The sequence below is a fragment of the Lathyrus oleraceus genome, chromosome 4 (genome assembly GCF_024323335.1).
Source record: "Lathyrus oleraceus cultivar Zhongwan6 chromosome 4, CAAS_Psat_ZW6_1.0, whole genome shotgun sequence".
Classification (NCBI taxonomy): Eukaryota; Viridiplantae; Streptophyta; class Magnoliopsida; order Fabales; family Fabaceae; genus Lathyrus; species Lathyrus oleraceus.
In genome coordinates this window covers 161,641,466-161,713,554 of record NC_066582.1, presented here as the reverse complement: position 1 = coordinate 161,713,554, position 72,089 = coordinate 161,641,466, and positions in this window count along the sequence as shown.

Here is a 72,089-nt window from a genome sequence, read left to right as displayed (position 1 = left end):
CACAGGATCGGAGACGCTCGGAAAGGTCTAGAAGTGGGGGAAGCTCTGCCCTAGTGTTGTCATGCAATATGTACTTAAGTGTTTAGGATTTACAAATGGGAATATCTACCTAATGTTAGCATGCAAAGAATATGGGAATTCTACCTATGTTATCATACAAAAGGATATGGGAATCCTACCTAATGTTATCGTGCAAAAGGATATGGGAATCCTACCTATGTTATCATGCAAAGGGTTCTATCTAATGGGTGCTACCTAATCGGAACAAGAATCGACGAATGGAGCAAGGAGAAGTGTTAGGGATAAGGGTAGATGGCGATGCACGAAGCAATCGACTTACAAGGTTGATGGCGATGCATAAAGCAATCGACTTACAAAAGGGTGGATGAATACGTGCTGGTTCTGTTAGGTTTTGAAAAATGATTACTCGACGTTGGATCGAGGTTTTGGTCTTGTTTTGAAATGATGATCGGGTGTTCATTTTATTTCTTGTATTAACAGATGGATAAAGAATGAAAGAATATTATACATTTCATGGGAGAGGGATACATTTGTTATGAATGGGGATTGTTCATGGCAGACAAACAATAATAATACATGCCTCATACACCATACAAGTAGGCCACAGTTAATCGGACAAGTAAGATATAAACAAGTATATAATCGAATCAAATAATCAAAGAATGAAATAATGAAGCATTAAACAATGTATGAGTGTAAGTGCGAAGGAACCGGCTCATTGTAAGAAAGCCCAAGAGTAAGCTATGTGAGGTTGATGGCGATGCTTAAGAAGCAATCGACTTACAAGGGTGTAAAAAATGGGCTCGACATTGAATCGAGAAAATATGATTTTTTTTAATTTTAAAATGGTTTTGAATGGTTTTTATCAATGAGATTGTGATGATTTATTAGGATTGTAACATAACCCACACATAAAGGCAAATAATTTGTACAAATGAAATGAACAAACACAAATATAATAATTCACATAGATCCTAAAAAATGAATAATCGCATAAGTCATATTAAAAATAAAACAATAAAAATGAATAAATGATGGAAACATGTTAGTTAAATGGTAAGGCTAGAAAAATATGGAAAGATCAAAAAATACTAGAAAACCAAAGCAACAAACCCGGGTATTGAACCCACCCCACTCAAGACCATGAAATCACCTCTCCACCAGACCACTCAAGATCATATGCTATTGAAATACTACCCTAAATATATGAACCGGCTGAAACAGAAAAATAAATAACATATAAAAAATTTTATGTTTTTTTTTTATCTCTGTTAAAAAACAAATTAAAAAATTAATTAAAAAAAAAAAAGGAAACAGAAAAAAAAGGAAACGAAAAAAAACAAAAAACAAGAAGCTCGTCTTCTTCTCATCTCTCTCACCTTGCGAACTCAACCTTCTCCAACAATGGCAATCTCACGCACTCGAAACTCATCCTTCTTATGACATCAACAAAACCCTCTTACGCTCTCCAACTCAGCTCCCTCAATCCCCACAAATATTTTCAGACAACAAGCATATGAGAAAGATTGAGAGAAAGAAAAAACCTTACAAAATGGCGCAGTGGTGGCGGTGTAGGACGTGCAAACGCTGGCCTCCAGGTAATCACTCTTGGGATTTTTAGGGTTTCTTCTCAGATTTTCGCCTCCAGCCCTTCTGTGAACAGTGGCCGCCTCTAACCTTTAGAAATTAGGGTTTTCTTCTCTCCTCTCATGAACAGTGGCCTCCTATTATATATCTCTCATCTCCTCTGCTCTCTGCTCTGTTTCCTGCTGTGTTGCTGAGCTTCCTCAGAGTAGTGGGAAGTGTCTGTACGGAGGGTGCTTGGAGGTTTTGTCTTTACTCAAGCTAGTGGTCCCTCTTCTCAATTCTCTTCATTTTGAAAACTCTACTGTTGGTAAGAAAACTTTCACTACAGTAACTCACTTAGCTGAAAAGTTTGTTGTAGAATTAACTGATTTTTGGTATTTGTGCTGTGGTGGCATGACTGGTGATAATTTTTTGAATTGCAGAACGGAGCCGCTGCTTCTGCTACGGGCATACAGGATGCTGATGAAGGAGCACCTGCCAATACATTTGCTGAGGCTGCAGATGTAAATGATGTAGATGAAATTTCATACCCTGAAAGTATCCGAAGAACTTCCTCAGTGTCTAATGGAACTGCTGGTAGAGATACCATTGTGGATAGGTTGGCTTCGTTAATAGAAGTGCTGCGAACAACAATTTCCTGTGAATGTGTTTATGTTCGAGTGATAGTGATCGGGGCACTGATCCGGATGCAAGGCCCAATCGACTCATTTGAGGAACTAGAATCCATTATCACAACTCTCTGATCCAGCTTGGTCGGCATGCCTATTAAATGACGTATTGCTTACTCTACATGCTCGTTTTAAGGCTTCTCCCGATATGGCTGTTACTCTCCTTGAAATTGATTGAATATTTGCTACTAAAATTTCAGGAAAGGTTGATACTGATGTGCTGTAATTACTTTGGAAAACTTGTCTCGTTGGAGTTGGTCCTGAGGGGAAACATTAAGCTTTAGAAATAGTCATAATTGTTCCTGATCTACCACTTCCCTAACCAGGATCTATGCTTGGTCTGATTTCGGTGGACAGAGTGTCTGCATATGATCCGAAGTCTGCTTCCGCGTTACAAAGACTGGTCCAAGCTGTTGTTTGGTTCTAAGGGAGCACATGCCTTAACACTAGGCAAGTCATCATCTGCTGATTCTGAATGCACAATCCCATTATATGAAGTATTTACTGCAGTCGACGACAGCTTCCTCACAATTGTTAGTTTTGGATTTAGAACTGCCAGCCCACCAAGTGGGAGCTTAGGTGCTCCAGTAACAAATTGACAGAAGGCACGCTGCTGCTCCGGTGTGAACCCTCCCATGATTTCAAGCAAATTCACTATTGCAGGGCTCTTGGCTGTATACCCATGGTCAAATTTTATATGATCAGCTAGTGTCTCTGTCTTCCATAATTCTCGACGGCCACAAAGTAAATAATCCAATTCGTGAGGCGTAAATATTTGCAAAGATGAGACGTCAAAAACCTGATTGAACCCTGCTCTAAAGGCTTCCAGTTGTCGTGTTATTCCAGTCTTGGCAGTGGCATCAACAACCATGGATATATAATCCTCTAGATTATTGAGGTCGACAATTTCATCTCCAGGTTTCAAAGTGTAATCTGGATAACCAGGAAGGGTAAAATCCAAACAAAGATCTGCAACTGGAGCTTCACGGTAATGCAAATTTTCTACTGTACCAGTATAACCACCACCAAAATAACAGATGCAAGCAATATATCTACATGGTTCCAAAGGAATTGCACATGTATAAGCACTCCGATACTTGAGAGGGACAGAGCTGCAAACAGGTTCCGTATTGGTTCCACCTGGTCCAAAGTATGTTGAGCAAAGTCTGTTGTGGAAATCATAACACCTGCCATAAATGAACCTAGCTCAAGACTAAGGCCAAGCTTATCACTGCACCATGCAGATAACAAGCAGAAAACAACGGCAGCTAGCTGATAAAGTTCATTTGTCTGAGATAAGAGCCACATCATCAGTTTGAGAGAGCGAGGAACAAACGACCAAGTCAGTATTGATGTAGCAGTGAGATACAAGGACAATATTAGCAACAGTTTTCCCATTGAAATAATCCCTTGTAAAAGACCACTGTTTCCACCCAAACGAAGATGATATTTCTGCAGCAACAGATGAAAGGCAAGATCTGACTGGAAGCATCGTTTCAGCACTGCTCTCAAGCTCTACCATCGGAAAACGAGATCGTACCCCAAAAAAAGAGCTTTGGAAAATGAAAGTGGAAGAATTGAGGGACTGATATCAACTAAAACATCAACCCATAACATTGGAATGCACATCCAATCTCGGCACTCTTGAGAGGCTATACCACTCTGCACATTGAATTCACTCCAAGAACTATTACAATCCTGCTCTTCGCCATCTAGAATAGATGACAGCAAAATATCATCACTTTCATCATCCAATTTAAGGAACTCGTATGCCATGCTACTATCAATGCTACGAGTTACGCGACAATTCAGCACTGAATATATTAAAGCAGTAACATCTGATACTATGATTGTCTGTATAAGGTCAAATGCAGGTTGCCTCAGAGAACTGTGAAGTGAGGAGTCCTTCAAAGATGAGACAAACGGGGGTCCCCACATATGTGCACACTCAAAAGGAGGGCAAGGCGGGCTCATCTTGTAACCTCGGTGCACAATAAGAAGTGCCATCTGACATGCCAATCTTCTTGTTAGAATGCTGAAGTTACTGCTCGCTGGCACTTGATGAAAGAGAAAATAGAGAAAATGCCTACGTTGCTTTCCATGCTCCCCATCATGCAAAGCTTCAAGAGACTGTAGAAAGGGTTGGAATAGACCAAAAATATCTATATGGATTTTCTCATGTCCAACTGCAATTTTGGTGCTTTAGATGCAATTGATACATTGCAGGTTCATTTGTAATGCATTGTGAATTGGTTAGCCTGTCAGTTGCTCTGGTTGCAGCCTGTTTGCATGATGACTATTGGTATGGTTTGTTGGCATAAAGTTTCTTGGTGGTTTTTGACATGTCAAGACTGAGTTTGGTTATGCTGGATTATTTCTGCAGGGAGGTGTCATGCTTGCAGCAGCAGGATTGGTATACAATGCGTTTGTGACTGCAGGCTTATGGTCTGCTGAACAAGCTGCAGGGTGTTGGTTTATGGGCATAAACATGATGTGTGGATTTTGCGTTGGCAACAGCAGCAAGCAAGGCAGGACAATGTTCATGCGCCTGCAGCCATGGTGAGATTTTCCATCTTGCTGAGTTTTGGATTCAGTCAGGCTTCGATGTGCGCTTCAAGGTATCTCAGGTCATGTTTATGTGATTGCAGGACATGTTTGGCCAGATGGAGTTAGGGTTGGAAATGCAGCAACACATATGACATGGTGGACATGAAATTGAACATGAGTCAAATTACTTAAAAATGAAAAAACCAAACAAAAGTATATCAAATCAAAACCTTTGGATGAAGCATCAAGGCCAAATGGGTTAGATTAGGTTTTTGATGGTCAAGAAATGGGGAGGTCGACTTTGGTCAAAGTTGACCAAAAAGTCAACTGTTGACCAAAGTCAACAATAGGCCAAAACTTCATTTTTTTTTGTATTTTCTTTGTAAATGGAATTCAATGGACAATTATGGGTGAATTTAGGGTTTAATGAAATTGGGTTGACTTTGGTCAAAGTTGACCAAAAAGTCAACTGTTGACCAAAGTCAACAGTTGGTCAAAAATGCCAAATTTTGTATTTTTCTTGTATGGAATCATATGTACTGGTTTAAACATGGATGAAATAGATTGAAATGGTTTAAAAAAATGATTGAAATTGGTTTTCACAATTGGCTTGAATGTTTGACTTTTGCAAAGAAAATAACTTGACTGATGATGTATATGAACAAGACCATGAAATGATACCATAAGGTTAGGGTTTTGACATAGTATCCATGAACCAATAACATGACTAGTAAGTGGCTTGCCCCACAAGAAACCTGGTTGTTCAGATGACCCAGACCATAGAAATATCCACAATCACAACACCAAAACTTTGGATAAAAAAACAAACTTCATATGAAACCCAAGTAAGGTTAGGCCAAGCATGCCAAACAAACATAAAAAATTCAGGAGCAAAATCGGGGTATGACATGTGGCACCAACCACTCTTGATGAGATCTATGCTGAACCGCTGCAGCGTAGAGAATTAGACGCCCAGTGAGACCTACAGATCCAAACCATGGGAGCTCAGCAAACTGAAATGATGCAAATTCTTCGCCAAATGCAGCATGATCAGCACGAATATGCTTTCAGGACCGAACAAAACATGTCTGGCTTGATCGATGAAATGGAAACACTGACAATGCGTGTGGAAGATCTCCAAAACTATACGCCACCTCACCAGCCAGGAAACGGTGGACGTCCACGTGGTAGAAGGAGTCAGTAGCAGAATAACCAGGTTCTACCTTTCTTTCCTATCTTATGTCGTTGCATTGGGGACAATGCAAGATTTAAGTATGGGGGAGGAAGCTTTACCGCTTTTTATTTACCGTTTTCTAGTTAGATTTAAATTATTGTTATTTTATAATTTTTTGGTTATTTTAATTTTTGTTAAAGTGTGAGTCGAGCTAAATATCAATGTGTTGTCGAGTCTTTATGTGTGATTTCTGTTATTTACTAATTCTCCTATTTACTTAAGCCATACAAATTTTTTGCAAAAATCTAGACTTAGAGATACAGTGCATCTTTTGAAAATTTTAACCTATAAATCAAACAGAGGTTGAATTGTAGAGATTTGAAAAAACTTTATAAGATCGGTATCGTTTTAACACCTTAAATCTCCCAAGTATAAGATCGATTTGAGTATTTGTCATGCCATATCCTTAAATTCTATCCTTTAATATTTCCTTAAGTAGTTTATCTAGCAGTCAACACCATCCTAAGCACACACTACGCAAGAAGTCGATGCAAATAAGTGTATGATTTCAAGCTTAATAGAAGAAAAGATTACGAAATGTATGAAAAATGTTGTTCCTTCTAAGTTAGGTAACCCTCACCCGGTCATTTAGCCCAATGGTATAACCATCTTCAATTGTCATTTGAGCCAAAGTGCGAAAAAGAAAGAAATAAATAATGATGAGATCATAGTCACTAACAGACTATCTTGCTATGAATGTGAAAGGATAACGGGCTTAATGTGATTGTGCCAGAATGAAAAAGGATAAAAAGAAGGTTTAGTAAGGTAGACTTAGGCATGACAACATGATTCAAATTGGTTTGTATAGGAGGGAGACTTATGGTTGCAACATTGCGACTGTGTGTTCTAACGATACCTTAGTGTGGAAGTGAGTACCTGTTAATATAATTTTGAACTAAAGTAAAGTTTATAAACTAGAATGAGTATCCGAATGCAACTGTGTTTTCTACGAGTCTTGATAATATATGCCGCAAATATTTTACAAAACTTTTTCATGTATGCGGCATTTGCTTGAGGACAAGCAAAGGTTTAAGTATGGGGGAGTTTGATAACGCGAAAACGTATCGTAATTTTGGCTCCATATGCATTGCTTTTTACTCGATTAACACTTATTATCACACAGTATTTTATGTTTATTTCAGGTATTTATTGATTAAAAGGTTTACCGCAAGAAAATGGAAAATAGCAAAAAGGAAAGAAAAAGGCAAGAAAAGAGAAGAAAATGAGGTTTCCAAAGGGATAATGGGCCACCAGTAAACGTCGAGTTTTCTCCCAGTCATCAGTAAGTGTCTGGTCGAGCTTTCTTTGGTGTCAGGTCAACATCATCGTTCGATGTCCAGTAAACGTCGAGTTTTCTCCCAGTCATCAGTAAGTGTCTGGTCGAGCTTTCTTTGGTGTCAGGTAAACATCATTGTTCGATGTCCAGTAAACGTCGAGTTTTTTCCCAGTCATCAGTCAGTGTCTGGTTGAAGGGGTTATTCTGAGGAGTTTAGCATCAGGACGTCAGATCAGCAATGTTCCCCAGTAGTGCGATATTGGAGGAAATGTTTCCGTTGGACAGAGATGGAGATAAAATCAGAAGACGTTACGCGGTCAGCGCAATTCCGGGGTTCAAATGGAGAAAGGGAAATGTTGAGGCATTTTCTGGAGAGCGGGGTTCAAATGGAGAAAAGGAAATGTGGAGACATTTTCTGGAGAGCGGGGTTCAAATGGAGATTGGAGTTGAAGGTTTTATCCGGGATGAGGTCCTCAGGATTATCTTCTGTTCATGTGTCACCTTAGACTTTGGCGGATGCCAACAGAGGTCGTTATGGGTGTCTTCGGATGAAGGGATGCACATGTTACCTTCCTTTGTGAAGATGTACCCTCTGATATGTCGCCCTCAGAGTGGTTTGGTGTTATTTCCGTCGTTGCCAACGGAATTATCACGAGAGATTGGAGATCGGGGTTCAAATGGAGAAAGGGAAATGTGGAGACATTTTTTGGAGACGGGGTTCAAATGGAGAAAGGGAGATGTTGCGGCATTTTCTGGAGAGCGGGGTTCACAATGGCGATCGCAAGTTATCGTCAGGCGACTGGGGTTCAAATGGAGAAAAGGAGACACGAGGTGTTAACTGGAGAATGGGGTTCATTATTTTGGCAAACAGGAGAACGGGGTTCAAATGCAGTGATCCGAGGATCATTTGCGCAAGAGAAAATTTCGGGGTTCAAGAAAAGCAGAAAAAGATGATAATAATCCCCAGCGGATGTGGTGTTCAGGCCGTGGTTATCCCTGCGTTACCATTTATTTTGGTATCCAGGTCGACGTTGCTGTTTCGGTGATTAGGCCGACTTTCTCCGTTCCGGACGGATTCTTTCAGAAGATTGTGTTTCTTTGCCGATTCTGGTTGGCATTGTTAATTATTGCCCATCAGAGTGCAAATTGTTCGTCTGTTCTTGGTATTCAATCACTCTTCATCCTAATCATCTGAAAGCCGAGGTTGTTCATATCGACAGGTTCACAGTGGATTGAATAGGGGCAGCTGTAACACCTCAAAATTTGCCCTCCTCTCTTGGGACTAGCTTAACATATTGCATATCATTTGTAGGTATTTAGGCATTTCATATTGCATATCATGTGGTTACATTGTGCAAGTCATCCTCACAAGTCTTGATCGGAAGATGAAGAGGTTATGTGCAAGCTAAGGTTTCATTGGACTGATCATTAATCATCTGAGGATGGAGGTCCAAATTAGGGTTTTGTGGTTCTCAAGGAGATTGATCTTGGTCTTGTTTGAAGTGATACATCATCATCATCATGGTCTTGTATTATCCAGAAGATTCAAGAAGATTGATCAGATACCTTGGGATTAGGGTTTTGACCACTGGTCAACCCTAATTAGTTGCATTGGGCCAATCAGGGCATAGCAAGGAGATGGGGTCTATGATGGATATGGGGATCATTTCATGATTGTAGTGAGCTTATTGAGGCTAGGGTTTCATCATTGAGCCATTTCATCAGAGGACTGGGGCTCAGTTTGATCAGTGCATTGCCAAATTCATCTATCAGTTGAAAAGTCAACTGTGGTCAACTGTGCTTGATTTTAGGGATTTGGAGGTGGGAGAGAGTTGGATATACTTCATTCATGTTGAAACAAGTTTTATTTGACATGTCAAAGCTCAAGAATGAAGAAAATAAAGTCAGGACAAAAATTGCCAAAAATAGAAAGTGACTTGTAATGGAAGTTTCCAAAAATGGAAAGTTTTTGACCACAAAATTACGTGTCCAAGGAAGCTTCAAATGAACATTTGTTCAACATGAAAGTTGTAGATCTTGTTCTCACCTTTCCAAAAAGTCCAAGAACTTGAAATTCCCATGTATGGTTGACAAGTTATGGTCCATTCATTTTCCAAAAATGCCTATAATCAGAGTGGCATAACTTTCACATGGAATGGCCAAAATGGTTGATCTTTTTATGAGCAAACTCCATTTCACATGTACTTTCAGGGTGCATAATCAAAATTCATCAAAAATGGTCAATGCAAAAGGTCAATTTTCAAGTGTACTAATTAAATCCAAGGGCAAAATGGTCCAATTTGCAAAATAATTGGAATTTTGGAATGGGGGTTTTTGCAACACATCACAAATTCCAAATAGAAGTGGTTTGAGCTGTCATGAGCTGTCATGGTTCAATATTTGGCAAGGGCATTTTGGAGCTTTCATTGAAATTTGACATTATGCTAATTATTTCATTTTGGCTAATTGGTGATTAAGAGAATGATTAAGCTGAAGTATAAAGTTCTAATTGTAACAGAATTGCAAATGATAATCACAATTCTCAAGAACCTAACCAACTTTCCCTCCAAATTCACCAAAATTCATCAATCTTCATCAAACTTTTTTTGACAAAATCTTCACCAATTCTCAATCATTTTGCAAAATTCTTGTTGATTCGTGTTCCTTGAGCCTTCTTCTCCAACTGTTTCATCAAGATTCATGCCAACAACATCAAAATCATGACTGTTCATAAGGAGCTCAATAATGGTGATTTAAGAATTCTTGCTTCTGGATCGTGTTTGAGCTGAGATAGCTTCTCCAATCATCTTCCTAAAGCTTCATCTGCATCTGTTTGGATAATCGTACGCAAAAGCTTCAAGAATCATCACTGCCATCTCACAAGGTGATTTTTTTCGAATCTCATCATTGCGTGAATTTTTATGTGCGTTGTGTAGATCTTCCAATGTAGATCAACATGATAGGCTTGGTTTTTGATTTAGTTAACTGTAGATTGAGTTATCATGCTTTGAATGTTTGAATGTGAAACTTTAAATGCTCGATCCCTTCGCCATGGTTAGAATTAGGAGATTTCGTTTGTATATCCTTGATGTACGTTGAAAGAGGAAGAGAACGGTATAAGATTTGTCCATTTTCGTTGACATTTGTTCATAACCACTGCTGGAGATGAAGAACGCACAAGCGCGCGAAGAAGAAGCTTTGAATTCTGGAAATGTAGCGTGTTTGATCCACGAAATCGCCTGGCCATTTGAATTAGATGTTTCCCGCCTGTTGTAGCCAATCAGAATGCGCCGTTGCCACTAATCAAAGTGATGTCATTTTGGCTATTGTTTTAAAATTTACAAAAACGCCACTGCTTCATTTATTTAATTATTATTTCATTTCATGTTTCTTTTCTTATTTCATTTTGGTACAAGAACTTCAATAAATCATAGAAAGCTCATTTTTTATCCAAATTGAGTGAGACTTTTTGCACCATTCTCATGATGATGTGTATAATTTTATGGTGATTTTTGTGGATTTTTTGCACGTGTAGAAAAATAATTGGCCTAGGGTTTGTGGAATGTGTCACTTTTATGTATGTTTTGCCAAAACCTTCATGAAATACTCATACTTCCAAAGAAATGAATGAAATGTTTTGTGCTTGTTCTGGACAAGTTGATGGTGATTTTCATGTAGAGTTTGTGATTTTTGGATACTTGGTAATGCAGATATGATTTTTTGAATAGAGGTGTGACAATTTGTGTCACACCTAGCTAGGTCAACTTTCTGATTTTATTTGCCTGACCTAGAGATGTTGAATTGCTCCAATTTTTTGCATGAATGAACATTGATATGTCAAGATTACATGTGACTTTTGCTGGAATTTTTGGTTGCATTTTCTAATTGATTGATAATTTTCTTCTCTGTGTGCTCATTTGGTAACCTTGTGTGACACATGTTGGCATTTTGTTTGTGAAATTCTCATATTGTATTAGATGAAGATGAAATTTGACATGAGCATTATAGACACATTATAGGACATCATGGTTTTGATCCCATTCATTTCTAATATGTTGTCACTGTTTTATGATTTTTGGAAGTTGATGCTTGTGTGGATGTCTTGAATTGGCTTGTATAAATGTGTCTGGACTTCTTGATTTTCATTGACCTATTTTCTTTTGTCCAATTGAGCTGAAAATTGACATGCTATACATTGAATGTGTCCTGTTTAGGTGTGAATTTTTGTGGAATTAATTGAATTGTTTTGGTATGCTTTTGGTTGAGATAGTTCTGTTTGGTCATTTGAAGTTGCAAATTACATGATTGATGTTAAATTGTGCATGAAATGATAATGGTGTATGGTATGAGCATGGGACCAATGGCATTTGCTTTTAATTTGTTTGAATGTGATTTTGGTTGGTTTGCACTTGCTGTTTTGATTTTTTTATCCCTTTTGGACCCTAGGCTTGGCCTAGTGGTCTTGTTTCTCATATTTGGTGTGGATTTTCAGGTTGAAAGGCAAAAAGCTTAAGGAGATAAATACAAGTTGCAAATTGGATTTGTTTGATGTTGTCCACTAACATGACTTTGTTTTGTAGGGATTGATGCATGAGCTTGAGCTTATAGCTTGCACTTGTGTGCACTGACTTGTGTTGCTTGTACATATTAACTGATTAACATTTGCTGTTTACTGTCGATTTGTCTGAGTACTGATGATACTTGATTGATTTCAGGTACATTTAGTTGCTTACAGTTCCTTGAGAACTTGCTTGCTGCTGCTTGGTTTTTAAACCAATTGAGGTAGGACTTCTATTCTCCATGTAGTCTGGAAGACCTGGCCTGTTACTTGGCCAGGCAACTGTCTGAAGTCCTCCTTAAGAGGCGATGTCTGTGATTGTTTACTTTTGTGCCAAGCAGGTAAAGACCTTGATTAAGGCAATTGGCGGAACCCAAGGGATATGCAATCTATCCCCCGCTATTCTTGTTGAGTCGTCCCTCTGCTCACACCACTGTGTTGATGCATTGGGACACAAACCCAAGATCTTGTACTTTGTACAGTTGTGTCAGAGTCTTGAGTGTAGAAGGGTTCCTCCTTTCTGGACCCACACTCCTTTGTCTGAAGCTCTCCCTGGACAGGGATAAGAGCTGTGAAGTATAATCTTCACTCACCTTTCATCTGGCTTCACCTTAGCCTCTCAATGGCAAGGTTAAGAGCCACACTACCCTGTACAGTTGGCTTGCTCTTGCAGCCTCACCCTTGTTTGAGCCTCACTTGACTGGATATAGTGTGTGCTACTTATGAATGTTTGATTTGTTTTGTTGATGCTGGCATGCTTTGCTTTTTCCTGGTTAGGATTAGCTTGCTGTTGTGCAAGTAGATAGAAACCATAACATAGGGCAATGATGCATGATAACACCTAGGCTCGAGTCCAGCTCCCTAGTAGTGTGTCTCCCTTTGTATCTGGTTAGAATTTCTTTCCCGTTCAGGGGAACTACATCGCCCTGATCCTTGTTCCAGACGAGGTATGTAGGCAGGAGGTCGTGCGAGACCTCTCCGGGCACTTTTTTTCCTTTTTGTGTGCGTTTGCTTGTTAAGCTTGTGTGTCGGGATATGGATGTAAGCCCAGCGATTGGCTGTCCGTATCCTGATTGTGCTTGTTTGGTTGTTGTGTGCTTGGAAGCCGGTGTAAGTCCATCAAGTGGCATCTGGGTTCCAGTGTGTGTCTGTTTTGGTTCGGATGCTGATGTAAGCCCAGTGATTGGCATTCAGGCTCCATGTTTGCCTGTTTGTGTGTTTGTGTTGTTTGGCGTGCGTGAGCCGAACTACAGCAGCTCTGATTCTCGTTCCAGACGAGATATGTAGGCATAGGACGCGATGTCCTAGCGAGCCCTCTTCCTCTTAACCCCACCTGCGTTCCTTGTGTGTGTGTGTGATGTTTTAGCAACCTTTTCTTTTCTTTTAGAACGTGGATCCCGTCGAGTACGACGGACGTGAGGGGTGCTAATACCTTCCCCTTGCGTAACCGACTCCCTTACCCTTTCTCTTTGGTCGTGAGACCATGCTTTTTCCAGGTTTCTCTGAGCGTTTCCTTTCCCTATTTTGGGATAAATAACGCGCAGTGGCGACTCTGTTTGTTTTTGTTTTAGCCCGCCGGTTGTTTTTTCGCGGATGCAACAGCTGGCGACTCTGCTGGGGAAACACGAGATGTTGACCTGTGCTGGTCCATTTTCCCTAAGCGAGTCTCTCCTAGCGTGCTAGGATAGTTTAGGTTGCGTGTTTTGCTTTATTTATTGCATTTATTATTCTAACAGTGTATATATTTGCATAAATATTTGCATGCATCATACTATCATGTTGTTGCCGTCCTTTGTGCAGGTGGTTCCTCTGTTTGGGGTGGGTGTTCTGAGTGGGGCTAAAACCCAGGCCCGAGTATACACCTAGGATTAGTGTGGTCTCACGTTCCTCATTTGCTAAATCAGCATATTGTTGCAACGTGACATGCCACAAGCCAGACGAGGTTCGTTTGATAGTGCTTTCCTTTGTGGGGTACTCCACTCTGGTTGAGTCACTTCATCTGAACTATTGACTCTGGTGACCGATCATTTCCCGGATCTTTGGTTTAGACGATCTTAAGGGAGCTACAATGGCACACCCGAAAGGGCAAACCCATTGAGTATCTTTGCCCGATTGTCGAGACTATTATCCGCCTTAAGGTGACCTGATTAGAATTTACCTGTGAGGGGAGGGTGGTTCTTTCAGATGCATGTTCAGATGATGGTGACTTTTTTTTGTTCCGTGGATCAGAGTCCTATTTATAAGTCGGATTTATGGCCATTTATTGCCGAGACGCCGGAGTGCTGTCCGAGGTATTTATCAGTGGGGATCCGTTTATTTCAGGATTCCCCGGGCCGATTCAGAGGATTGAGGTTATCTGATCAGAGACTGTTTGGTGATGATGATGATGTATCTCCCGTTTATTTCGGGACCCTTGAGTCGGATTTGTGGTTAACCAGACTTCAGATGGTTGTGATCGGTTCAGAGATCAAGGCTGTGATTCAGAGCAACAGATGATCAGAGGACTTGGAGGGTGGCACAATGCATTGCAATTCATACATCTGCATCATTCTCATTTTGCATTCATCTGCATCGAACCTATGTCTAGCCATATGGGGAGTATTATGGATTGATAATCTGGTTGAGAGACATCCGGATGTCAGAATGTTATTGGTGAAATATTATCCGTCTCGATGAAACCAGAATCAAAAGACGGAATCTTCCTCATATGGATAGATGTTGCATTCATGTATACTAACCCATTTGCTGTTTTGTAGGTGTCAACCGGTGCGCATAGCTTGTTTGCTCAGATATCCTGCTAGGGGCAACAAATCCAAACTGATGGATTCTCCCAACACCGACATCCTCGAACTGAAAGAGATGGTGAAGGATTTGTTCAGTGTTGTGCAAAGGCTTGCCTTGGGGCAGAAAGCCATGGCCGAGAGATTGGAAAGGATTGAGGGCCGGATGATCAAGGAGAAAGTTCAGGGAAAGGCTCCGTCATCCGAAGTAACAAATCCCTCTGGTTCTGTAGCAAAGAAGCCCTCTGGAAATGGTAATCTTGAGAAGGAAGTTGAATCAGGTGGTGTGCAGGCCAAAAGAGAACGCGGTAAGGATCGTTATCACCCATATGCTGATACGGTAACAATCCCTACTAGTAATCAATCTGCACAACAGCGGCAACCACCACCTCAACAGAGGACACAAAGAGCAGTGGGCCAAGTGAGAAGGAGGACGACAGATCGTCATTTCAATAAGCCGCCCGTGACTTACGCCTCTCTGTTTAAAAAGTTGAAGGATCTTGGGTGGTGCAGCCAAGGATATTGGTTCCAGGGAAACCGGATCAGAGGGCTGCCAGTTATGATGAGAATGTCAGGTGTGAGTTCCATGCTGGGGCACCCGGACATCATGTTGAGGATTGCAAAGCTTTTAAGCATGTGGTCCAGGACTTGGTGGATTCTAAGGCAATCAATTTTGCACCGACGACAGATGATAGTGCTAACCCCGTGACAAGGCATGGTCCTGTAAAAGTGGAGATGATGTCGAAGGACAAGAGAGGGATAGAGGTGACTGAGAAGGATCAGTTAAGAATGCCAATGTATGTGGTCCCAAAACGCCCGACGAAGAATGGAGCTTTCCCTCGTGTTGATGATTGTTGTACGGCCATCGCTACAAAGGGGTGGGTAGTAATTGGGGAATCGGTCTAGAGAAAGATGAAAGTAGAAATGGACGATGTAAGGTGTAAAGCACCCAGTCTGGCAGTTGAAACCATCAAGGTGAAAAATGTCGTTGGCGTTGAGAAAGAGAAAAAGCCGTCCATTTCTTCTTACAAACAGGCGGTAGAAGTGGTGAGAAATGGAGGGATCCCAGGCTGGGGACAGATCATAGGCATTGTGGTAAAGGCGGATATGTTTGGGATTGGTTATCATCCAGGTCCAGACTCGTCTGAGCAGAACAGAGGACGTCGTCCGTCATTCACCTTTGTCAGTGTTGGAATGCTAGATTCAGATCACGCCTATACAGTGGGTGAAGAGATTGACAGTGACCGCGAGCTGGAATCGTGGATAAAATCGTGCGTACCAGGGAACTGGAAGGCTTAAAAAGATCCGCACTGTCACTCATTCGGAAGAGTAATGTTTCTTGTTTCTCAATTTTATTTGCATGAAAGCCATACGTGTTGCCCGACACGTAATGGTTCATTGTAAGGGCCACCTCATGTTCATAATTTGCAACATTTCTGCATCATTAATAAATGGATGTTTTTCAGTCAAAAAAGCGGTGTTCCCTGTTTTTCATTTATTTTTGCAGTTTAAAAACAAATAAAAATGGCAATGTTTATTTTCATTTTTCTCTTTTGTGATTTGTCTCGTTCCGAATTCAAAGATAATTCTCCGGATCTCGTTGATAACAATTTGGTTACACCTCATATGACTTCGACAAACCGAGCTATCATGCTAAAGAAGAAGGCGAAGAAGATTGTGATCTGCTGGAATTAGCCAGGTTGTTTAAACAAGAGGAGAAGGTGATTCAGCCGCATGAAGGGCAAGTTGAGCTTGTTAACCCGTATACTGCCGGGGTCAGAAAGGAAATGAAAGTTGGAGCCGCTTCGGAGGCAAGTCGAAAGCAGAATGGTAGCCCTGTTGGCAGAGCATGTGGATACCTTCACCTGGTCGTGTCAGGATATGCCAGGGTCGGATACCGGTGTCGTTGTGCACAAGCTGCCATGGAGAGAAGATTGTCCTCTAAAGAAGCAGAACGCCAGTGCCTGTATCAGAAAGCCATGGTGACTTTGTTTCATGATATGATTCATCGTGGAATCCAATGTTATGTTGATGACATGATGGTAAAGTCCCAAACCAGAAAGAGGGGTATCTGGCAGATCTGGCCAAGCTATTTGACAGGTTGAGACAATTCAAATTGAGGTTGAATTCAAGTGAGTGCACTATCAGAGTGCGGGCCGGTAAGTTGTTGGGGTTCGTTGTAAGAGAGGAATCGAGGTTGATCCTGCTAAAAAAAAAAAAAAAAAAAAAAAAAAAAAAAAAGAACGCCTGAACCGAGGAAAAAAAAGAGAGGTTCGTGGTCTATTAGGTAGATTGAACTACATGTCATGGTTCACATCTCCTCTAACAGCCACGTGGGAACCCATTCAAAAAAAAAAGATCAAACGGTCAGGTGAAATAATGATTGCCAAGGGGCATCGAGAAGATAAAAGAAAAGTTGCAGGAACCTCTGATTCCGATGTCTCCTGTGGAAGGAGCAATTGTTAATCTGGTACTTGACAGCCCTCGAGGGGTCTACGAGGTGTATTGGGTCGGCATGACGAGTCTTGTCGAAAAGAGCATGCAATTTACCTTAGCAAAAAGTTTACCGACTGTGAAACAATACATTCACTGTTCGAGAAAACTTGATGTACTTTGGCATAGGCTGCTCGCCGACTGAGACAGTATATGCTGGTTCATATCACTTTGTGGATTTCGAGATGGATCTGATCAGGTAGATTTCTGAAAGAGCCAGCAATGACCGGACGGGTTGCGAAAGGGCCAATGATTTTGATTGAATACGATATTCGATATACCTCTCAGAAAGCAATCGAGGGGAGTGTATTGTCTGATTACATCGCCCAGCAACCCGTGGAGGGTTATTAACCGATGAAGTTTGAGTTCCCTGATGAGGACATCTCGAGGTGCTCTAATCGAAAGATTGAGAGTAACCGATCCCGGAGGAGGGGCCTGACCCTGAATCCGAACGGATTCTGATGTCTGATGGGGAGGTTAAGGTGAATGAGCTTTTGTTGCCCGGATAACGTTTGAATGCACCGACGGTGCGATTGTGCAGAAAATGGTGGTAACCTACAGAGACTGGCATGAGATGTTGCCATTTGCATTGCATGGGTATTGAACGTCGGTGCGCACATCTACTGGGGCAAAAGCTTTTCTAGCTGTGTATGGAATGGAAGTGGTGCTACCAGTTGAGGTTCAGATTCCCTCTTTGAGAAGTCCTGATGGACGTAAAATTGCAAGAGGCGGAATGGGTAAGGACCCAGTACGAAGAGTTAAGCCTGATTGAAGAAAAGAGGCTAGCAGCCATTTGTCATGGGCAGTTATACCAACAGCGGATGAAGCGTGCCTTTGACAAGAAGGTGCGACCTCGGGTATATCACGTAGGTGATATGGTGCTGAAAAGGATCCTTCCTCCTCAAAACGATCGTAGGGGCAAATGGACACCGAATTATGAAGGTCCATTCGTGGTCAAGAAGGTTTTCTCTGGTGGAGCCTTGTTGTTCACGACCACGGATGACGAAGATTTTCCATCCCCTGTGAATGCGGACGCAGTTAAAAAATACTTCGTATAAAAAGACTCGCTGGACGAAAAGAATAAAATAGTCCAGGCAAAAATGGGCATCCCGGTGAACCAAAAACAGAAAAAAGGTTCGGGCAAAAATTAGGGATAAAATGAAAAACTGTACACCCGGCAAGTCGAAAACCTGTAAAGGCGACTTGGGCAAAAAGGGGTATCCCGGTGGACTGAAAACCCGAAAGGGCGGTCCAGGCAAAAGAGGGATTGAAACGAACAACTGCGTCCGGCATGATCGTTTGCGCTTTGGTTAAAGCATCATGGATAATACCCGGTAGGGATCAGTTGGAATTGTCTTGTTCAGAAGGCAGAAAGCACGGAGAGTCTGAGGACATATGGGGTGTAACCGAGTTGGAACTCAATGAGATCACGGGTTTCACATTGCCATTAGGATAGATTTTTCCTTTTGTGCGCAATTACCTCTTTTCAGGAATTGCTTCCTTTGTATTGCTCAATTTGAGCCACACACTTTTCCAATCAATAAAATGCATATTCAGTCAAATAATTTTGTTTTGTTTTTCATTACCGCTTTGATGGCAAAAACATCCAGATATTTTTGATAAAGAATCTTGCATTTTAAGACATACAGGTCCCTTCCAATGCATGTTTATAAGATTGAAAGCTTGAAATCTTATTTGAAAGGTGGAGTGGCCTAAGTGTTGAAATCTTGACACGCCTGGGGCACGGTTTTATCTAACGATCTGTTTTGCAGGAACTGTTAGATATTTTTCACTCGCTTGCAGGTTGTGATGTGGAAGTTTTTGTTGAAAACAAATCCCCATGGAGTCCAACCAGGGACGAGGGACGATGAAGAGACGTTGAGACGTACGACGATCCTTGAATGATAATCAAGAAAGACTCTTCAAAATCGGAAGATTGGAAAGTCTGTAGGAATTCCCCGCAGGGTCCAATCAGGGACGAATGAATGGGTAGAGAGAAGACGTCGAGACGTCCGACGACCTTTGGAATTAATCAAGAAGACTCTTCAAAGTCGGAAGATTGAAAAGTCTGTATTATCCCCAGGAGTTAGCTCTCCGTCGAGCGCGGCACGATTGGGAGTATAAGATGACAGAAAGAAAAGGTCCAGACGAGTCTGGGAATTCTCAAAAGTGGAAAGCTGATACGAGATTGGGAGGTGGATACCGTGGTTCGACGAGTCGATGGGTGTTCTGTACCAACTTCTCTCATTTCTCAGCTAAGTCCCGAAGCAGAGTTGGGAGGACTAAATCCCCAGCAGATCCAAGGTCTGTGGATCCCTTAGCTGAGTCAGGATGGTTATCCTCGGCAGGTTTAAAACGGTGTTTCCTCAGCAGCCAGGCCTGGAGGTTGCTATTCCCCGAGTGGAGCGGGTTTTAATGAAATATATCTCCAGCAGTGTTCATCCTACCAGTGGATTGGAATGAGTTTCCGTAGCAGACTGGTATCTGCATCCCCAGCTGAGTTGATTCTATCTATGGATTGCATGGGTAGTCCCCAGCGAAGTGGCATTCGCTTCCCTAGCAGGGTCAGGATGGTTATCCCCAGCAGGTGTCAGATCGATGCTTCCCCAGTCGCCAGGCCTGGAGGTTGCTGTTTCCCCGCAGAGTTATCTGTAAGCATTTCCCCAGTGAAGTCGTCAGGTATCTGTGAGGGTTTCCCAAAGCAGAGTCAGGATTGATATCCCCAGCAAGTCGAAGACTGTTGTATCCCCACAGGGTGTTGGTGATTATCATCCCCAGCAGTTTCCCGAGCGGATTGGGTGCAAAGGAGGTTTTTCCCCAGCAAGGGATGCTTTCTCCCAGCAACAGTGCAATTCCCCCAGCAGGGTGAAGTTGGAGCAATGACGAGTTCCTCAGCAGAGTGTCTCGAGCTCCTCCGGAGAGTCCCTTGGAGGGGATGCTTTTTATACATTCATCATGTAGAGTAAGCATAGCATGTTGCATAGAAAAATAATAAATCGCGTAGCATTTCCATAATTATGGAGCATTACGCAGAAAAATCAATCATGCATCATTGCAAGCATAGGCTAGTCTCAAGCTGTGGTTACCGTTTGAGATATGGTTCTGCCAGTGGGTGAAGACGCTACTCGAGCCGTGGTTACCGTTTGAGGAGTGGTTTCACTGGTTGGAAGATCAACATCAGCATTGCAAGCATCAGTTACTCGGGCCGTGGTTACCGCTTGAGATTTGTTGTACCCCAGTAGTGCGATACTGGAGGAAGCTTTTCCGTCGGACAGAGATGGGAATGTTACGCGGTCAACGCGACTTGGGTTGGTTACCATCTGAAAATGGGTTTTGTCAGTCGGTGAGGACATTACTTTGATGGGTGTAGCATCACGACGTCGGACCAGCAGTATTCTCCAGTAGTGCGATACTGGAGGAAATTTTTCCGTCGGACAGAGATGGAAATGAAGATCGGAGAATGGTACGCGATCAGTGCGACTCAAGCCGTGGTTACCGTTTGATATTGGGTTTTGACAGAAGTTGGAAGATGTTACTCTGAGGAGTTCAGCATTGGGGTTTTGGAGCAACCGTTTCCTCTCAGTCGCCAGTAAGTGTCGTGTCGATCCCTGTCTGGTCGAGTTTGTTTGATGCCTGTAAACATCATTGTTCGATGTCTTGTAAACATCATTGTTTGATGTCCTGTCAACATCATTGTTCGATGTCCTGTCAACATCATTGTGTGATGTCCTGTCAACATCATTGTTTGATGTCCTGTCAACATCATCGTTCGATGTCCAGTAAACGTCGAGTTTTCTCCCAGTCATCAGTAAGTGTCTGGTCGAGCTTTCTTTGGTGTCAGGTCAACATCATCGTTCGATGTCCAGTAAACGTCGAGTTTTCTCCCAGTCATCAGTAAGTGTCTGGTCGAGCTTTCTTTGGTGTCAGGTAAACATCATTGTTCGATGTCCAGTAAACGTCGAGTTTTTTCCCAGTCATCAGTCAGTGTCTGGTTGAAGGGGTTATTTTGAGGAGTTTAGCATCAGGACGTCAGATCAGCAATGTTCCCCAGTAGTGCGATATTGGAGGAAATGTTTCCGTCGGACAGAGATGGAGATAAAATCAGAAGACGTTACGCGGTCAGCGCAATTCCGGGGTTCAAATGGAGAAAGGGAAATGTTGAGGCATTTTCTGGAGAGCGGGGTTCAAATGGAGAAAAGGAAATGTGGAGACATTTTCTGGAGAGCGGGGTTCAAATGGAGATTGGAGTTGAAGGTTTTATCCGGGATGAGGTCCTCAGGATTATCTTCTGTTCATGTGTCACCTTAGACTTTGGCGGATGCCAACAGAGGTCGTTATGGGTGTCTTTGGATGAAGGGATGCACATGTTACCTTCCTTTGTGAAGATGTACCCTCTGATATGTCGCCCTCAAAGTGGTTTGGTGTTATTTCCGTCGTTGCCAACGGAATTATCACGAGAGATTGGAGATCGGGGTTCAAATGGAGAAAGGGAAATGTGGAGACATTTTTTGGAGACGGGGTTCAAATGGAGAAAGGGAGATGTTGCGGCATTTTCTGGAGAGCGGGGTTCACAATGGCGATCGCAAGTTATCGTCAGGCAACTGGGGTTCAAATGGAGAAAAGGAGACACGAGGTGTTAACTGGAGAATGGGGTTCATTATTTTGGCAAACAGGAGAACGGGGTTCAAATGCAGTGATCCGAGGATCATTTGCGCAAGAGAAAATTTCGGGGTTCAAGAAAAGCAGAAAAAGATGATAATAATCCCCAGCGGATGTGGTGTTCAGGCCGTGGTTATCCCTGCGTTACCATTTATTTTGGTATCCAGGTCGACGTTGCTGTTTCGGTGATTAGGCCGACTTTCTCCGTTCTGGACGGATTCTTTCAGAAGATTGTGTTTCTTTGCCGATTCTGGTTGGCATTGTTAATTATTGCCCATCAGAGTGCAAATTGTTCGTCTGTTCTTGGTATTCAATCACTCTTCATCCTAATCATCTGAAAGCCGAGGCTGTTCATATCGACAGGTTCATAGTGGATTGAATAGGGGCAGCTGTAACACCTCAAAATTTGCCCTCCTCTCTTGGGACTAGCTTAACATATTGCATATCATTTGTAGGTCTTTAGGCATTTCATATTGCATATCATGTGGTTACATTGTGCAAGTCATCCTCACAAGTCTTGATCGGAAGATGAAGAGGTTATGTGCAAGCTAAGGTTTCATTGGACTGATCATTAATCATCTGAGGATGGAGGTCCAAATTAGGGTTTTGTGGTTCTCAAGGAGATTGATCTTGGTCTTGTTTGAAGTGATACATCATCATCATCATGGTCTTGTATTATCCAGAAGATTCAAGAAGATTGATCAGATACCTTGGGATTAGGGTTTTGACCACTGGTCAACCCTAATTAGTTGCATTGGGCCAATCAGGGCATAGCAAGGAGATGGGGTCTATGATGGATATGGGGATCATTTCATGATTGTAGTGAGCTTATTGAGGCTAGGGTTTCATCATTGAGCCATTTCATCAGAGGACTGGGGCTCAGTTTGATCAGTGCATTGCCAAATTCATCTATCAGTTGAAAAGTCAACTATGATCAACTGTGCTTGATTTTAGGGATTTGGAGGTGGGAGAGAGTTGGATATACTTCATTCATGTTGAAACAAGTTTTATTTGACATGTCAAAGCTCAAGAATGAAGAAAATAAAGTCAGGACAAAAATTGCCAAAAATAGAAAGTGACTTGTAATGGAAGTTTCCAAAAATGGAAAGTTTTTGACCACAAAATTACGTGTCCAAGGAAGCTTAAAATGAAAATTTGTTCAACATGAAAGTTGTAGATCTTGTTCTCACTTTTCCAAAAAGTCCAAGAACTTGAAATTCCCATGTATGGTTGACAAGTTATGGTCCATTCATTTTCCAAAAATGCCTATAATCAGAGTGGCATAACTTTCACATGGAATGGCCAAAATGGTTGATCTTTTTATGAGCAAACTCCATTTCACATGTACTTTCAGGGTGCATAATCAAAATTCATCAAAAATGGTCAATGCAAAAGGTCAATTTTCAAGTGTACTAATTAAATCCAAGGGCAAAATGGTCCAATTTGCAAAATAATTGGAATTTTGGAATGGGGGTTTTTGCAACACATCACAAATGCCAAATAGAAGTGGTTTGAGCTGTCATGGTTCAATATTTGGCAAGGGCATTTTGGAGCTTTCATTGAAATTTGACATTATGCTAATTATTTCATTTTGGCTAATTGGTGATTAAGAGAATGATTAAGCTGAAGTATAAAGTTCTAATTGTAACAGAATTGCAAATGATAATCACAATTCTCAAGAACCTAACCAACTTTCCCTCCAAATTCACCAAAATTCATCAATCTTCATCAAACTTTTTTTGACAAAATCTTCACCAATTCTCAATCATTTTGCAAAATTCTTGTTGATTCGTGTTCCTTGAGCCTTCTTCTCCAACTGTTTCATCAAGATTCATGCCAACAACATCAAAATCGTGACTGTTCATAAGGAGCTCAATAATGGTGATTTAAGAATTCTTGCTTCTGGATCGTGTTTGAGCTGAGATAGCTTCTCCAATCATCTTCCTAAAGCTTCATCTGCATCTGTTTGGATAATCGTACGCAAAAGCTTCAAGAATCATCACTGCCATCTCACAAGGTGATTTTTTTGAATCTCATCATTGCGTGAATTGTTATGTGCGTTGTGTAGATCTTCCAATGTAGATCAACATGATAGGCTTGGTTTTTGATTTAGTTAACTGTAGATTGAGTTATCATGCTTTGAATGTTTGAATGTGAAACTTTAAATGCTCGATCCCTTCGCCATGGTTAGAATTAGGAGATTTCGTTTGTATATCCTTGATGTACGTTGAAAGAGGAAGAGAACGGTATAAGATTTGTCCATTTTCGTTGACATTTGTTCATAACCACTGCTGGAGATGAAGAACGCACAAGCACGCGAAGAAGAAGCTTTGAATTCTGGAAATGTAGCGTGTTTGATCCACGAAATCGCCTGGCCATTTGAATTAGATGTTTCCCGCCTGTTGTAGCCAATCAGAATGCGCCGTTGCCACTAATCAAAGTGATGTCGTTTTGGCTATTGTTTTAAAATTTACAAAAACGCCACTGCTTCATTTATTTAATTATTATTTCATTTCATGTTTCTTTTCTTATTTCATTTTGGTACAAGAACTTCAATAAATCATAGAAAGCTCATTTTTTATCCAAATTGAGTGAGACTTTTTGCACCATGCTCATGATGATGTGTAGAATTTTATGGTGATTTTTGTGGATTTTTTGCATGTGTAGAAAAATAATTGGCCTAGGGTTTGTGGAATGTGTCACTTTTATGTATGTTTTGCCAAAACCTTCATGAAATACTCATACTTCCAAAGAAATGAATGAAATTTTTTGTGCTTGTTCTGGACATGTTGATGGTGATTTTCATGTAGAGTTTGTGATTTTTGGATACTTGGTGATGTAGATATGATTTTTTGAATAGAGGTGTGACAATTTGTGTCACACCTAGCTAGGTCAACTTTCTGATTTTATTTGCCTGACCTAGAGATGTTGAATTGCTCCAATTTTTTGCATGAATGAACATTGATATGTCAAGATTACATGTGACTTTTGCTGGAATTTTTGGTTGCATTTTCTAATTGATTGATAATTTTCTTCTCTGTGTGCTCATTTGGTAACCTTGTGTGACACATGTTGGCATTTTGTTTGTGAAATTCTCATATTGTATTAGATGAAGATGAAATTTGACATGAGCATTATAGACACATTATAGGACATCATGGTTTTGATCCCATTCATTTCTAATATGTTGTCACTGTTTTATGATTTTTGGAAGTTGATGCTTGTGTGGATGTCTTGAATTGGCTTGTATAAATGTGTCTGGACTTCTTGATTTTCATTGACCTATTTTCTTTTGTCCAATTGAGCTGAAAATTGACATGCTATACATTGAATGTGTCCTGTTTAGGTGTGAATTTTTGTGGAATTAATTGAATTGTTTTGGTATGCTTTTGGTTGAGATAGTTCTGTTTGGTCATTTGAAGTTGCAAATTACATGATTGATGTTAAATTGTGCATGAAATGATAATGGTGTATGGTATGAGCATGGGACCAATGGCATTTGCTTTTAATTTGTTTGAATGTGATTTTGGTTGGTTTGCACTTGCTGTTTTGATTTTTTTATCCCTTTTGGACCCTAGGCTTGGCCTAGTGGTCTTGTTTCTCATATTTGGTGTGGATTTTCAGGTTGAAAGGCAAAAAGCTTAAGGAGATAAATACAAGTTGCAAATTGGATTTGTTTGATGTTGTCCACTAACATGACTTTGTTTTGTAGGGATTGATGCATGAGCTTGAGCTTATAGCTTGCACTTGTGTGCACTGACTTGTGTTGCTTGTACATATTAACTGATTAACATTTGCTGTTTACTGTCGATTTGTCTGAGTACTGATGATACTTGATTGATTTCAGGTACATTTAGTTGCTTACAGTTCCTTGAGAACTTGCTTGCTGCTGCTTGGTTTTTAAACCAATTGAGGTAGGACTTCTATTCTCCATGTAGTCTGGAAGACCTGGCCTGTTACTTGGCCAGGCAACTGTCTGAAGTCCTCCTTAAGAGGCGATGTCTGTGATTGTTTACTTTTGTGCCAAGCAGGTAAAGACCTTGATTAAGGCAATTGGCGGAACCCAAGGGATATGCAATCTATCCCCCGCTATTCTTGTTGAGTCGTCCCTCTGCTCACACCACTGTGTTGATGCATTGGGACACAAACCCAAGATCTTGTACTTTGTACAGTTGTGTCAGAGTCTTGAGTGTAGAAGGGTTCCTCCTTTCTGGACCCACACTCCTTTGTCTGAAGCTCTCCCTGGACAGGGATAAGAACTGTGAAGTCTAATCTTCACTCACCTTTCATCTGGCTTCACCTTAGCCTCTCAATGGCAAGGTTAAGAGCCACACTACCCTGTACAGTTGGCTTGCTCTTGCAGCCTCACCCTTGTTTGAGCCTCACTTGACTGGATATAGTGTGTGCTACTTGTGAATGTTTGATTTGTTTTGTTGATGCTGGCATGCTTTGCTTTTTCCTGGTTAGGATTAGCTTGCTGTTGTGCAAGTAGATAGAAACCATAACATAGGGCAATGATGCATGATAACACCTAGGCTCGAGTCCAGCTCCCTAGTAGTGTGTCTCCCTTTGTATCTGGTTAGAATTTCTTTCCCGTTCAGGGGAACTACATCGCCCTGATCCTTGTTCCAGACGAGGTATGTAGGCAGGAGGTCGTGCGAGACCTCTCCGGGCACTTTTTTTCCTTTTTGTGTGCGTTTGCTTGTTAAGCTTGTGTGTCGGGATATGGATGTAAGCCCAGCGATTGGCTGTCCGTATCCTGATTGTGCTTGTTTGGTTGTTGTGTGCTTGGAAGCCGGTGTAAGTCCATCAAGTGGCATCTGGGTTCCAGTGTGTGTCTGTTTTGGTTCGGATGCTGATGTAAGCCCAGTGATTGGCATTCAGGCTCCATGTTTGCCTGTTTGTGTGTTTGTGTTGTTTGGCGTGCGTGAGCCGAACTACAGCAGCTCTGATTCTCGTTCCAGACGAGATATGTAGGCATAGGACGCGATGTCCTAGCGAGCCCTCTTCCTCTTAACCCCACCTGCGTTCCTTGTGTGTGTGTGTGATGTTTTAGCAACCTTTTCTTTTCTTTTAGAACGTGGATCCCGTCGAGTACGACGGACGTGAGGGGTGCTAATACCTTCCCCTTGCGTAACCGACTCCCTTACCCTTTCTCTTTGGTCGTGAGACCATGCTTTTTCCAGGTTTCTCTGAGCGTTTCCTTTCCCTATTTTGGGATAAATAACGCGCAGTGGCGACTCTGTTTGTTTTTGTTTTAGCCCGCCGGTTGTTTTTTCGCGGATGCGACACATGTCTGTCACCGGATCTATGTCTGGCTAAACCTTAGGTATCGGGATGTAAAGACCGTCGAAACGACGGCATTCAATAAATAATTGGTGTTAGTTTTTATTAAAACTTATTTTTCCGGCTTTAGTTTCTTATTTTAATCAAACTGTTTTTCGTACGAGAGTACAAAACAAACTAAGGTTACGGTCAATAAGAACAAGAGTTTGAGATTTTAACCAGATAGCTGACACTAGGCATTGATCCTAAACACAGTGAGAGCGCTTTAGGACTAATTAGACTTTATCTATATTCAAAAAATACTTTTAAATTCAAAATGAGATCGCGAGAGCCAAGCATTCTGGTTTAGGAGTATGGTCAGATTCAATAAAAACGAGAGTGTGAGACTAAGTCCTTTCTATAAATAATTTCTACTGAAGAATATTTTAACCAATAAGATTACACCAACTATCTATCAAATCCCTGACGTTTGATGTATTATATACCGATATCCCCTATATCTCATATCTTTATTCTATTTACGTTATAGTTATTTCTCTTCATCCCTCCAATCATAGAATAATCATCAGCCTTATATTTACATAACAACATTAGACCACGATACGTTCGATTATTAGTCCTTCTAGGTTCGATAATCTTTAGAACTACGCGATAGGACTGTGCACTTACAGTCACGATTCACATTAACTTACCAAAGTCACGATCAGTTGGCATAAACTATCGTCATTGGAAGAAGAGTAAAAACCAAGGGATAAAGCTTTTAGAAACTATGGCGGATAAAACTTGAGATGGAGTTTCCTACTATGGATACTAGTAGTAGTGAGGGAACAATTACAAATGACTTTGATTATCATTTGACTCGTGATAAGGTAAGGAGGAAGATTGTAGCATCTCAAAGGGACGATTATGCTAGCCTTGGGTGTTATGCTTTGAGTGTGGCTGAAGGGTTGCAAATTTCTGAAACAATGACCTTCAGGGAGGCATTCAAAAGTACATGGAGTCAAAGGTAGTTGAAAACTATTCATGTATGCTTGGTAGATTTCCTAAGCAGTAGTAGGTGATTAGAAACAGGTGGATGCAAGTGGCGAGATCAAGGTCCAAGGACGACTTAAACTTGATCAAGGTTGTTGATTAGGGTTTCAAGATGGTATAGAGCAGCAAGGTGGTTGATGGTTAAATTGGCATCACCATGGTTTAAAGTCAAGGTAGAGATTGTTGAAGTATGCCTTAAAACTTTAAGTGATAAAGAGAAAGAAAATATATTTGAAGATTGCATAAACTAGAAAAGCGTAAATTTCAAATATTCATCGATAAAATTAGAGGATCAAAAACCGGTTGAAAATCAAGATCGACGGCGGTGGTGGAACTACCGATTTCTAGTGGAAACCGGTCGTCGTCCGTAGAGGAGGGCCGCAGAGCGACTGAGGACGGCTACGATGGTGTGTCCCGAATCGGCACCGACGAGGTTTGTACGACGGTCGTCGGTACAAAGACATCGACTATTCATATGTCGGCGACTCATCAGAGTCAGACAAGAGTTGTTTGGGTTATTCCGATCGTCCAGTTTGTTTGATCAGTTTGTATTCTTTTGGGATTTTTGGTTTGGTTCATGAACCCAATTGTTAATGGGTTGATTTTTAGCTTTGTTATGGATTTTGTTGAGTTTTAGCAATCATAAATATGTACCTTTTATGTTATTGTATTTGTGATAATCTTAACAGCTTTAGAGCTAAAGGAAAAATAAACATTTAGGATTTACGGAAACCTTTGGAGTCATCTAGAAAGATCATACAATACTTCTAAATACCTTGTGTTTGTGTGATTATTACATTGAGAATTGGAGATGTTAGGGAACACTTGGGTCAAAAATAAGATTTGTTCTTGGGAATTTGGAAGACTATTTTCTTGTAACTCATTTAGGATTTACAGAAACCTTTGGAGTCATCTAGAAAGACCAGACAATACTTCTAAATACCTTGTGTTTTTGTGATTGAATTAGATAATCACAAAAAACATAAATAAATAATAATCTTCCATCTGCATAATATTTGTTCGCACTTCACTTCTCTAAAATCAAAATATCAAATCATTATGCAGGTTGGTTCTCAAACCCATTGAATACAATGATCATACTCCCTCTCCAAACTTTGATTTCCTTGTGTTTGAAGTTGAGGAAGAGATTGATGATGAAGAAGTATCTGATGAATTACCTCGTTTGCTTGAGCACAAGGAAAAAGCCACTCATCCGTTTGAAGAGCAGATTGAACTGGTCAACTTGGGTTCCGAGGATGATGTGGAAGAAGTCAAGATTGGGTCTCAACTGTGTCTAGGAGCTAAGAAGGGGTTGATTGATCTTCTTCAAGAGTATTCTGATGTATTTGCTTGGTCCTATCAAGACATGCCCGGTTTAGATTCTGAGGTTGTGGAGCATAGATTTTCGTTGAAGCCAGAATGCCCACTAGTCAAGCAGAAGTTGAGAAGAACTCATCCTAATATGATAGTAAAGATCAAAGAGGAAGTGCAGAAGCAGATTGATGCTGGTTTTCTTGTTACCTCCGAGCGTCCGTAGTGGGTGGCCAATATTGTGCCTGTTCCTAAGAAGGATGGAAAAGTCCGCATGTGTGTTGATTTTAGAGATTTGAACAAAGCTAGCCCGAAAGATGATTTTCCTCTACCACACATTGATACGTTGGTAGACAATATATCTAAATTCAAAGTCTTTTCGTTTATGGATGGATTTTCCAATTATAATCCAATCAAGATGGCACCTGAAGATATGGAGAATACCATATTCATTATGTCCTGGGGAACATTCTGTTATAGAGTGGTGCCTTTCGGTCTAAAGAATGCTAGTGCAACATACCAAAGAGCTATGACCACTCTTTTTCATGATATGATGCATAAAGAGATCGAAGTCTACGTTGATGATATGATTGCCAAGTCAAGTGATGAAGAGGAGCATGTTGAGCATTTATTGAAGTTATTCTAGCGTTTGAGGAAGTATAAACTCCGCTTGAATCCCAATAAGTGTACTTTTGGTGTCCTTTCTGGTAAGTTGTTGGGCTTCATTGTTAATGAGAAGGGTATTGAAGTTGATCCTGCCAAGGTCAAAGCAATTCAAGAAATGCATGCGCCCAAAACGTAGAAGCAAGTCAGAGGTTTTCTCGGCCGCTTGAACTATATCTCAAGATTTATATCGCATATGACTGCCACATGTGCGCCTATTTTCAAGCTTCTTCAGAAAGATCAGTCCTGTGATTAGACCGAGGATTTCCAGAAAGCTTTTGATAGTATCAAAGAGTGTCTGCTTGAGCCTCCGATTTTGTCTCCACTTGTTGAAGGAAGACCGTTGATCATGTATTTGACTGTGCTTGGTGAGAGTATGGGTTGTGTTCTTGGTAAGCAAGATGAATCTAGAAAGAAAGAATATGCAATTTACTACCTCAATAAGAAATTCACACTACGCCAAATAAGGGAAAAGAGGGCGCTTATTTTGGCCTATAACAGCGCTTTTAAGCGCCCTCTAAAGTGGCGCTGGCATAGGTAAAGACAGCGCTTTATTTTCCTGGAGAAAGCGTTGTCTAAAGTGGCCACATTATAGTGCGCTTTCAGAAAAAAGCGTCCTCTGGAGTGGTCCATAAAGGGACACCTTAGAGGGTGCTTTCTGGAAAAAGCGCCCTCTAAAGTTGTCAATGTAAAGTGTTTAGAGGGCGCTTTCAGGAAAAAGCGCCCTCTAAAGTTGTCAATGTAAAGTGTTTATAGGGCGCTTTCAGGAAAAAGCGCCCTCTAAAGTTGTCAATGTAAAGTGTTTAGAGGGCGCTTTCTGGACAAAGCGCCCTCTAAAGTGTTAGTTATTTTAAAAAAAATTGTTTGAAAAACAGTGGATATTTAATTGGTAACCTGTTCGCATGCTACAAAAGTGTAAAATTCATATTGATTTCATCCTTTAATCCAATGTTATACACCATTAATCCATTGATATATACAACATGAATCCATTTATATACAACATTAATCCTCCATATATACAACATTAATATATGATTCTTTGATCAACAATATACAACAACATATTCATGATTTAGTAAAAGTACAACAACGATATACAACATATATACAACAACAGCATACAACAACAACATTCCATACATATATGTACAACAATATACAACCTAGCTATATGATTCTTTGATCAACAATGAATTGACACAATTCATCCTTCATTTCATCCAAATGAGCTCTTGAGTAAGATTTGTATTCCTCAAAGTACTACAATTAAGAGAATAAAACATATTCATGATTTAGTAACAAATTAGATGAAATATCCGATAATATTAAAATAAACCCTAAGTTATTATTCCATACCATTTTTGGGATGTCTATACGATTCAACGCAATGATATCTCTCATAAATCTCAATACAAAAAATTCGCAATCGACCGAATTATTTTGCTGAGGACACTACACAGAAAAACAAACAATATATATATAGTTAATTTCTTACAAACACTATTATAAGCAAAAAAACAAACACTATTATAAGCAAAAATAAGATACTTAATATATACCTGAACTCTGACCCAGGTAATGTCCTTCCTATTACGATAATTCTTTTTCGATCTAAATTTTATTATTGCCCTAACAAAATAAAAACGTATATTGAGATCAATCTGACAGACATAATTAAATATACAAATACACACGAATATTTAGGGGAATTTCACTTACGCGTCAACCGTCTTCTTCATACTCGGATATTTACTCCAATCACCCGATAACGAATCGAGATAATACACTATTAGTCTCGAAAGATCCATAGCAACCAACACCCAGTGACCACTGTAAAATAAAACAAAAATTTAGATGAATGAAAATTTTCTACGTAAAAGATATACATAGATTAGAATGAAATTATTAGAAAGAAAATCTAACCCGTTGCCAGAATTAAACGGTAAAAAATACAAACTGGGTGTAGTATTATCGTCGGCCGCCATGAATCTATCGACTAGATCATTCTTTACGGATGTTGGATTTTTCGTTATTAACGTTGCGTTGATACGGGAAGCAGCAATAAAATTGAAACGGTTACACAATTCAGTTCCCCGCATCAATGTTACATACATATACCTTAAATAGAAACATAATAAACATTAGACTACTCATTGAAATGTGTAAATAAATTGTTCAACTAAGTAAATTATAGATTGATCGGAGTACCATATGTATGTATGAATGACAGCGATGCCCAATTCGTCGTGTTCAAAAAGTTGTTGCATGTCCTCCTTTGCAATTATTTCGAAATGAGCAGCTCCGAAAACACCTTCATCAAAATCTATACTACGAATGGCCCCGTGCATAATATCAGACTCATCCACCATTTTCTCAAGACGCATCATAATTTGAGATTTTGTCCCGGACGTCGTTGGAATATCCTTAGCAGCGCTTTTCAACTTTCGACCGGGAACCTAAAAATTCATATAAAATAAATCATGACTTTTTGTGATGCAACAGAATCGTTGCGTATATAATTCAATGGGTATATATATTTGTACCTCTTTTTGAGATGCAACCGACTCGATGCGTCTTGAAATCCTTTACCAACTTTATGTGTGGGTCTTGTAGGAGTCTAACATTACCATGTAATAAGGATTGATTAAATATCATAATTGTAGCTGAATTGAAATGTGAATACTAAATATTCATAATCATTTAGAACATATATACCTCGGCATCAGGGAAAATTAGATCTGACAGCCAACCAACAAAGGATCCGACTGCATCTCGCATCAACGTTGTCTTTGAAACAACGTCAGGTAATGGTAGAAGGGCGTTCGTATCTAATACAAGGTCAACCGAAACTTTCATACATCCCACCGGGAGGGGATTATGGTGAAGTAATTCACCCGAAGTATTGTGCACTTTTCCCTTGCCAACTATGCGATAAGTTGGTGACGATAGATACAGCTGACAAGGTGAAATGCCCTAAACCAATAATAAATGTTATTGTTAACGTGTATATGTGTCAAGTAAAAAAGTGCTATTTTAATTTCATAATAACATATATAATTACCTCGGGAAATTTCGGTTGACAATTGATACTAGCTCGGTCACTAGTATCTTTTGCCTCGGAAGCGCACCTTTCCTCTCTATACCTTGCATTCTCGTTTTGCAGTTGGAGTACTTGTGCCCTTAACTCCGCCAAGGTCTCCATCACCTCTTTGTTGGTAGGATTTTTTGTTTTTGGTTTTTTATAAAATGACGACGGAGTCACACCAAAACCCTTACCCCTCACACGACCGGAATACTCAGGAACATTTAGTACTCGACTAAGTACGCTCCTGCAATCCTGGACCTCGGTTGAAGGTAAGGTTTGGGATAAAGTCTCCTGAAATATTATTAGAGGAGATTAAAAATGAATTATATGTCTAACAAAATTTTCGATATAATTAAAGAAATAATGTTACATGTACTTACACATTCGTCATAAACATTTTGGACCGCTTCAACGACAGCCCCATCCTTCCCAACCCGAGCAGCCTTCCATAATACGTGCTCCGGAAGAGATGTTGCGTCACTTTTATCCTCGGCTAGCTACACATTGAATTAGATTATAAGATCATCAATTATAACATATTGTGACAATGTATAAGCTCATAGCATTTGAATATACTCACAATTCTTTGTTGTAACCGTGCATATCCCGTACGCCCTTTTTTGTACGGATACGCGGGTTTTGATGCCCTTTTCCGATTTTTGTCGCTTACTTCCTGGATAAAAAAGTTTAAGGCATATTAGAACCAAGTAACTTAACAATTGTATAATACCATAATTAATAGACATTACATGGAATTTTTCGTTTCTTCGTTTGGCGACAAAGTTATCCCATTCATCGGCTGAAATAATCTCGGCATACTTCATTGGCCGTTCTGCTTCAACAAATTTTCCTTCCTCATCCTTGAGAAATTTGTTGGACAAAAAGGATCGAAATCCTCGGAGTCTTTTTCCGGCCAATTGAATACAATATTTTTGCCGGCTTTCATCGATGTGAAAGGATCTCTAAAAAACATACACATGGAGTGTGTTATTATAAAGTAATATTATAACAATATATGGTCAACAAATAGTCAACAAAAAAAACATATAACAATATATGGTAAGTACCTGTATCTCCGACCATATTTTTTCTTTGCCAACCTTCAAGTCCGGACTTCTCCAATTATCACATGTAATCGGAATATGTTGTCGAACAAGGAAACCAATGTAACTTGCCAACATTGAACCGTTAGGCTCAATTAGTTGGTCTTCAGCACTCCAATGTACTTCAAATTTTACACCCTTGTCTCTTGCACGAATGATTGACTTCATAACAGTCAATCCTCGTTTGATTTCTTTTTCAACATTGTTACGTGATCCATTCGCGTCATGGGTATCGTCTTGGTTAGCCATTTTATCTGTAATATAGAAATGATTCAATAAGACCCAAGTAAGACAATGATTCAATACGTGAACACATTCATATACCTTCCATTTCTCTCATGTTACAACAATCTAAACTCTTTTTTTTATCATTATTGAATACAAACTCACACACACCTACTGCATGCAAAAGACCAATGCAAACTTATGGTGTTTGGAACATGAACAAACTTGCATCCATAATCATCAAACTTCCAAGCACAAGCTCAAACACACTTCAAATGATATCAGTTTTCAATCAGAAATAAAAAACTCAGTTTGCCCTAAACAACATTAATCAACATAATGCACAAAATGTAAAACTAAGTTTAGAAAATGCCCTAATCAAACACATGAAGAAAGTGAACGGTAACGATGGAGAAGAGAAATACCTTTAAGGTGACGGTAACGATGGAGAAGAAAGTGAACAGTGACGGTGGACGCAGATAACTCAGTGAACGTGAACGCAGCAGCAGAAAAAGGCGACGGCGACGATGACGGTGAGGGAGGGAGAACGAACGGAGGACGAGAGTAATCACAGTAGAGAGTAATCGCAGTAGAGAGAAAACCCAGTTACGTAAACGAAATAGCTTATAGAGAGGGAAAATAAAGAGACATGCAGTATATGTTATAATTTTAATGTTTACTAAAGTGGACCTTAGAGGGAGCTTTTGTAAAAAAAGCGCCCTCTAAAGGGGGCCTAAGAGGGCGCTTCTGAAAGCGCTCTCTAAGGCTTTCCAAAAGCGCCTTCTAAACTGGAAATGTACATGGACTTAGAGAGCGCTTTTTTAAAAGCGCCCTCTAAGGGTAACCTTAGAGGGCGCTTTCACTAAAGCGCCCTCTATTGTTGTCCCTCCATTTCCTCATTATTTTTTTTTTGGCTTCACTTTAGAGGGCGCTTTGTTACAAAAGCGCCCTCTAAAGGGGGCCTAAGAGGGCGCTTCTAAAAGCGCTCTCTAAGGCTTTCCAAAAGCGCCTTATAAACTGGAAATGTACATGGACATAGAGAGCGCTTTTTAAAAAGCGCCCTCTAAGGTTACCCTTAGAGGGCGCTTTCAGTAAAGCGTCCTCTATTGGTGTCCCTCCATTTCCTCATTATTTTTTCGCTTCACTTTAGAGTGCGCTTTGTTACAAAAGCACCCTCTAAAATGCGCTGTCTATTCCAATAGTATGCTCCTTATTTTTTCTCTTCACTTTAGAGTGCGCTTTTGTAATAAAGCGCCCTCTAAGGGGCGCTGTCTATTCCAGTTTTTGGCGTAGTGTCACCGACTGTGAGACTCGGTATTCTGTGCTTGAGAAGACATGCTACACATTGGCTTGGGCTACTAAGCGTCTGTGCCAGTATATGTTGAACCATACTACTTGGTTGATATCCAAAATGGATCCAATCAAGTACATTTTTTAGAAGCCTACTTTAACCGAGAGGATTTCCCATTGGCAGATGTTGTTATCTGATTATGATATTGAATACCGATCTCAAAAATCTATCAAGGGTAGTCTCTTGGCTGACCATTTGGCTCACCAACCAATTGAAGATTATCAGTCAATGCAATATGATTTTCCAGACGAGGAGATTTTATACTTGAATATGAAAGATTGAGATGAACCATTGCTTGAAGAAGTGCCAAAACTTGGTTCCCGTTGGGGTATGGTATTTGATGGAGCTGTTAATTCATATGGTAATGGCATTGAGGCAGTGATTATTACTCCTCAAGGCACTCATTTTGTGTTTACAGCTAGATTAAATTTCAAGTGTACAAACAACATGGATGAGTATGAAACTTGCATTATGGGGCTTGAAGAGGCCATTGATCTTAGAATAAAATATCTTGACGTCTATGGAGATTCAGCTTTGGTTGTAAATCAGATCAAAGGTGAGTGGGAGACGAATCAACCCAATTTAATACCATATAGAAACTATGCAAAGAGGATATCAAATTTCTTTACAAAGGTTGAGTTTCATCATATCCCTCGAGATGAAAACCATATGGAAGATGCTCTTGCAACGTTGGCTTCAACGATTGTGATGAGATTTTAGAATGAAGTTCCCAATTTCACCATGGATCGTCTTGATAGACCAACTCATGTATTTGTTGTTGAAGAAGTCAAATATGAAAAGCCATGGTATTTTGATATCAAGTGTTTCCTCTAAAGTCAGAGTTTCCCACTTGGGAAATCTTTGAAAGATAAGAAGACTTTGATAAGATTAGGTGACAACTTCTACTTGAATGGTGATGTGCTTTACAAGAGAAACTTCGATATGGTTTTGCTCAGATGCATGGATAGACACGAAGCAGACTTATTGATGACAAAAGTCCATGAAGGTTCCTTTGGTACTCATTCCAATGGACATGCTATGGCAAAGGAGATGTTGAGAGCAAGTTACTATTGGTGGACAATGGAATTAAACTGTTGCAAGCTTGTGAAGAAATGTCATAAGTGTCAAATCTATGCAGATAAGATTCATGTTCCTACGAAACTATTGAATTTCATTTCCTCTCCATGGCCCTTATCCATGTGGGGAATTGATATGATTGGTATGATTGAGCCCAAAGCTTCGAACGGAAATCATTTCATTCTGGTGGCTATTGACTACTTCATAAAGTGGGTTGAAGCAGTATCGCATGCAAATGTAACCAAGCAAGGTGTTGTAAGATTTATCAAGAACCAGATTATATGTCATTATGGTGTGCCAAGTAAGACCATTATTGATAATGGATCTAACTTGAACAATAATATGGTGGAAGCTCTTTTCAAAGACTTCAAGATTGTACATCATAATTCTTCTCCCTACAGACATAATTAGGAATTATGGCAAGTAACTGCATTCGGTTGGTCCTAATCATGGAAGCAGTTTTGAGCAAGTCATTTGGTTCTGATTCATCATTCTCAACTAAAGACAAGCATAATGGATATTGAAGTTGGTAGGGAAAGTAGTGATCATTGTATTCAATGTAGCCCTTTTTCATGTAAATTACCATTTTCAAACTTTGTAAAGATCTATGGAGTCTCGTCATTTACGGACTACCATTTTATTAAATAAAGTTAAACTTTTATCCAATTATTTTTATTCTTATTTATTTCTACTAAATAAAATTGAATTTTTATGATGATAATTTTAAATTAATGAATAATTATTTTTCTTAAAAAATAATAAAAACAATCACTTTAAGAATAATCGATTTCAGTAAGGAATGTCAACAACAATCTAAGAACGGGTAAGTCTTAAAGCGTGAAGCATTGTTGATCTCCCCCAAGCAGTTGGTTTGGTAATTACTTCCTCCCTAATAGTTCGTCATTTATCCCCAGCTTGATTGATGAGTTCTCTCGCCGAGTGATTTCTCATCCCTAGTAGGGCCGGTGAGTCCCATCTCCAGTAGAGTCAAGCTGATGAACGATCCCCTTTGCAAAATTCATATTCCCCGGCTGAAGTGCTCATGTTTTGAATCCCCCCAGTTTGTGTTTGGACCCTGGAGATCCGAAACCTTTATTTGGTTTCCATTTTGCATTTTTTATTATGTTACATAACTTCGGCAGTTTCCCCTTTGTGTGAATCAGATCAGGTTATCTTTGCCTTGGAATTGGTTTATTTCATAATTTCTAAGAAGAATTTGATGATTATTGAGGAATGTGACGATCTTGGTCATAGCATCCCTAACAATTTGCTTAAATCCTCGTGCAGAGTTTGACCTCTTGTATTCCCCAGCGGAGTTCATCTTTCGATAGGAAGATCCCTCGTTCCCGACAGTATTGGATTCTGAGCAGTATTTGATTTTTGTCCCATGCAGGATTGTCTCCCATTTGATTTGGTGTTGACTTAAAATTCCCCACAGCATTTGCAGTTTGGATCCTCAGCTGATCTTTTCTCTATCCTCGACATGTTTGATTAGTCATCCTTCCACAATGCTCTCTCCCCGTAGAGTTCGTCGTGATTGTTTCGAATCATGTTCTCCATGATTTTCCCAGCCATAACTGATTTATGCAGAGCTAGATGATTTATTTTCATCCCCAGCATGTTCTCCAGTTGGTGTTTCCATCCTGTTGAGATTAGCCGAGTGTTGCAGCAGTGATTCAAATCTTTGTTATTTGTATCCTTTGTGCTGTTTTGTAAGCATAATCATAATCATACATGCATATTCATGCATAAAGCACAACATCAGATATTTCATTATGCATTTTATCGCATTTGAATTTTTCTTCTGATCCCCTGCTTCGGTAATATTATTTACCCAGGCAAATTTGGTGTGTTTGTCCTCCTTTAATTGTAGAGTGGCAGCCCCTCAAGTAGAAAGAGTTTAACCTTTCTCATTCCCCACCGAGTTATTTCCTCGTGGATGATTATTATTTCAGTATCCTTCCCAGTTAATTATCTGGATGAAACCACTCCCCTTGAGTTAGATCCTTTTTGGATTGAGTCTTTGATTGATCGTTTCTTTCTAGTTATTACCTAGATGATATTTTGGTCCCCTGAAAGTCTATCACCCAATAGCTGGTGATATTCTTCTTGATTTTTTAGTACTTTACTTTTGCCCAATACCCGGTAAAATGTAATCTACTTCCTTTGTTTTCCCCAATGGATTCATTTTCACGTTTCCCCAGGTAGTTTATCCTTGATATGTTCATCCTAACCGATGATGGATATTCTTCCTTTTGTGGTTTTCTACCCAGTAAAAAGGTAGTTGTAATCCCTATTTTATTCCCCAAAGAATCTATCCTTGATATGTTTGCTTTAACCGGTGACAGACATTCTCTCTTCGGTATTCTACCCAGTAGCTGGTAGTTGTAATTCCTACTTTCCCCTACTGAGTTTATCCTTGATATGTTCACTTTAACCGGTGACAGATTCTCTTTCTCTCTCTCTCTCTCTCTCTCTCTCTCTCTCTCTGGTATTCTACCCAGTAATCGATAGTTATAATTCCTACTTTCCCTTGCTGAGTTTATCCTAATCGGTGACGGATATTCTCTCTTTGGTATTATACCCAGTAACTAGTAGTTATAATTCCCACTTTCCCTTGCTGAGTTTATCCTTGATATGTTCATCCTAACCGGTGACGGGTATTCTCTATTTGTTATTCTATCCAGTAACTGATAGATATAATTCCTATTTCTCCCTGGTAGTTTATCCTTGATATGTTCATCCTAACCGATGACGAATATTCTTCCTTTTATGGTTTTCTACCCAGTAAAAAGGTACTTGTAATCCCTATTTTATTCCCCAGAGAATGTATCCTTGATATATTCACTTTAACTGGTGACAAATATTCTCTCTTTGGTATTCTACCCAGTAGCCGGTAGTTGTAATTCCTAATTTCCCCTGCTAAGTTTATCCTTGATATGTTCACTTTAACCGGTGATGGACTTTCTCTCTCTCTCTCTCTCTCTCTCTCTCTTCGGTATTCTACCCGGTAATTGATAGTTGTAATTCCTACTTTCCCTTGTTGAGTTTATCCTTGATATGTTCATCCTAACCGGTGACATATATTCTCTATTTGGTATTCTATCCAGTAACTGATAGATATAATTCCTATTTCTCCCTGGCAGTTTATCCTTGATATGTTCATCCTAACCAATGATGAATATTCTTCCTTTGAGTTTATCCTTGATATGTTCACTTTAATAGGTGACAAATACTCTCTCTTTGGTCTTCTGCCCAGTAACCGATAGTTGTAAATCCTATTTGAGTTCTCTCCCCAGTAAGTTTATCTTACCCAGTAACCGGTAATGGATACACCTCTTTTTTCTCAGCGAGTCATCCTTGATATGTTTACCCTAACCGGTAACAGATGTCCCTCTGTCAGAGTGTATTATCTTCCTACCCAGTAATAGGTAATAGATAATATATCTCTTGTACTCCTGTGTTGAAGTTCATTCTTCCCCAGTTGAGTTTGAGTGTGTATTTCCTTAGTGAAATCACCAACCCTCTGTTTGGTTTGGGTATTTCAGTTTTGTTCTGATCTACTCCTATCCCATGCAAATTTTCCCTTATCCCCATACCGAGTCTTTTCATTGATTTATTTTCATGGGAGTTCCCCTTATGTCTCCAGCATTTTTCAAGTCGTAGCCTGGCCTAAGCATAGCTTGTTATCCCCCTAGAATCTTTATCACCTCGATGAGCTTTCCTTATGGAATGCATTATGCTCTTGTGGACTTTCAGTCTCTCCGGATTCTTTTCCTTTGTGGCAATTTATTCCCCATACAGATTATTTTTACATACATACCATATTCACCATGAGGTCTATTAGGGACCAAAATTTGTTTCTATATGTTGTTATTTAAGTCCATTTTACTAAGTTGATATGAAGATTTTAACCTTCACATCCTCAATTAAAATGTCCTTAAATATGGGCAGTTGTAAGACCCCAATTTTGACCCTAAGATCCTTCATGCTATTTCATCATTTTCATTGGCTTTGGGATCACACCTTATCATCCTCCTTACCCCTCATTCATTGGGTTTGCATTGGGAGAAGATCACCAAGCACATTTGATTGTATCATACTTTGCTTTTCATTATTTACTAACCAAAATACCAAAATGCAATGAGATCAATCAATATATGGTTAACATTGGTTTTATACATAATATATGGATCCACATGATCTTCATTTATCATTTTGATCAAGAATTCATCAAGAGTTTGAAGCTTGTTTGCCTTGGAAGCCCTAATTCACCTGGGTATCTTGTGTAACTTCCTCAACAAGTTTTTTCAACATTTGATCAAATATTTCAATGGATACTTTATTATACATCATCTTATATATATATATGATCCTCCATGAGTCCAAAAGATCAAGATAACTTCAAGTTTGCAAGTTGGTTCAAAGAGGCTGACCAGAGAAAGTCAACTAGTGAAAATTGGGGTTCCCTAGACCCTATCTCCTACAATTTTTATCATATGAAAATTATTCCAATAGCAATGTTACTCCTTATGACATTCCAAACAAATTTTATATTGAGTTCAAGATCTATTTTGGCTTGGAAAGTCATTTTTTATGATGAAAGATTATAGGTCATTTTGTTTGTGTCCTAGTTAGGAGGTCAACTTCCAAGGACCCTAACTTGCTCAATTTTTAAGTGATGAAGGTCATCCAAGTTTCATTATCAATTTCACGGTATCCTCTCAAACTTTTATTCTTTGATAATTTTCAAATTCAACTTGCAAGGGCATGTGCCAAGAGGAAACGTTATAGGTCATTTTGGGCCATTACCATTGAACAAGCAATTTTCCTCAACTTCTAAAATGCATAACTCCTTCATGCCAAATCCAAATGAGGTCAAATTTGTGACCAAATTTAAGAGGTTTGAAAGATATAAAACTTTGATAAAGGAACCTTTTTTTCCATTTGAAGCTCATAGCAAAAGTTATTCAAGGTGGAAGAAGTGAACATTTGACTTGGTACTTAGAAAAATTTCAATTATGTTTGATTTTCCAAACTTCCACGTCAAAATTCATCATGATCCAAGCTTCAAATGAAAACGTGTTCAACATTAAAGTTGTTCCCCTTGATCTCACATTTCCAAAAAATCCAAGATCACCTCATTTGGACCAAAATTGAGGGACTTGCACATGGTTCCTTTCATAAGTTTGTTTTGGCAAGATTTGAATTCAATTGTCCATTTCCTTTTGCATGGTTACATGTTAATGCTGCAGGGTCCATTATGCACGAATTGGAATATGATCACATCATGAATTGGGCCCAAATCATTGCCCATGCATCCATGCACCAAAGTTGCTAAAATTGGCAAATTTTCAAAGTGTGTAAAAAGCAACTTGATACACTATAAATACAAGGCCATTGTGATCAGAAAGGTGATCCCTATTTGCCCAAGCTTTGAACCATTGCCTCCCTAACCTCCATTAAAGGATAAACTTGAAGATTTCACTTGAAATCGAGTTTCAAATCTCCTCCTGTTTTGAGATTGAAACTCCAAGAATCCAAGCCCTTCTTTGATCTAATTCACTTCCTGCAAGCTTCTGGATTCGAGCCAAGGCCAGTTGGAAGCAAGATCAAGCCAGATTCAAGATACTCGAAGGTGATTTTTCAGAAACTTATCTCTTCGATTCTCTCTCAATTCTTCACCATTCTCTTTGATTGTTGGTTGGCTGAAGTCCTACCAATGTAGGCAACAAGATTGAGTTGCTTTAAGGTCAAATCAAAGCAACTCAGATCATGAACCTCAAATTTCAAATTCATGCATCTTTCAATATACTTGGAATTGGAAGAAATGGAGGTCAGATTCATGCTCCTGAGCATTTTTCCTTCAAAAATATGTACTCATTTTTCATTTTCCGTTTGGTTTATGGTGGACCAGTCCAGTGGGGTCCACCTGAGAAGATGACAGGAGCCCTAGCTCTAGTGGTGTGTTGGCATGTCCAGAACCCTTTGATCATCATCCCATGTTTTAATCTGATCCTTTACTTTTAAATACCAAGTTTGCAGCATGTTGACTATAGTGCATCATGGAATGCGCGCGCTTGGCCATCAGATCTGCCACCTCAATTAATGAGGGAGATCTGATGGCCCTTGTTTTTTTGTATTTTCTGAATTTCCATTTAATCCACTTATTTTATTTTATTCATAGAAATTTCATTTTTAATCCAAAAAATATGGGACTTTCACCAAAAATCTTTAAATATTTTTCTCTTCCATATTCTGAATTAAAACTATTTTTTGGAATTGATGAAAATGTACATTTCATCTCCCAAAATGAATGGATGGTTTTGAGCTGATGAAATTCCTCCCATGATCAATTTGTGTTTCTATCTTCCATTCCCTCTCCATCTTCATCCCTACTCTTCCCCATTCCCTCTTTTGACCAATGAAATCTCTAATGTCTAAAGGCTAATTGGTTTATCAATGACCTTGTGTCAGATGAATCAATTCAAGTGTGACTGAGATAGGTCTCTCCCCCTTGATCTTTTCTTTTAGTGTGTTGTTTATTTTAGGAGTTTGGTTCTTGATACCAAATCTCTAACATGCATTAATACCTACATTTTTATTGCCCAACCTCAGATAGTTGTGACTTCTACATAAGTCCAATTACGATTGCTTAACATAGAGCTAAATTTGACCCTCAAGGCATATCATTCTAGTAAGTGAGATTGTAAGTCTCCAATTCTTCATGGCATTGTGTGGAGACTTAACCTTTTTTCCTTTCATGGGAGATCGTGGCATACTTATTGAATTATCCAAGTTGGAGCCCTTCTCATGGAAGATGCCTTGGTTTAAGGATTCATACTTATGAATGAATGGTTGAGTGTTCTCCAAACTATGACTTAATCAATTAAAAATCACCATTAATACTTGACTAACATTTGACTAACTCTTGTTAATATTGCTTTATTTTCAAGTCATTTACTATTATGCAATTTAAATTTCAGTCATTTATCATTCATTGCCATTTACATTTCATATAACTTATTTATGTTTATGTCATTTTCACTTTACTCATTTGATACATATCTTGTGATTGTATATATATTGTTTGTGTGTTTTGGTTTTGTTTGTGGTCTTAGGACCTTAAAATACCTAATAATAACAAAAACCCTAAAAAAACATTTGGTGGACTGTTGAACTTGATCTGAACGTTTGGGCTTAGGATTAGGCAACATTCCCTGTGCAAAAAGGACTTGGCCAATGCCAACATTCTGAGACTGAGCTATTGTGAATTGTGCCTTCATCTAATACAAGCTTTGGGATTTGTTTGAATTCATTTTCTACTATATCTTTGTGCTTAGTTATGATTTTGATCTTGTGTCTAATGCTTTGCTCTGAGTTGATCAAGGAATGTTTCATCTGATACATGGGAAGACAATGAAGACTGCTAGCTATTGGAATTGCTTGCTTGGATGTGACTATCTTTATTTATTGCCTTGATCTTCATGATGTCTGGATATTGCTCATTGCTTATTGATTATTTCTTGATAAAAGTCCAAAGGAAAATGGGTTTTTATATGTCATTCTTGTCTGTCGGATTGCATCCCATTGGTCAGATCTTTTCAACTCTTAAATTTTAATTTTTGCTTAGGGTAGTCTCTTCATCTCCTCCCACTTCTTAAATTTCAAAACTTCTCCTTCTTTTTAAAAACTTTCTTTGCTTGTGTTTTACAACTTAAACATGTTTTAATGATTAGAAACTTTGGCCTTATGCCATTGAATTTTTAAACTTTTTTTCTTAAATCAAATTTGTAAATAAACTTAACCATATTGACTTAAATTTCAAAAGACAAAAAGAACTAACAACCTCATCCAAATGTTTGGCTTTTTATGCCCTTTTACTTAAGCCCTTTTGTTAAAAGCAATTCACCAACTTATTTGAAATTTTTACCACGAACTACGAGGTTTTGATCCCTCATTTTTATGTTGGTACGTAGGCACAAGTCCGAAGGTCTTGTCAAACACAAAAATATAATCAATGAATTCTTTTCTCATCCCCGCACTCTATTTTTTTTCAAACATCTTTTATACCAAACACATATGCACACATAAAAAAGGTCTCCCTATGAGTACCTAAGACACTTTGGGTGTTAACACCTTCCCTCTGTGTAACTAACCCCCTTACCTGTAATCTCTGGCATTTATTTTAGTTTTGATTTGAAAACTTTTTATCTTTGGGTTTTGTTCGTACTTTTCCCTTTTCCTTTGGAAACAATAAAAGCGCGGTGGTAACTCTGGTTTTATTGACGCTAAGCTTATCCATAGCTTGATGGTCATGAGTTTACCGCTACAGATATTACCTGATTTTTATTTTCCATCAACCCTCTGATGATGACAATCTTTTCCATCAGCCCTCTGATGATGACAGACTACAACAAATCCTTTTCGTCAACCCTTTGATGATGACATATTCTTTTCCACCAACTCTTTGGTGATGATAATCTTTACTCTTTCCATCAACCCTTTGACGATGTCACTCCTTAGTGAAGTTCTTTCCGTCAATCCTTTGACGATGATACTACATATATAATTTATTTTCCATCAACCCTTTGATGATGTCACTCCATAGTGAATTTTCTTTCCGTCAACCCTTTGACGATGACAGATTCTTTTCCATCAACCCTTTGATGACGACATTCACTATCTTCCATAAACCCTTTGGTGATGATGTTCCTAACAATCTTTTGTCAGAAACAAAAATAAAACCCTACAAAAATCCAATTACCTGATTGCATTTCCACACGCATCGCATGTATCCTTTATAAATATTTTTCTTGCCAAATGGGAAGATTCATCAAGCACAGTCATATCAATCATCAGCATACATATGCATAACATTCCCTCCAAAATGGGAAGCTTCATATAAAAATAAACAAGAAAACATTAACATTCCTACATCCACATCTAAAAATCCCCAGCAATTGCATACATCTCATGCATCATTTCATGCACCATACTTCCACCTAAAGTGGAACGTCATACAAAACATCAAACATAACATAACTCCGGATCCAGGGTCAATCCTATGTATCCCGAACATCCCTCATTTAAGTCGATGGGATTATTACCCTGCATGTACTCGTGAAAGTATTTCCCAACAATTCATTATCCAACTTTATGGTTGATAATGATATTCCCCAACGTCTTTGCTTTATTGCTCCCCAAGCAGAGGTTACCCTAAAAAAGTCTCTAATGAGTTTTCCCCCTGCATAGCTTTACCAATAAATATTCTCCATAAGAAGTCTTTTCTAAACTATTTCCCCCAATAGTTTGTTGTTTGAGATATTGCTTCATTTATTTGGAGAATCTCATTTATTTTTTTCGAAACTGCTCTAGGTATCCTCGAAGAATCTTAGATACGATTGAGGTATCATTCCCTTGTTGGAATATCTCGATTATATCATATAAGATACTGCTTCGTTGATCCTTAGAAAATCTCGTGTGTTCAATTTAAGACACTGCTCTGATAATGCTCAGAAAATCTTAGATACAGTTGAGGTATCATTCCATTATTGGAATATCTTGATTATGACATCCAAAATATTGTTCTGACGATTATCAGAGAGTCTTTATTGTTTCATTTATCTTATAATAAGACATCTCACTGTATTTCTCACTGCATCTTCTTTCTGCTTCTCAAATGACAAAATTCAGGTCTTTTCGTATTTAATTATCTTCCACCATGAATGTACGAAGACCGTTGTCATTCATTCCTTCTAGTTTAAGGTAATTAAATATGGGCAGCTGTCATACCCAATTTTGTCCGGACATTTTAAATTCATCTAATACAAGTTCATTTATCCAATTTTGTATTTTTAGCCATATGCATTTTTAGCATCAAATAAACTCACCATAATTATATATATATATATATATATATATATATATATATATATATATATATATATATATATATATATATATATTAAAAAAGTCAAAAAAAAGTCAATTTTACATATTGAAGAAATTGACTAAAATTGCATTTTTTTTTCATTATTCATTTTGAAAAATAAATTTATGATCATTTGATTTATCATAAAAATATCCATTTTAATTTTATTAATCATTTTCCTGCATCATAAAAAAAATCAATGTTTCTAGAAAGCCCAAAATATCTCTCATTTATTACATTATTATTCCATACATATATTGTATTATTATTTACTATTTAATTAACCTAGTGTTGCCAATCCAACTAACGCCCATGTGTAAAAAAATAAGATGATGCACCAATTGGTCTGGCGCCTCTGTGTATTGCATAATTATTTTTGAAAAATAATGTACGTTTTAGATAAAAGTCAAAATCGGATCAATTGATATTAATATTAATATGCGTTTACATACGAATACCATAAAGACTAATGTCATTGACCGGGATGACCTAACCGACCTTCGGTACCATATCCCCTAGCGACCCGAACGCGTGACCCTAATCCACGTTGATGCGAGTTGGTTCGTTGGTTAGACAGAAACTTACCTAAAGGCAAAAAAAATGGAAGTATTGAGAGACTCGATGTCTTACATGGATGGGTGTGAGTTAAAAATAATAAGGATGATATGAAAGTAATGTTTGGACCAAATGATATCACTTTGATTGTTGTAATCATTTAGAAATGTTCTTTTTAAATGTTGTGGTTATCGCGCAAAAAGTCAACTATTGACTAAAAGTCAACTGTTGTATAAATGATCAATTATGTAGTCTTTGTACATGTATGGACTTTGAATGTGATTGTATGAAATGATATTTGATATTTGAATGCATTGACTGTTTGAAATGAATTGTATGGATATGAAAGATATTGAAATGAATGAACATGATAACATGAATCAACATGGAATATACTAAGTGATGAACTTGATGAATACCTAATCATGGATCAATGGACATGACCATAACTTGGATGAACAACGTCAAGCATGAAACAAAAACTCTAGCAAGGTCCAAGATGTACAATGAACTAGGTCATAATCAAAGATTCATGGACCAAATAGCAATGGCATTGTAAATGACACTACAAATGGCATGAATGACATTGGCTAGATGAAATAGGTTAGGCATGGACTAAGCATGAGGATATGATCAGATGCAATGCTATGGATGAATTGAATCAAGTGGAAGTTGTGATGCCATGTAAATGGGCTTGAACCAATGAACATAGACAAGCAAAAGATGAACATGTAAGGCCAAGAAGTGAATGCTAAAGAGACCAAAGAAACCTCCATAATAGACCATGAACAAGTGGGCCTTAAATGGATCTTGACCAAGCAAGTGAAGCATACACAATGGATGATGCAATAACCATATGGCTACCAAACACCACAACAATCATTTCAACCTTTGCTCGACGCATCATTCACACCAATGTCCCCCTTCAATCATCCTGATCGTCCTCCAATAACTCAAACACATCCTAACTACTCTGGCATGGTTCACGAACTCAGCTATGGTGGTAGCGCTTCATTGCAGATGGTGGTGATGTTCCTGGGCCCTCAAATCCTCAAACACCTAGGGTGAATCATCAATATGGGTTAGGGTCACGCGTTCGAGTAGCTAAGGGATGTGGTACTGGAGGTCGGTTAGGTCATCCCGGTCACTGAAATTAGTCTTTATGGTATTCGTATATAAACGCATATTAATATTAATATCAATTGGTCCGATTTTGACTTTTATCTAATACGTACATTGTTTTTCAAAAAAATTACGCAATACATAGAGGCGCCAGACCAATTGGCGTCTGCTCTCCTTTTTTACACATGGGCGCCAATTGGATTGGCAACACTAGGTACACTAGCCAATCCAATCGACAACACCTCTTTAACTTAGAGAGCAGGCGCTAATTCATCTGACGCCACCTCTTCAAAGTGGGGTAGTTTGGGAATTAATCTGAATAGTGGGTTATTTTGGGATTTTTTTTTGAAAAAGTGGGTTAGTTGAGTAAAAATTTCTTTTTTTATTGTTTATTTCCTAATTTTGAATATACCATTATGTTCGTGAGATCGAGTAGATAAATTTTCATTATTTATTTTCTTAATTCAGTGAAAAATTGAGAAAGTTATGGTGTTTTTACGTTTTTGTTGGAACTCATTTTCTTCCATTTTTATTGCTACGGAAATAGTAATCAAGTGTGGGGTTGGCGAAGATGAAGTCTCCCCAGACCCCTTAATTGCTCAATATACCCATGTGAGTTCCCCTTCTTTGGGCCTAGAGTATTTTTCTAGTTACACCCCCAATTTTTAGTTTGTTTTTGTCTTTTGTATAGTTTTTTTTATTATTTTCTTTTTATTGCTTTATCTATTTATTCTTGTTCTTTCTTTTATTTCCTTTAATTTTTTTAATTCTTGTACCTCTTGTGACTGTTAATAGTGTATCCCTTCCCTTTTATCATTTCTTTCACCTTTTTATTATTTTATTTTTTTAGTTTGTTTTATTGCATTTTTAGTTGATGCATAATTGTTAATCCAAAAAGACAAAATGACTACTAAAATTAACCTTTCAAAATTAATAAAATCAAAGATGCTTGATCAACATCAAGTAAATTTTTCAAAATCATTTCAAACCCATCTAATTTTATTACTGATTCAAAACCATGTTAAACCATTAAAAATCAAATGATTCTCAATTCAATGTCGAGCCAATTTCAACACCTTTGTAAGCCGATCACTTTTAGCATCGCCATCAACCTCACATAGCTTACTCTTGAGATTTCTTACAATGAGACTTATTCAATGTTAATTAATCGATTATATGATTGATACACTACATATGATCCAACTTATCCATAAATACAAGATTTAAAACCTCAACCCGACATCGAGTATTTTTATTCAAATTAATTCAAAGTATCTAATCACGATTAATACCATTTCATTTAGAAATGAAAAGGGATATGGTTTTGAGCCTTCAACTCCTCTCCTCGATTGTTTGTATACGAGTTCCCTTACTCGGTTAGTCAAACAATTTTCATTTCTCTAAAAACTTCTAAACCTAATTAAATCAAATCATTTTCATAACAAACTAAATGAAATGGGAGATGGTCTAGAGCCTTCGATTCCTCTCCTCAAATACTTGGATATGAGTTATCTTACTCAGTCATTCAAGTAATTGTCGTTTATCTAAAAACATCAACCATACATAAACCTATTTTCATAACAACTTAGATGAAAAATAAAGTGGTCTAGAGCCTTCTATTCCCATTCCTGAGTACTCGGATACGAGTTCCCTTACTCGACCATTCGAGTATTCGTCATCCATTTAAAATACCTTAACTATTATCACACCTTTTTATAATTTAGGATGAAAAAGGAGATGGTATAGAGCCTTCGATTCCTCTCCCCGACTATTTGGATACGAGTTACCTTACTCGACTATCCAAGTAATCGTCATCCAACAAAATATCTCAATACATCAAATCTATATATTTCTTACCCCCGTGCGATCGAAACCAATCAAACCAAACTTCCAACATATTAATCCAACGTGTCACCCCCGTGTGATCAAAACTCTTTTCAGAAGAAAAAAACAATGTTCAATCTCGTCTAACGTGCATAACAAACTAGTGCTTAAGCCTTCGCAGAGAGTAGACAAGCCAATGTTTAGACTTTAGAACGCGATCTAAACAATTTTTCATTAAAATAAATTAACAAACAGTAGTTCCTCGAACTACGAACACTCTGATTTCCTTATTGCACTATAAGGATACGTAGGCACGAGATTGTGAGATCTTGGCGAGCACACTAATAAAAAACCTCCCTTTTCCCCCTTTTAAGGTTTCCTTTCATTTCTATTTTCAATATTTTATTCACTCGAAGAAAACAAAAACATTAGCTAACATTCAAATCGTAAACTAGACTAAAAGGTTCCCGTTGAGTACAACTGACGTGAGGGGTGCTAATACTTTTCTCTTGCGTAATCGACTCCCGAACCCGAATATGTTTGCGACGACCATTATTATATTTTTAAAGGTTTTATCGATATTTTCCTATTCCTTCATTGGGATAAATAAAGTTCGGTGGCGACTCTATTCAAACTATTTTACCATGACCATCGTGAGGAATCGTATTTTTCGAGATGCGACAAAGGGCCACAATCCTTGGAGAGCCTAATAATAAAACCTCTCTTTCACACACATTCTTTCAAAAAATAAACAATGATGAGATAAATTCCCACACGCATGAAAAAACATAAATGGTTCCTATGGAATACCATGGATGTAAGGGGTGCTAATACCTCCCCCTTGCGTAACCGACTCTTGAACCCTACCTTGGTTGCGAGACCGATTCCTTTTTTCTTTTTGTACTTCCCATGTGCTTCTTTTTTCGAGGGTTTTATCGACTATTTCCCCTCTCCTCTCTGATAGGGGAATACAAATAAAATTCGGTGGCGACTCTTCTATTTTTTCCTTTTTCTCTCTGATTGAGTAAGGGCATTCTTTAGTTTAGTCCTGGTTTTCGTAACCCCGGTTGTGACAATTATCATTTATGATAAGAGCTAGATGGAAAGGAGAGGATTGTGAGCTTACTTGCATTAAAGTCTCTTTTATATAAAGAGTTTTGGGATAAAGCAAAATCCGATCTTTTTAATATGCTCCAATGGACAAAGGAGAGAGAAATTTGCTTGGTCTTCAAGCACATCTCTCCAGGTTCGAGTCTACTGATTCCCTCATATTCTCGGAACAAGATAGGACCATCTCGAGAATTGAAGAAATGTTATCAACCGTTCTAGCCAAATTACCACCATTTTGTTTTACTAGATTGATCATCATTATGTAGTGTCTCCTTCAAAAATCTTTTTAAAGTTTTTTTCTGACTCTGACTATCTGTTACTTTGTCTTTTAAATTATAAAAAGTTTAACTTTGTTTTATCTTATTCTTTTTTATTGATGATAAATGGGGAGAAATGAATATGATTTTGATATATCCTATAGTAAATCCCAAATATTCTATATTCTCATGCCTTAATTTTTTTTGGGGAAGATTTATTAACTAGGTAATCAGATCTTTGATTTTAAGTTTATCAACCAGGCAATCATATTTTCTTATTGATAATAACCAAGCACTGAAACTCTTATGATAATTAGGTGAACATTTATTATCATGCTGATTAATTTTTCTGGAATATCAAAATTATTCTAGTCTCAATCTCAGGGGGGCTTACAAACCTCACTCTGAAGAAGTTGAGAATAATTTTGATAGTCTAAAACTCAAGGGGAGTTGCAAACCTAACTCTGAAGTTTTAAAATTTTGATTATCCAAGTAAAAATTATTCATCAAAATACGCGAATTTGTCATCATCAAAAATGGGGAGATTGTTGAAACAAGTTTGGTTCTGCAACTATCCTTGAGTTTTGATGATAAAAAAGCATAATATGTATAGAGAACAATTTTGTACTCTAATTATTTTGTTAAGTGCGCAAATCAAAGAAAACTAATTCGGACTCTGAAGAAGTCAACTTTGGACGAACCAGACTCTAAACTATAGACACACTTTGAACCAAAGGAAGAAACAAAGGCGTGATTTAGATGAAAGTTAAGCGTCTGGATTACCAAGTCAAATCTTCGGAAAGAATCTTTCCATAATGACTCTGATAAAGAATCTGATAATTCAAGCCTCTAAAGTCTCATTTTCACCAGATTCTAAAGACATGCTCTGAACTATATTCAAGCTTCATCAACTTAAATATGAAGCCTCCGACTAGAATTTAATGACTAATAATCAATTACTGGAAGAAGAATATGTGGCAAGAGTACATTCAGTACAAAATTAAATATCCTTTCCACTACACTGAAAAGTAGGAAAAAGGATTGTACTATTGTACCAACGTAGGTTCCTTTTGTCCCATCCTCTCACCCACTCTATGCTGCAAGCGCCACTCTACTATTGAGAAAGAAAAAAAAGAAGTGTTTCACGCTAAGAAATATATCACGTTCGTACACTTAGAACATTTTTCTTGAATATATCTCTTAAGTGTGATCTCAATTTTGATTTGTGTATCTGCTTATTTTCATAAGCAACTTTGTAAACACAATCTTGTGTTCTTAATCTTTAGTTAAATACCTTGAGAGACTAGGTTATAGTCAGGACTATCAAGAAGTCTTAGACACGTTGTATTTGAGTTTGTGTTCAAGTCTTTGATTAGTGGATTAAGTCCTTATTAAGAAGGAAAAATCACGCAGGCGGGTGGACTGGACATAACTTAGTTAACAGTGAACCAAGACAAAAATATATGTATCTTTCATCTTTTTTGAATCTTTGTTGTTTATGTTATTAGGTTGCGAATAACTTTTAATCAGAAACCCAATTGAAACCCCCATTTCTTGTTGATCGGTAAATTAGTAAGTGTACTATTCTGCCAATGTAGTAATAAAAAGGGGAAATTCCCAGTATCGATCTCAAGGACTGCTTGACGATACAGAGTTCTAGATTAATTTTAATTAAACAAAAGCTTGGGGGTTTTGAGATAGTTTCGTAAAGCACTTGCAAATAAAATTAATAAAGTACACAAACAATTAAAATAGATATTAGTAGTATGCTAGGGAAGGTGTGTGATTTATTCCTGTAACAACTCTGAATCAATAATGCAACAACAAATATCAATTAATTAATTATTGGTTCTTTAGGGTGATTACTCCTAAGTCCTTAGTGAGAAAACCATTAATCATCCATCCTAATGTTTATGTCCATAGAGAATTACACATAAAATTAAGCATTCAATTATCAAGAATATTTTGGTTTCTATAGGGTATCCATAGTCCTAGATAATGTCTACTATAGAATAATCTCAAGCAAGGCATTAACAATGGAGGTCCAACCTAATTGTTAACCGTAAATCAAACTCGTTTGTCTGATAGAGCAAACATTAAGAACAACAAGAGAATAAATTAATTATGGAAAACAACATTGTTATTGCAAATATAAAATCATAGTTATTCTAGATTCAAATCAGGGACCCCCCCCCCCTAGCATTGGGGGTTTAGCTACTCATAATATTTAATGAAAACAAAATATAAAATTTAGACATTATAGATACTAAGATGAAGTTGAATCTTCAATCGCTTGCGTTCATGAAAAATCGCATTCCACCAAAGCCTTTGTGTTCTTCAATAATTTTTCTCTATATTTTTGTCTTTCCAAGAAGAAGTCACTTCAAATGTGATAGAAATCTCCTTTAAATAGAGAAATTCCCCTTTTTCAGATTCCCCTAGTCAATCAAATGTTTCTGGACAATGAGATCAGGTCTGAAAATAGCCCAATTCACAATAATTTCCAAATTTGGCCTAAAAAGGAAAGTTTTCGAAAATCACACATCTGCCTGCTACGGCCTTAGCAGGCCGCTGGACCTGGCTTGTCAACTGAAGCTAGAGGGTTTTGTCCGCTACGGCCAGTAGTAAGTGCTACGGATGGTCGTAGCAGGTCATTGGTCCTGGGGGTTATGTCTGCTGCGGGTGGCCGTAGCAGGCCACTATTTCTTGTGGATTTTGGCTTTTGTTCTAGACCTCTCTGCTACGACCCGTAACAGGTGATACGGGTGGTCTTAGCAAGCCTACTGGAGCGTGGGAAAACTTCTCCGATTTACAGCGACTCTCGTTGGTTTATGCATCTGATCGTACTTGAAGATCTGTTTGAACCTGAAAATAGTAAAAACACACAACGCAAACATAAAATGCAGAAAAGTGGAAATAAATTGATGAAAAACAATGAAACGGTTAAATGACATTGATGATAAAAGAAGGTGTAAAATCCACTTAAACTATATGAAAATGCAAATAACTCGCCTACTTTCACATATTAAAATGATGATAACTATAGCATAAATGGTGACTGATCACAACCCTAAACTTAGCTTGTTGCTTGTCCTCAAACAACTTTAAGTACAAAGACTCGTGTCACTCTCAAATGAAATAAAAACTTTTCGCGTACCATCATACCTCTAATATCTTATATGACCCTCATTTGTTGATATCTTTAGTTTTTACTAGATTACCTAGGCCGATTGATTGACCACACCTTCACTTGAAAGTACTGCTTCACATGTAGCTCAATTCACATTCTCACCAAATCTCTCAGATGTTAATGTATTTTAGACTCAAAATTCATAGTATGCAATACCATACCATAGGCTTGAATAAATTCTCTTTTGATGTCAAAGTGCATGACACACATACTATTTGAGGTCTTTATGGTTGTAATGGGGATAATGTTAAGGTAGGATAATTTTGGAAAAGTAGACTAAGGTTCAGAGTCAATATGATCATTATCTTCACTATGCTCATTCTGATGGATTAACTGTTATCGAGGATTCAACTTTTGGATTTGTCTTTATTTTCCATATTCGTTGACTTCTCATTCTTTCAAGTGCCCTGATGATTATTTTTCTATTATTCATTTCAATTTGATTTTTCAATTTTTCATATTTTCTTTTTCTTCTTTTTTTTCCAATTATCAGGTGCCCTCATTTGTATTAAGCACAACTACCCCAAACTTAAAGATTGTTATCCCAACAACAACCCCAAACTTAGAATGAACATAGATCTGATAACTCACAAATAATCTGAACATGGTGGGAAGTGTTTGGGCCATAGGTTAATATTATGTGGTTTTTAAAACAAACAAATCGTTAAAGGCTCAAATGGAGTTAACAATGGATAATAATAAAAAGGATGGCTAGAAAGGCTCAGGGGTAATAAAAAAATGTGCCTCAGTATGTGTAACTATGCAACCAAAATCAAAAAATAACGTACGCAGGTTCTGAATGATAAAGACATACATGACTGCTCTCTTATGATGTACAATGTGTTTGGCTTTTTCTGCTCTCACCATGTTGGGTAGAGCTGAAAACCTCCACAGTACCTCTTGCTCGATATGGCCTCTCAACCAGTTGTGGTAAACCTGCTCAACTTTCAGTCCAACTCAATGGAACCAATCGGATCATTTAGAAGTATATAACAATTATTTGGGCGAGTTAACATGGGTAAAGGACACACATGCCTTCATTTTGGATACTTTTCGCACAACCATTAAACCTATAATTATCACATTACTAGATGAAAGTAAACTACTGAAAATAAACCAACTTAAAGCAAACAAGACTCAAAAATTAATATAAAATTGAAACTATAACATAAAAATTAAGAATACTTTCCTTGGGTTGCCTCCCAAGCAGTGCTTGTTTATCGCCATTAGCTTGACGCCTCATTCCCCCTGTTATGGGGTTACTTCAGCTTCCACACCTTGTTGCATTTGTTTTCCAAAACTGAGAAACTGTCTTTTTCAGGGGTATGGATTTCTTTATGCCACAAGTCCTTTCCAACTTCCCTGTCCTTACCTTGATTTCGCTTTCTCTTCCTTCTCATGACTTTTGGAATGGAAATAGGAGTTTTTCCACCCGGGGTTGCTAATGGAAGTGAGATCACTTGAGATGGCATCCTTGAGGCTTTTTCTGATGTTGGCATGTCACTTTGGCCTTTCACATATGTCTTAATCATGCCTACTTGATAGTGATGTTCTTTTTCCACCTCTAGCTTCCTATTTTCAAGAACATTCAAGGTTATTTCATCATCATAAACTTTTAAAGTTAGTGTACCATGGTTTATGTCGAAATTGGATCGACTTGTCTGCATGAATGGTCGACCAAGAATGATAGGTATCTCTTCATCCTCATGTATGTCTATGATCACAAAATCAACAAGAAAACTAAATTTCTCTATTGTCACCAATACATCTTCCTCTACCCCATATGCATTCTTTATGGAGTGATCTGAAAACTTTAGATTTGTCCTTGTATTACTGACATTTCCAATCCTAAGCATTTGGTAAATTAACAATGGCATCAGACTCACACAGGCTCCAAAATTAATTAGTACTTTCTGGAAAGTTCTATTTTTTAAAGTGCATGGGACTGTGACCTCTCCAGGATCCTTCTTCTTATTTGGGATTCTTCTATTTGGTGATATTGCACTACACTTTTCATTCAAGGATACCGACCCCTCTCCTATTGGTCTCTTTTCAGCGATTACCTCTTTCATGAATTTTTTGTACATGGGCATTTCTCGAGTGCTTCAAAGAAAGGCATATTGATCTTTAACTTTTTGAACATTGTGAAGAATTTTTCAAAGTCTTTCTCTTTTGGATCCTAATTTGTCCCTCTCTGAGGGTAAGGTAACTTAATCACTGATTTAGCCTCTCTTTTATTTTTCTCTTCCGTTAGTGGTATAACTTCTTCTGGTTCTTTTTTATTCTCCCTCACTTCCAGATCTACCTCTATGATATGGTCATGATTTGTTGCCTTCTCTTCTTCATCTTTAGCAACTTTTTGACTTCTTGTTGTGACAAGATTAACATTCTCATGATGTCTCGGATTTGTACTGTTGCACTCAAAAGAGTGCCTTGAGCTTTATTTGTGATTGGTTGTGCTATCTGACTCATCTGAACTTCAAGATTTTTTATAGATGCAGTAGTGTTTCTATGATTATTTCTTGTTTCTTCTTGGAATTGGGAATTTTAAGCTACCATCTTTTCAAAGGCAAGTTCCCAATCGGGTTTTTTGGGTGCTTGTTGCTGATACTGATGTTGTTATAAAGGATACTGTTGATATTGTTATGGTTGGTTCTGATATTGAATGGGACCCTACTTTGGAACATCCCCTTGTTGATCTTTCCAGGAGAAATTTGGATGATTCTTCCAGCCTGGATTCTAAGTGTTAGAATAAGGGCTGTTCTACTTCAGAATTTTATCTCTTCAATTTGTTGCACGATTGCAACAAATTGTATGGAAAAATGGTGTCCCCCACAGATCTCATAATTAACAACTTGAATAGGTTGAACTTGGGTTACTTGTTGAGTACCTATATTCATAGCCTTAAGTCTTCTCTCAACTTCAGCAACAACTTGGTCTTTTGGCTTCACAACTTGATTGGCAAGTTTCAAACCAATCACACCCTCTGGTTTACTCAGACTCTGGTCATATAACTCCAAATGTTCGTTTGTAGCAATGGCTTCGATGATCTTCTTGATACCAGTGGCTGTTATAAAATTGGATGAGCCATCGGTAGTTGTATCAATAAGTTATTTTGTCTTCATTTTGAGACCATTTACAAACATTTACATTTATTCAGTCTGATCCAAATTATGAGTAGGACATGCAACTAGTAACCTTTTGAATCTCTTATAATCATCACCCAGTGATTCCCCTTCCTTATGCTTAAAATTCACAATATCACATCTTTTTCGAATATAAACAGAAGCAGGAAAATACTCATTCAGAAAAGTTGTTTCCATTTGTTCCCATGTAGTAATACTTCCAGCTGGTAACGATTAAAACCATTCTTCAGTGTCTTCAGCTAAAGTGAATGAGAACATTCTCATTTTTTTTTTTGCTTCTTCAGTGTGCCCCTCAATCTTCAAAGTAATGCTCATAGTAAGAAACCTTTGAAAATGTTTATTTGCATCTTCATTTATTTTTCATGTAAAAGCCCTCATTTCAAGTTGACGGATGGTAGTTAGGTGCAACTGAAAATTTGGAACATTCACTGGTTGATTCACTATAGTCAAACGTCCCAATGGGGTACCTGCTCCTCCATAATCCCCAAGAAGTCTTTCTTGTGATTCAGCCATAATTGGATCTTCTCTCTCTTTGTCAGATTCTGTATCTGAGTCCTCAGAAACTTCAATCTCTATTTCTTGTTTGGAAACAGGAATTTCTGCTTCAGAGGCAGCCAATCTTGCTTTCCTAGCTTGTTTGAGCTTAGTGTGCAAAGTTCTTTCTGGTTTTGCGTCAAAAGTAAAATCAGCTGAAGGTTTTCCTCGTATACACAAACTAGAAAAAGGTTAGAAATAATAAAAATGGCCACAAAGATCAAGATAAAAATAAATAAAAAAACTGAAAAATTAAAATATTAGTTGCAGAGCAGCAATATTTTAATTGGAATATAACTATGAACTCTTTTGTCTTTGGCAGTCCCCGGCAACGGTGTCAAAAACTTGATCGATAAATTAGCAAGTGTGATAATCTGCCAATGTAATAATAAAAAGGGGAAATTCCTAGTATCGATCTCAAGGACTGCTTGATGATACAAAGTTCTAGATTAATTTCAATTAAACAAAAACTTTAGGGTTTTGGCATAATTTGGTAAAGTAATTGCAAATAAAATTAATAAAGTACGTGAACGATTAAAACTGATATGAGTAGTATGCTAGGGAAGGTGTGTGATTTATTCCTGTAACAACTTAGAATCAATAATGCAACAACAAATATCAATTAATTAATTACCGGTTCTTTAGGGTGTTTACTCCTAAGTCCTTAGTGAGAAAACCTTTAATCATCCATCCTAATGTATATGTCCATAGAGAATTGCAGATGAAATTAAGCATTCAATTATCAATAATATTCCAATTTCTATAGGGTATCCCTAGTCCTAGGTAATATCTACTATAGAATAATCTCAAGCAAGGCATTAACAATGGCGGTCCAGCCTAATCGTTAACCGTAAATCAAACTCGTTTGTCCGACAGAGCAAGCATTAAGAACAACAAGAGAATAAATTAATTATGGAAAACAACATTGTTATTGCAATTAAAATCATAGTTATTCCAGATTCAAATCAGGGACACCCCCTAGCATTAGGGGGTTTAGCTACTCATAATATTCAATGAAAACAAAATACAAAATTTAGACATTACAAATACTAAGATGAAATTGAATCTTCAATCACCTCCGTTCATGAAAATCCTCCTTCCACGAAAGCCTCTGTGTTTTTCAATATTTCTCTCTGTATTTTTGTCGTTCCAAGAAGAAATCCCTTCAAATGTGATAGTAATCTCCTTTAAATAGAGAAATTCCCCTTTTTCAGACTCCCCTAGTCAATCAAATGTTTCTGGACAATTAGATCAAGTTTGAAAATAGCCCAATTCACAATAATTTTCAAATTTGGCCTAAAACGGAAAGTTTCTGAAAATCACACGTCTGCCTACTACGGCCGTAGCAGGTGCTACGGGTGCCCGTAGTAGGCCACTGGACCTGGTTTGTCAACTGAAGCTGGATGGTTTTGTCTGCTACGGCCAGAAGCAGATGTTACGGGTGGTCGTAACCGGTCAATAGTCCTGGGGGTTATGTCTGCTACGACCCGTAGCAGGTGTTACGGGTGGCCGTAGCAGGCCACTATTTCTTATGGATTTTGGATTTTGTTCCAGACCTCTCTGATACGGCCCGTAGCATGTGTTATGGGTGGTCGTAGCAAGCCTATTGGAGTGTGGTAAAACTTCTCCAATTTACAACATTTCTCCTTGGTTTCTGCATCTGATCGTACTTGAAGATCTGTTTGAACCTGAAAACAGTAAAAACACACAACCCAAGCATAAAATGCGGAAAAATGGAAATAAATTGATGAAAACAGTGAAATGATTAAATGACATTAATGGTAAAAAAATGTGTAAAAACCATTTAAACTATATGAAAAATGCAAATAACTCGCCTACTTTCATCTGTTAAAATGATCATAATAATGGTACAAATGGTGACTGGTCACTTGTGTTTATTGAACCTTCAACTTGTTTTTATTGTAATGCAAAAGGCCATACTTCCAATACTTTACATAAGAAATTATGGTATTGGGTACCTAGAAAGTACTATTAATTATTTTATATATACTTGATGACCATATGCAAATACTTTCAAATTAAGATTGGTCTTTTAAGATACAAGACCACATGATATGGTAGTATTAAAGCTTCATTGGATTAAAGATGATTTGAAAAATATTGACATTAAATCATATATTGTGAAGACTATAAGTTCTTTTATCTGTAATGTATCGTGAAGAATATAAGTTCTTTTATGTGTAATGTATCATTTCCTTTATATAATGTGATTCTTTGGATTTTACTCTTTTTCTTTTTGATAATGTCAAAAAGGGGAAGAATAGAGATGATTGTTTTTTTGTTTTTGTTTTTCAGGATATCAAAGACATAAGAATATAATGTAAAAGAAATGGGGAGATATTCAAGATAAGGGATGTTACTCAAGATATGGGGAACAATTAAGTGTTAAGCAAAAGCTTTCCATCAAAAGATTATGTCATCATCAAAAAGTGGGAGATTTTGAAGAAGATGTTCATCATCTTTTAAAGCATTAGTTTTGATGAAGACAAAATATTATCATGGAAGAGAGATCAAAGAAGAAAAATATTTGGACCACTTCTTCATGTGCTAAGTCATAGAATTCAAGAAAGTATTCTTTTGATCAAGGTACTTGTGACAATTTAATTTATTAGTTATGCATTAAGTGATCAAGTATCTTACTTCATCTCAAACTTTCCTTAAGGGTCTTAGAATATTTAAAACATTTTTTAATTCATGACACTCTTTGAAAAATGGGTAAATTTGAAACTTTTTATAGCCATAATAGATTGGATGTGTTACCACAATCGATTGTATGAGACTTGAGAAGAGAAACAATTGATTGTAATTTAGACACTGAATTTTGGAATTTATCAAAATTGAAGGTTCCAATTGATTGTACCCATCACCGCAATCAATTGTATGGAACTCAATTTTCCTTTAAAATGTTCCCCAAAGTCGATGGGATATTTGTATTTTTTTCAAATTTTTAAATGTTGCATTACATACGATTGATTATGCCATTTACCTCAAGCAATTGGATGATCTATTTTTGTCTAAAATGAATTCCCCACAATCGATTGGATGAAGACCACAATCAATTGGATCAGTGTATTTTTGCATATTTTTTAACATTACATTTAGTACCAATTGATTGTACAAAATACCCCAATCAACTGGACCGTGAATCTTTTTGAAAATTCTGAAACATTACAATACCTTTTCATTGCACATTTTCATGAAACCTTTTCATATATCATTACAATTAATCATGAACATTTTTCAAGCATTGCAACACATTTTCAAGAGGCATGTTGTGCTGTATTTAGAGTCAGAATTTTCAGATTTTAAATAACCTCTTTCCAAAATAGTATTGTATTCATAACATTTTTGACATAAACGTTTTACCACATAAATGTAATTTCATCAGACAAAAGTTTAATACATATAATGATGACTTAGAGTTTATTCATTATTGAATTGTTATTTGGAAAATAGAAGAGCCAAAATTTCATATATTTAATTTATATAGATATTTGTATTCATAAATGTATCTATAACTTTTATTCATCTAGTGTGCGGGATTTTTACTGTAAGGAAAATATTTTTACTGTCTACGGTATTGGCAAATTGGAAGTGTTTTATTTCTTTTTGTTATGTAAAATTCCTTTGAATCGGGGAGATTAAAAGTCCACCGGGTTTTTGGTGTTTTGGTTGAAATCAAGGAAGTGGTATAGTTTATTTGTTATTGTTATAAGATTGTAGGAGTGTCTGTTGTAAGTTGTACATAGATCTGACAATATTGGATAATCTCTCACGGGGAGTGGGAGGACTGGACTACCCTTGGTTAGATAAGGAGAACCAGGATACATCGTTGTGTTATTTTTTTTTATACATTTAAAACTATGCATTTTACTTCATATGTCTATCGAATTATTTTTGGAAAAATAAGAAAATAAGCACATCTCTAAAATAACTAAAAAAAAGTCTTAAAACCTAATTCACCCCTTCTTAGGTTGTGTATTTTATTCTATCAGGACCTTTATCTGAATGTTGGTCGAGATCGGTATGGTCAACAGAAACTCATCAGAGGTCGGTATCCTTGGCCCAAAACAAAATCATTTTTAAAAATACAAAAAATCTATTTTTTTAAGATAAAACAAGCGAACCATTGATTCATGATTAAAATGTGATTTCATGATCATTGTTAAGGCATTTGACAAATTTTGTTATGTTTTGTCAATTTCAAAATAGATGGCCAAACTATTTAACTTTCATCAAATTTTTCGTTTATTTTTAAAATGTTTTAGTATAGGCTCAATCAATTTTTATGGTGGTCAATTAATGATCTACCTGTCGCGGTGAGAAAAATTTGAGATTAAACTATTGATTAATTTAACTCAGAAAAGCAATAGTCGCCACCGAACTTTATTGTTTCCAAAGGGAAGGGGGAAAAGGTCGAACAAAACCCACAAAAACGTAAAATAAAACAGAAATATGGGGGGTTGGTTATGCAAGGGGAAGGTATTAGCACCCATCACATCTATAGTACTCCATAGAAACCACTTACAAATTTGTGTTTATAAAAAAACTGGGTTATTTGTTGATTGATTTTGATTTGAGAAGACATTTTGTCGTATTCGAGTGGAAAAACTCAGCTTACTACCTACAAGCATTTGCATCATCTTGATATGGAGAACTTTTATTTGGACTTTCTCACAAGCACGTCTCAACATTCAAGTGGAAAATGTAAATCATTTATCAACATATTATAGAAGTATAGTGGTTTGCCTCACTACAAGAATAGACTAATATCACATCTTTTCAAAAAAATGTTCTTAAAGGAAAGTGCACAAAGGCACAAAAAGAAATTTGATAAGGTTTGTCCCTTTTTTAGAAGTTTGAAAAAGAGTTTAAGCATGCTTAAATGTTTTAGAATTTATTGAGAAAAAGAATTTTTGGATCACTAGACAAAGTCAAGGTTTGTTAAGAAAAAAATGCATGAAGTTTGAAAACAAGAGGTTTTTTGAAATAGGGAGAAGTTTTAAAAATTTAAGAAGTGGGAGGGAGATGAAGAGACTACTCTAAAATATAAAATAAATGACATGAAATAAAAGGTCTCATTATAAGGTATCCCAAGAGAAATCCTTTGCGTGTGCAAGTGTACTAACCACAAGATGGAGCAAGCATTTGACATTGATCAAACAAGCATTCTTTTCCCATTGGATTAAGCCACAAGATTAAAAAGAGCACGTGATCAGATGAATATCAAAAGATCCAGATGAATAACAAAACCACAAAGCCACAAAGAAACATCATAGTCTTAAATTGAAGATAAAAGAGTCCAAAGGGATCACAAGGTATTAGATGAATCAAAGTGTTAGATAAACTCCAAGAAAGGGGAAAGCACTAATTCCTAAGGTCCAAAGTACAAGATACTCCTCAAGCAAGGGATAATAACACAAAGTCCATAAGATCATATTAAAGTTGTTATGGTCTTAGCCATTTTATCATGTTTTTGTTCTTTTGCAATAAGAAGACAATAAGAAACATAAAGTGAAATGCACGAATATAAATATAAATGACATAAATGTAAGGAGCATAAATGTAAAGTTAGATGTTAGATTTAACAAGTTAGTGATCATGAGGCAAATAATGTATGTGACAATCATGTTAGAATGTTGATACAAAGTTAAACTCTCAAGGCACGAAGCACACGTGTTTCAAAACTCAAAGAGGAAAGAAGAGAACAAGAGGCAAGATGAAAGTAAGCTCAAGTGTTTAACTTAGGATCCACTATCAAACAAGTCAAGGGACCCAAACATATGGCACAACCTAGGGTTGATCTATCACTAACTTAAAATATCAAAAATATGATCATCTATCAACATATAGAATTAGAGAAGATTGAATTAACCTAAGACACCGTCTATGGATGACTTGAAATTTAGAAGCATTGATCAACCAAGTCAAAAACTCAAGTCAAACAAAAGTCAACTCAAAAATCAAATAAAAATGAATTAAAAAGGAAAATTAAAATGATTTTTAATGAAAAAATAAAGAGACAATTCAAATCAAACACCAAAATATAAAATAAATAGTTGAGAAAATTATAAGAAGTCAAGAATAGTACAAATAAAAGGACCTCAAACGTTGGATGCAAAAATATATAAAAATGATTTTAAAAATTATGAAAAGAATATATGTGATGCAAAATACTTTTATGGCTTTTCTATAAAAGAAAATTGGATGAAAATTGGATTAAAAATCAATTAGAATTAAATTAGAAAAGAAAAGGAAATAAAAATGAAAAAATAAAATAAAATAAAATAAATGTTTGAAAAAGGCGCCAACGACTATTGAATTTGAAAAAAAGCGCTGGCGTGATCCTATTTGTTAGAAGATTTAAATCACGCGCGAAACACTTCTTCTTCAACCTTGAACTAATTTCTACAAATCCATGAATTCATGTTTTTAGCAAGAATTAGGCATGTATTCAGTTGCCTAACACATCATCGTTCATGTCTCTTTGCATCAGAGTCAATGATTGGCTCCGAGCAAAGAGAATTTGATCAAGAACACGAAGAACCCTAGTTCTTCAAAGTAAAATTAAATTAAATTATGAATATGAAGAATAAATTCAAGGTAGTTTAGGGATTTTGATAAGTGGATTACAACGAATACACTGGTAACTTGTTTGCTCAGAAGGGTTACTCGTATCTACCTTTCACGTTGAAGCTTCAAAGGTCAACAATAGTGGATTTGGAAGGCTTATCCCAAGGTGTTTCAAGCCAAGGAAATGCTTCAGCCAACTTTAGAAGGTGTCGATGAGTGATTATGGATGAAGATTCAAAGCTAAAAGAGCTTGAATCGAAGAAATGGTTAACTGGTTTTTTGAGGTATCGAGTTCAAATGGTTTCAGAGTTTCCTTGGCTATCAAATATTTCAAATGAAGGTAAAAGGTTCCTTTATTTATAGGAATTGAGATGAGATCGTGGTACGTGTGAAATGGAGGCAAATTCATGTGAATTAGGTCAGACCTTTGATGATTTGCAAAGCGTGTGAAATGAGACATGAAATGCATGAGCTCATGATGAAACCAAGTCATTTTACACTTGTTCAAATGCATTTTTCTTTGTAAAAGAGGTTGCCCATGTGCAAGTGGTCCCATTTTGAGATTGGCATGGATTTCATGACCTTGAACTTATGCAAGAACAAAGTTTATGGTACCACATTGGAGCTTAGACCAAATGAGATTCACTCGTGCATTTTGAGATATTCTTTGTGCCAAATGATCTCCTCATGATGAAGAATCAGATGCAAAAAGAATCACATCAAAGGAATGCTTGAGTTGAAAATGTCATGGATGGAAAGTTGGGGTCGTGACATGAAATTCTAAGTCATGCATTAGGTCGACCAAGTCTTGGACCTACTTTTGTGCACACATGGGCATCTTTGCCAATTCCAAAATTGATGGACTTAGAGGAAAAATTGATGTTTGACCCTTGAAGAAAAGTTGTAGAGGAGTTCAAATGTGACATTTGGCTCAAAATAGATTCCAAAAATATTGAGAAGTGAGAGAGTTATGGTGTTTGGACCAAGTGACATGCCATACTTGATTTTAGGTCAATCAAACATGTGCCAACTTGTGATTTCTTACCATTTCTTGCATCCAAAGGCCCAATGATGAACACTTGCATACCAAATGAAGTAAACTTTATTGTCCCTTGAAGGATCTTGATTGATTGCTTGAAAATTGAATGGAGATGACATGGAAATAAACACATGAACCATACTTGAATCATCCTTGAAAACATGCACCAAATTTGAAATTCTCTTGATCAAATGATGTTGAATGAAGCTTGACATGAATGTGACCTAAGATTATAGGTCATTCTTTGAAGTAAAAGCTCTTGTGGGTCTCTTGTTGACCAAACTTTGACTTTGGGAATCAAAACCCTAATTTAGGAACCAAGCTTGATCCTTTGATTGCAAGTCCCTACCTTGTACAATAAGAAAGAGGAAACAACGTATATTTTTTTATTTTGAATAAGGTTAACAAAGTTAGAATGCAAGCAAACAAAAAAGGTAAAAAGAAAATACAATGGGTACTTGATTATCTCCCATAAAGACAAACCCAAAGAGATGAAGTTTAGGAGAACAAAAACCAACCTGATACTTTAATTAGATCGATCAACTAAAATTTTTAAAATATTAATTTCATCTTCTTATAAAAAGTTTAAATAAACATTTTCCTAATTATTTACGTAATTGGTGACATTTAGGATGAACCATCAAATAAGTGGTACATTGGTGGATCACTTTTCTAAACCATCCAATTTGTTTAAAGATTTGGATGAGTTAAAAATAACTTTTTTAAAGGCCAAAGCAAAGGAATTTTATTAAATAAAAGGCATAAGGAATGTCAATAAAACATACATATACATTAATCCTATACCAGGTCCAAAAGCTGAAAAAGAAAATCGGGAGTAAAACATCCTCTTGCTATCATGGAAACAAAAACCAGATCCTCCTGATGTCATGGAAATAAAAAATGAATCCTCCTATTGTCATGAAAACAAAATCCAGACCAAACCACTGCTTGTTACAACATAATAAACAAAACTAACTAACTAGATATTACAAACAGATACATGTTTGACTTCTCCACACCAAAATGAACAAACAAACTGCACTGAGACAACTAATTTCCATCCAAACGAAGACCGCTTTGACAGCTAAATGCCAAAATTGAGAAGGCACTGACATTGATGTACCAAGCTTGAAAATTTTACAACCAGCTGCACTATGACCGACTCCAATTCCAAAACAAAATTGCTCCAGAAGCGGTACACTGATCACCTTAACAAACTCAAAGAAATATGCCTATCCAATGAATCAATACAATTGCTACTACGACCCTCAGAGTTGTACAAGTATTTGTTATATTCAATTCACTGCAATCTTCCAATCCGACAACGAATCAAATCAAACTTTGTGACTACATCAGCTGCAATATACCAAAAACCAAACAAAATTCTCGACAAGGAAGCGACATGTCGCCATAACCACACACCTGCTATAATAGAACCAACTCCTAGCACAGCGAAAGCTAGAAAAGAAAGCTGACATAGCCTGCTAGAAAATAAGAAAGAGCCGAGAGGTCGGGGATACCCAAACAAACAAAAACTCCTAGACAAATAAGTTAGAGAAATTCCAATGGATTCAAAATCCATTGAATTAAGGAGTAGTTGAAACCATACAACTTAGACTTTAACCATTTCCAAGCGAACACTTGAATTTCTTCAATCCAAGCATCAATCGATCCACTAGAATTTCTAAAAATCTTTTCGTTTCTCTTTTTCCATCAAGTCCATATAGAAGCAAACCATAAAACAGAAATCTTTGATCCTCACCCTACCCCTTCCTAGCAGCCCTGTAAATTGACATAAATGTGTTATGGCAGAATTGTGCATAGCATAGGAAATGTTCATCCAAGAAAGGATTTTGTGCCATACCACAGAGTAAAATGGACATTCGAAAAATAAATGAGAGGCTCTCTCCTCCATTCCATATTGTGCTGAGCACCCGGCGTGAGACTCGTTCAAAGAGCCTCTCTTGATGAGATTATCCTTCGAGGGGATCTTGTTCAGCAGGAGTCTTCATACTAATACTGCTACCTTCAGCGGAACCAGGTTGTTCCAAGAAACAGTAAGGTTCCCATGGTTTTCAAGCGATATTTCATCCATTATGTAAGCTTCTTTTACCGAGTACTTATTCCTACCCCAAAGCCAAGCCTCTTAACCATTTCTATTTTCTAATCTCAACTTGTTAGGGAACCAATTCGTATTAAAATCCCACAAACTGTTTTCAACCATTTGGAGATCTTTTCACCACTTTGACTAGTTTCTCCCTTCTCTATTAATTCTATCATTTGATTCTTACTTACTCACTAACCCTCTATACTAAAGGCTATTTTTTTCCTTTAGAATTCTCCAATCCCATTTACCTAGCAAAGCAAGTTAAAGGCCTTTAGATTTTTAATCCAATGCCCCATCTTTCTTTTTACGGAAAAATGTTCTTCCGCTGAATTTATTAAAGAGAGATTCGAGTTTAGAGATTATACCTGACAGATCGTTGAAAAAAGAAAGAAGATAGACTGGTAACACATACAAGATAGATTTCAACAGAACAATTCTACCTCCAATAGATAGTTGCTTGTGGCTTTACCCAAACAGCGTACTCCGGACAACATCTAGAATCTGTTTCCAAAATCCCTCTATGCTCGGGTCTCCACCAATCGGTAATTCAAAATACTTGAAAGGTAAGGTACCAACTCTACATTGCATAACAAATGTTGCTTCCTTCAACCAGGATTGGGATATATTAATGTCGACTAGCATGCTTTTGTGGACGTTTATCTTTAGCCCAGATACGAGAGCGAAAAGATGCAGTGTTGTTTTTATGGCCCAAACATTTTTCCAACTTTTTGTGCCTGCAATAATTATATCGTCATCATATTGTAAATGGGAGATTACCATACCATCATTGTCGAAATGATAGCCATCAAAAAGATTTTGCTGAACTCATCTTGACATCACCATATGTATGCCTTCTGCTGCTATCAGAAAGAGGAAAGGTGATAAGGGGTCTCCTTGTCTAAGGCCTCTTTCCATTCTAAACTCTTTTATTGGGTTTCCGCTCACCAAAACTGACATACTTGAACTTGAAAGGCATTTAGAAATTCAACTTCTCCATTTTCTGTGAAAATACATTTTCTCCATGACGTGATCAAGATAATTCCAATCTACTGATCAAACGCCTTCTCGAAATCAAAAATTTCCATGGTTTTCCTATGTACAGACTGTTCCTAATTCGTGCACAACAATCTCTGATCTTTGTCATAAACTACAAACATATGAGCCCAAACAAAACTGTAACTGTCTCATGAGACTCCAATACGATCTTGTATGTGGTTACAGTCACAAAAGGAAGAAAAACCATAACTTATTGGTGGTCTTAAACTAGGATTATCAATTGCTTTTTGCTTATGATGGTAACATTATCAATAAAAGTCTAGTTCAAAGTTAACGCATTGCCTCGATAAAAAATTAATGCATTGCTAAAATAAAAATTATTTCATCAACGCCAATTCCGTCTTCTTTTTTATTTTAATTAAGTTCTGGTATTTTAAGATTTACGCATTTTGTGTATAATTGTTTTGAATAAATTATTGAATTATTGATTTGTATAGTAGTATTCGTTAAGAGAAAAACAATAATTCAAGTGTGTTAACCGGTTACCACGAAGTAGTAACCGGTTACAGCGGAGCATAATTCACTTCTAAGTTGAAAATAAAAATCAAAGTTAATGAAAATTTTCTCACACTTAATTACTCTATATAATTACAATTCTATCTCTCAGTCTTTCTCACTCTCCACATTCAATTTTCTCCATTATTCACCAATTGGGTGATTTCAAGTTCTAATGTTTGGCAACAAAAGTCTAATTCCGATCCGCAAACACCCAGTGTGCAACATGAATTTTGTCTCCAATGAAATGATCCCTGCAAACCTACCCATCCTTGATGCAAAGAACTACGACAAATGGTGCAAAAAAATGAAGGTGTTGTTTGGCTACTAAGATGTTCTTGAAGTGGTCAAGAACGGGGTGAATCTTCTTTTCGAAGGTGCGATTGATGCACATCAAGAAACACATAAGGAAGGGAAGAAGAACTATTTTAATGTGTTATTTTTTATTCATCAATGTGTAGATGGTGATAACTTTGATAAAGTTGGTGATTGCAAATTATCGAAGAAAGTGTGAGAAATCTTAGATACGGTATACGCAAGGGCTAACAATGTGAAGGTGATGAGGTTACACACTCACAAACGTCAATTTTAATTGATTCAAATGGAGGAATAGGAGACCATCAATGATTCCATAACAAGAATGGCTCGATTAATTAACCAAGTGAAGGCATATGGAGAAATAGTCACAGAGCAGTATTTTTTCGCAAATATCTTGTATTCTTTAACGTCAAGATTTGACAACATGGTCGTAACAATTAAGGAATCGAAGGATCTTACGACAATGAGCAAAAGGAGTTGCAATGCTCTCTTGAGGCTCATGAGCAAAGAATGGAAAACATGAATTGTGATAAGGCAAAGACGGAGATCGCTTTGCAAGCTCATTTCAATGATAAAGAGACAAAGTCGAAAGGAAAATGGCCCATAAAGAGTAAAGGGAATTTTGATAATTTTGGCGGAAGAGAGCCCCAAAATTCTAAGAATTAGACTTGTCAAAAGAGAGAGAGCAACTACAACAAAAATGGTGGTCAAGGCAACTTCAGATGTGATAGGAAGAGGATTGACAAGAGCAAGATTCAATGCTTTATTTGTCAAAGATTCGGTCATTTTACAAGAGAGTGCAATGCGAACAAGAAGGAATCTCAAGCGGATGAAGCTAAGGTTATAAGACAAGAGTTTGATGAGGAGAAAACACTCTTGATCATGATCACCGAAGGGGAATGTGTAACACCCCAACTTTAGTTATTTATTTTAATTGAATATATATTTATTTATTTGGGTGATATATATGATTTATTTGATTTATTAGTAATTTATTTTATTTTACTTAATTAATATTAAAAATATTTTAGAGTTGGGAGAAGATATAATTTTTATTTAAAATTAAAGAGTGAGGGGTGGATTGAGTAAAAACTGAGGTGTGGTGAGAATTAGAGAATTATTTAAATTAAAATGAAATAATTATTTTAGAGTATTATTTATATAAACCAATAATAAAATAGAAAATAGAGTTTAGTGAGGGTGTGTGAAGAATTTGGGGGTGAAGGAAGTAACTGGGAAATTTAAGTTAAATAAATAGATAAAATGTTGGGACTTTTGTGTTGTACTTACAAAAGTTGGAAAAGAGGCAGAAGGCTAAGATATTGTAGGAAGGGACGGTGAAAGGTAGATCTCAAAGGCAATAAAGTTCAACGATCAGCCAACTTCGAGGTAAGGGTCAAACTTTTTACATATAGGTGTTTAGACAATAGGATAATGAGGGATCCTAACCCTCTTAACTTTTCTCCTCAATTTCTATATGTGATTGTTGTTTGTGTGTTTGTGGGAAAAATGGTTTCCATTGAACCCTTTTGCTATGTTCTACAAATACCTCGTATAAGATTGGGAATAACTATTTATTTTTGTAACTTTTGATTGCCCTGTTGTTGTATGATAACATGTGGTTGTGCCCTTCGGTGCGAATTTTATTAATAATAATTGGATCATGGTATATAGTTTTGTGGGGTTTGATATGTGTTGTGGAGTAAATTATAAAAAGTCAGAAATATTCTAAAGGGTGATTTCTCCTAATTTTATGCCCTTTCAATAGTGTTGCTTACCTATGTGTTTTTTGGGATGGTTATAACTCAAAAAGGCAAAACAGTCAAGTTTCGAATATGCTCAATAGGGA